At 43.8% G+C, this 71,867-nt stretch overlaps 2 protein-coding genes across 6 annotated transcripts in view; both read right to left on the bottom strand.

Annotated features, from left to right (window-relative positions):
* LRRC32 (leucine rich repeat containing 32) overlaps positions 1-4,955 on the bottom strand; it is a 17,074-nt gene extending 12,119 nt beyond the window's left edge. For 2 of the 5 annotated variants that reach the window (XM_010308088.2, XM_075742564.1), the window contains exon 1: positions 1-465. This exon is cut by the window's left edge. The gene's annotated coding sequence lies outside the window, so the exon portion shown is untranslated. Of the gene's footprint in view, positions 466-4,322 lie in introns of those variants that run through there. The other 3 variants (XM_075742565.1, XM_075742566.1, XM_075742567.1) reach the window with 3 other exon arrangements.
* A 16,714-nt stretch (positions 4,956-21,669) lies between these two features.
* Positions 21,670-69,914, bottom strand: GUCY2F (guanylate cyclase 2F, retinal). The gene is made up of 18 exons (XM_075742562.1): positions 69,176-69,914; positions 65,940-66,241; positions 64,126-64,480; positions 59,261-59,345; positions 56,040-56,136; positions 54,972-55,106; positions 54,035-54,115; positions 52,861-53,037; positions 51,800-51,956; positions 50,277-50,426; positions 48,012-48,160; positions 46,632-46,795; positions 46,206-46,398; positions 45,906-46,080; positions 40,907-41,005; positions 38,375-38,469; positions 37,220-37,305; positions 21,670-22,459 (listed from the first exon to the last, which is right to left on the bottom strand). Exons 1-18 carry the CDS (start codon positions 69,912-69,914, stop codon positions 22,321-22,323), a joined length of 3,378 nt encoding a protein of 1,125 aa, XP_075598677.1. The 3' UTR covers positions 21,670-22,320.
* Positions 69,915-71,867: the final 1,953 nt, after the last annotated feature.

Here is a 71,867-nt window from a genome sequence, read left to right as displayed (position 1 = left end):
ACTTATCATCGCCGATGCCATTGTTTAGCTGCATGCGTGGTGCAAGGCGGGCGTGTTTACTTTAGGGTTTCGTGTCCGCGAATTACATTCCTGGAGGGTTGCAGCCTCCTACCCCTGCACCTAAATCACTCTCTGCATTGTTAGAGCTTGAAGATTAAAGGTTTCAAATTCATGGCTGATAAATATAAAGCTCAGAATCTTGAAACCTGTCCTGGAAGAAATAAGTCTTTCTCTTTGCAGTGGTCCCACTAATCAGAGTGCGATAGCAGTCTGCTGGCAGGATGGGGGTTCAGTGTCGGCTGCAACGCACCTGACTTGACGGGTTTTCATGGCACGAAGCAGCAATTAGGGACTTTGATAAAGGCGGAGGGGTTCGAACATGCGGGTGAGCTGCTGAATTTTTGGCAGGGAGTACATAGTCCTGTATCTACCGGACCTGCTGGGAGAAATTCCCATTGCAAAAGGGGTGCTTTTGTCATGCAGGAGATGATTTCAGATTGCCTTGAGTTCAGCTTTTTATTTATTATTTTGTGCTGCCCTCTAGGGCTGGAGCAGCTGTTTTCCTCACTTCCTTTTGCTAGTTAAGTCCTGCTTCTGGAAAACCCACCTTTACATAGACTTCCCCGTCGCTTTCTCCCAACCTCACAAGCCCAAGCTATTGCAATGCACTTTTCCCATGGTTGAAATAATACGCCAAAGAGCTGGGCTCTTAGCATCTCATTTGCTTTGCAGCGCACCCTGAAATGAGAGGCATTACTGCTACGAAGAGGCAGCAGTAAGCGTGTGGGCAGGAGAGGGAATGATTAGGTGCAATGGATAGCAAAATCCGTGTTTAGCTTTCAGGAGAACGGTCTGCCAGCGAGATTATCACAACCCTGGAGAGGTTCCCCTCTCATCAGACTAGTTTTGATCACCTTCCCCCAAGCGTGTAGTGTCTTGAGCTTCCCTTGGTCAGAGCTGGCTGCAGTGCTGTTTTACACTTGATCCCTTTGGCACGCTCGCTAGAGTTGGCACCTCCATCTGCAATCCCCTTGGGGTAAGCAGGAAACTCAGGTTGAAACTGGGGACCGCTGTGGTGTCCAAAGGTTTAAATGCCTTTTGGGTGCTTTGGGTTTAAGTTTGCCTCATCAGCAGCATGCAATAGCACTTGCAATGCGCAGACACTTTCACAAGGAAAATGTCAAATATTTGAGGTCTTCAAGAAAAGAAAAATACTATTTTTTTTTAATAGGATATTATGATTTGATTTGGAGATGGAATACAAATATCATGCCTGTAAGGAAGAGCAGTGAGTGCCCTGGATGACTGCAGCTTCACATTTTCCTACACCTGGATGTTCAGAACACTTTGGGAAGTCTGGATTTGCAGGGGTAAAAATAGAAGGGGTTTTTTGTTGGTGGTGCTTTTTTAAAAAGCCAGCTCTGTTCCTCAAGCTGTTTTACCGGGTGGCCAAGCAGCTGTGCCAGCTGAACTGTGAAGAAGAGCCTGGACAGAAACAAATGCCAAAGCAGGAGGGAAGGGCACGCACTGATTCTGCTGCTCAGGACTCTGCTTCATTAAAACCACAGCCTTAGAGGACACCAGCCGCGCTGGGAAAGATCAGCGCTGTCCTTACCGTCTTTGCTCTTTCCTAAAGGGGATCTGACAGCAAATAGTTTCAAAGACCCTGAAGCTTTTGGCTGACTTCCCATCTTCAATATTTTTGTGCTTTGGGCTACCCAGCAGTTTACACCTTAAAGTGCTGCTGAAACATTAGCATGGTATGTGCTTGGTAGCCACATCTGCAGAGCAAGGGTCGCCTCCATCAGAGAGATTGGGTCATCTCCATCGGGCAGATTGGAGAATCAAACTCCTGCGCCCACCTGCACAAAATAGCAAGGTCTATCCCATCCCACCGATGCCAAAGAATTTGCACCTATGACTCTGTGAAATCAGACCCTTCCTGTGGTCTCTTCAGCAATTGCTGCCTGCTCGGTTTCTGCCAACATCGTCTGGAAGCAGCCCACATCACCCAAAGCTGGGGGGGCACCACATCAGACCTCTCCTTTCCTCTAAACCCTCTTCCCAGCATTGCCCAGAGCGAGGAGGAAAAGCAAATCCCAGCCGCTGGCTCTCACGAGCCGGTTTGTAATCTGCTGCAGGTTCCCAAGGGTTTCAGATAAACAAGAATATGCCTTGACGATTATGTGTCTTGAACTTCCAGACCTTTTGGAGTCTGTCCATCCGTAACGCTGCTGCTTTCTAAGGCACTGCTTTTGGGTTGAGTCTTGCGCCGAGCCGTATGAATCAAACTCTCCAGAGAAGTAAACAAAACAAGCTCCCGCCTTAGAAAGTGGGTCTGAACTGCAAGGGCAGGAGTGGGACGAGTCTTGCTCCCTTTCGACTGGAATAGCTCCCCGGTGATTCATCCCACCAGGGAGCTGGCTGGAGACAACATTAATATTAACCCTATTAAAAAATAAACAGCCCATGCCATCCTCAGCCACAGCCTTTGAGAAGGAGGTACAGCTCCAGCTCCTGAGACCCTACAGCATCTCCAGGAGCTGCTTCTCCTGGTTTGGTTTGCTTGTGCCATCTGCACTCTGCTTGGTCTCTCGTGGGCAGACGCAGACTCCTGCTTCTCCAGTGTCAAGTCCACACATCAAAATAAGGACTCCTACAACTCCTGCAATCCCAGCATGGATTTCTCCTGTCTTTTGAAGCTGCTGCCTTCCTTTCTTCTCTCTCTGTCCTCTCTCCACGTGCACCTCTATCAGGTGTTCAATCAACAGCATTTCCCCACCAAAAATTAATGTTTCCAATGAATTGGACACAGAGGGTTTAACCACTTGCCCTATTTCATTCGCCTTTTTTTTTCTGGTCCTCTCTCCAGGATAGAAAATGTAAATGAATGAGAATTGCATGAAACCCACCAGCCTGGAGACTTTTGTGAGCGAGGGGCTGGGCAAAGGGACAGCAGCAGTTGGGAAAATGAAAACACTTCCATCAACAAAAAGTGACATGTACTGGCATTTGCAGCTTGAACTATCTGAACATGAAATACTCTCCCTGCAGAACAAAATTCCTGGAGAAACTCAAGTTCAGGAACCAAACCAGATTTTTTTCTCACCAGCTTTAATCTAAGTGCGGCAAAAAGAGAGAAAAATCTTCTTTAATTCAGCACTTTTTCTTTAACTGACAGTGGAGGCAGTGTTTGAGAAAAGGTGTACTCAATTTATATGATCCAACAGGAGATAAAATGAAGTGAGGAAAATTATTTCTGATAGATTTGACTTGCGTGACACTGGTACCCCCCCCTGGAATCCATCCATCATTTTATTAGTAAAAGGCCAAGCACTGATACAGTCACTAAGCTGTAACATCTGCTTTAAAAAGAGATGACTGAATTTTTATTACTGGAAACTAAAGGATTTCAGCATTTGAGAGTAATAAGATGATTTTAAAGTTTAAATGATTACACTTTAGTAAAAAAAACAAATTTCCACTGTTGTGGAAAGCCAAACTTTGGCTTCTATTTAAGGGAAACATATTTGCACTTTTATCAAAAATACAAGTGTTTGGCTTTAGAAAACTATCTGTGACTTTTACATAAACTAAGCTTTTCTAAAACCTTACTAATTCCAAATATTGCCTAAACATTAATTCCTCATGATCACAGTCCAGACGCAGCAGAACACTGTCAGTAAGTCATCGTTCACCCAAGGTGACATTCAAGCTGTCAGGATCTTAAGGGTAGAAAAATAACCCTACCATCTCACACCTCGTGCTCCGACACGGAGAGTTCAATGACAGCTCTGATAGCAACAAGAGCAGACGAGCTAAAGAGCATTTTGCCCCTTTTGCCCGGGTACTGAGTGATTTGCCCAAGGCTATATTAGGATTCAGTGTCAGAGAGCTGGGGGAGCAGCATTTAATCAGCGCATGATGCTGCTCTCTGCAGCACTCCTGGTTCAGAGCGCTGTAATGCAGTAACACCATAAATAGAATAAAGTCCTATGAAGAAAAGAAAGAAAAAGAAAGAAAGAAAGAAAGAAAGAAAGAAAGAAAGAAAGAAAGAAAGAAAGAAAGAAAGAAAGAAAGAAAGACAAACATCTCACCATCTTCCATTCCTGTAAACACGGAGAATAATAACAAAGCAGGCATATGACAACTGTGTTGTTATAAACTAACCGGTGCCTCCTTAATGTAAAGGATCTAACTCGCTGCAGTGCGAGTCCCTGATGGATTAAATATACAGCTGTGTGGATAGAGCCATCCACACAGTGTGTTTAGTCAGTTCCTCAGCCTATTCATAAACACAGTATATTTTATTTATACAGTACCTTCCTCATCTGTGTTATTTTTAAAGGCTGCAGCTCTAAGTCACCAGAGCCCCCGTCTCTCCCGCAGTCAAAAGCTCAACTTTCCAGCAGGCTCCCGGTTTCGCACGCGTCTCCACGTACCTGCTCTGTGGCTGGAGGAGGAGGAGGAGGAGGTTTCGCCTCTGCTTGCAGCCTTCTGCCTCCCGGACTCTCCCAGCAGCCTTTCCAGCACAAGCCGAGGAAGAGTTTCCTTGGGGAAGTCGTACCTCTGTTGCATGCCAGCTGACTAAAACTCTGAGAGCTCCGAGAGAAGTTTGAAGTCACAGGGAAAAAAAATACTCCCCATAGACTGGTCCTTGAATTCATTCCTTCACAGTCATGAGCTTTTATATATTCCCAGGCTCCCATGAGCACGTGAATACATACCTCCGAAATAGTTTTAAAATGTGTGTGTCCTCTGCGCTTCTCTTTATTTTCCATTTCGTTCATTCAACCTTGGCTTATTTCCTGCAGTTTCTCAGCTGGTAATTACACTCTTCTCATATTGACACATGAAACAGTCTGTGAATACCACAAAAAATCCCCTCTGCAGGCTTCGGGGACACGTGCTTGTCTCTGAAGTTCACCGTGCCTGTCCCACAGATGTGAGCGTCTGCTTTCAGCCACACGGACCTGCAGGTTCTCGGGGGCAGCGCTCGCCGGGGCTGGGGTAAAATCGTGGGGATGGAGCTGGCTGCAAACCCTAAACTCCAAATCCGTGCAGGATGGGGTGTGTAGGGAAAGGGTATATCGGAGGGAAGTACAGCAATATAGAAAACACATCGCGTTTGGTGTCCCAACAGCTCAGGTGTGTCTCTGTGGCACAGCAGCGGTATGGCCAAATGCACCCTTGGGGGAAAGGACGAATTAAATTTAATGCTTGAATGAGTAATAAAGTAAATGCTTTTTAAAAACAGCAATGGGATGGATTTTTATTTCTTTTCCTTGGGTGTGAAATTCCCTTTTACTTCAGAAGCGTTGCTCTCATGTAAATCGGTGGGAGACCTGCACATTGCCCATATTGTCTTCTGCTCAGAAGGGTTCTGATACTTGGGCAGGCATCCACTGGCTCCACATGTTAGTCTGCAGTAGTACAAACCTCTGACAGGGTTTTGCCAGCTCTAGAGTGGGTGTCTTAGGACCAAACAAAGTCTTGGCTTCACCAGCCAGGACCTAACCTCTCCAGGGCCACCCTACTGCGGAGCTCCCACAGGCAGTGAGGACCATTGCAAACCTTCCACCTTCCCCAGGTGCATGAGGAGCACCTCCACCAAGTGACCTCCCGCTCGGAGGAGAGGTTTGGCTTCAGCATCAGGTGCTTTCCCCCCTTTGCACTGTGATGTACAATGAGGGGCAATGATTTTCACCAAAAAAATGGGGTGCTGACTCCCTTCTCCTTGACAACATCAATTCTGTCCTGCTTTCCTGGATCTGCATATTAAAATCAGATAAAAGTCATGTCCTTTTATACAATGTGCCAAGCAGCTTGGTGGATTCTGCTAAACATCTGCTGGCTCCCAGCCTTTGCTGCTCCGCAACAGGTTACTGTTCATTTTCCGTAGCACACCAGCTCCAGTGAGTCAGTTACTTCAGATCTGCAGCATATTGGGAGACTCAAGATGAAAACGTCTACAGATGTGAAAGATGTGGTTCGTTAAATATTGCAGTAAATATATTTTGCACATGTTGTTGCAATAAGTTGTAACAAGGATCATAAATGTAATAGTAACGTGTACCTAATGATAAAGAAGTAAACAATAATGATTTTATTACTGCAATAGCTATTGCCTGTGTACATGTTTAGCTGTATATTTATTAAAGGGCAAATGGCTTAACAATTGCTAAGTAAATGATCTCTCATTGACTTGTCTTGGCAACAGAAGCAGATCCTATGGATAAGCTTGCTTGTGTGCAGCAGTCCCAAAACCTTATTGACATCCTCAGATTAGCACTTTCAAGGTACATTGGTGGTCTCAAGAACACAGGGCAGTACCAAGGAGTGAGCTTATGATCTGAAAGTTGTATTTGCCCCCTCCATGCAACGTCTAAACTACCTGTCCGCTATCGTTTCATCTGCTGGCACCATACCTAGTGAATATGGCTGCACTGTTTGCTTTGGCATGAGGTCAACATCAATGTGTTGATGTATACCTCCCACCCAAGACGAAACTCACCTCTTAATCCATGCTATCTTATTTGGCCAGGGCTGGCCCACTGAGAGACTTCACTGAGGCACCATGATGTATTGTAGCCCCTCCTGTCACCACACCAGGCCAACCTGATGGCCAAGTTGATGTCACAGCAGCCAAGGCTGGAGGACAGCTGTGGACCTGCTGCTTAGAGATGGGGGTCCAGTTGTATTTTCCAAGTGGTGCATGGCTAGCTAATAGGAAAATGACCTATCACAGAAAGGACAAGAAGTGTCCTGACAATAAATTTCAGACTCATATCGGAGAAGAAGAAATTATTCCCACAGATCCTGCTTTTGTTAGACCTCCATTTCTAGTGTGTGCGCTGCAGAAGACTTGGGTCAATCTACAGTTGATTCCCCATGACACCCGAGTGCTGATGCTTCTCCAGTTACATCTCTCCCACTAAAGATGTCTCTCCCAGGGAATGATCCCTGGCCTGATCCACACAGACCTGTCCCTTCTCCAGAGCAAGTTGGCTCTGTCCAGGTATATAGCACTCTGATATCTAGCTCTGGATAGTGTTCCCACAGCCCTAAGGTTGTTGTTTCACTGTTACATTTCTTTCAGAGTGTCTTGAATAATGTGGAGAGAGTATGCAAAGCCTGCTGGGATAGTGCAGGAGGACCTTGTAGACCAGAAGAAGCCAAACCTGATGCAGGCCCTGAAGGAAACCCCAGAACTATCTCCAGCTTGGAAGGAACAAGCCGGTTTGGTGGGGAAGGGCACCCATGAGAGAGTTAACCCACAATGTGGTTGACTGTGGGGAGCCAGGTTATCTGACAGCATTGATGTACCCATGCATACCCCATGAAAGAACATGAGGACACTAGGAGGGATGCCACACCCTGAAGACTTGTAGCATCATGCCTCCAAAACTGCTTACAAGCACTAATCCTGCAATGATTTCTGCTGGTACCTGCCATGCACAAATCCTGCACGCCTCCACATTAGGGCAGCAGGATGTGGCGATCAACAAAGAAAGGGCCACAGGTCGGTGCTGGTCACACAAGGTCAACCCAAGGTCATGTCCTGCTGTAGACTCAACCCCTCCAAGTCTCATGGAATTCTCATTCTTCCATGGGAAAGGTGACCAGGCTTGTGGGGCTGGCACGTAGACAAGCAGAAATGCATGAACAGAAAGCAAAACTCCCAGCTACTGAGATGCTCCAAGACATCACTGCCAGTATAAGCATCATTATCTTGAGCTGACGTTAGCCCAGTTGCTTTTTAGAAATTACACTAAAAAAAAAAAAAAAAAAGAAAAAAGAAAAGAAAATAAACCAGCCAGGAAGAGATGAACTGGCAGTTTTTAATCACTCACAAAAGATTAGAGATTGACCACGTGCTCACCTCACGCTTAAAATAGGTTGTATCATGTCAACAGGATGCCCATCTCTAATTATAAATGATATTTCCCCAGACTAAACAAAGTTTGATATTTATGCTCCATTTCCTCCAACTCCAATCATAGCCTGTTCTTTTAAAAAAATACATGAGGAGCAAGAGGGCCAAGAGCTTTGCTCTGGCCACTCCTTTTCTGTTCCTACTGTAGTTCAGAGAAGTCAGTTGAGCTGGCGGTCCACCGCAAGGCAAAAATTCATTAAATTTTTGGTAGTGTTGGGTTGACGGTAGGACTTGAAGATCCTAGATGTCTTTTCCAACCTTAAAGATTCTATGATTCTCTGATTCTAAGTTTGTAGCTGGGACCATGACGATGCTTTACATGGTAGGATTTTGGCTTGCCTTGGTGCTGATGCTGGTGGTGAGCAGGATGAGGGGATTGTCCTGGTCACCAGGTCAGCTGTGGCTCCTGTCCCATCTCAGTCTCAGTATATGAGGCCTGCAGGTCTTAGGCACTGTGTCTTTAGTTGAACTCAAGGAAGATGCTGCTCATGGCATCTCCCCAGACTAAGCCTGGCTTAGTGCCCTCCAGTATGAACCATAAACTTCCTCAGGTCCACCTGGCCTTGGGCCATGAAGACATTGCCATTGCAAGATGCTGACAGCTCCACTTACAGCTGCAAAGGAGACATACCTTAGCTAGCTCCAAACCAGCTACCAGTAACCCAAGTAGCTGTGAAATTCATCTGAAAATCAGGGTAAAAAATGCATGTCTGATTCTTCTTGGAACACTCCATACTAGCCAGAAGTGACTAGCTACGAAGGGGTCAGCTCTGTCCATGTTGCAATGCAGTGATTTGCAGGATGGGTGTAGTCCTGGCTCATCTTGTCACTCTTCGGTGGCTGCCTGTCCCCAGCAGACAGTGCTACAAAATTGAACAAGAAAGCAAAATGCACATAACTGTGCTCGAGACATTCATGGAGTGCTTGAGGAACGTTGTACATCACTTGGAGCGGCAGATAGTGTTGAAACTCCCAACGTGAGCTGGTACCACTGCAGGATTTGGATGAGGTAACTTCGGGAAAAAGGGTCTTCTGCAAAGTCAGAGACCACAGAAGATAACACAAATACAGTTCGGGAGGAAATGATGGCTGGATGTGAGGGTTGCTGGGACATGGGGCAGTGAGACAGTAAGAGAAAAAGAACAGAAAAAACATGGGCAAAACTCCCAGGGAAGAAAAAGCATAGCACAGGAGCTGCAGAGTCCCTTCTTTTTTTTTTTTTCCCCTCTTTTTTTTCCTCTTTTTTTTTCCTCTTTTTTTTTTTCCTCTTTTTTTTTTTTTTTTTATCTTTTCTTTTTTTTTGAAGGGGGGACACCAGGGCAAATGGAATTTGTGTTTGGATTGTGGGGAGTCAAAACCGCCTCCAGGGTCCTCTGTGGGCCTCAGACTTACACCATGGCCCAGTGAGACTTCAAGGTATGGCTTACAAGAGAAGTTACCAGGTGAACATCTCAAGAAGACAAAAATAAGGGCAAAGACCTTCTGCCTTGCATTTGCCCTGCCAGCTCTGATGGTCAGATGCAGCCTGCATCCAACCCAGATTTTTCAAGTGTCTCTGGGCTTTGTCTCCCCCCAGCCGTGACCATCTCCAGGGACACCTTCTAGCCTGTGCTTGAAACATCCCAAGCTTTATCAACAGGTTCAGAAAACCGTGCTCCATGTGACAATTCTGGTTTATCTTGAAATGGCAAACCAGACGAGACTGATGTGGTTTCTCTTGCAAATATTTCTCATATCTCTGCCTGCCACTGCAATAGCAGGAGGATCTATGAATCAGGTGGTGTCAAACGTGCTGCAGAACAGTTTGTTCTATCTGTGTTAACGGGGTTAAAGATCATGTTTCTCTCTTTAGATCCTCTACTCAATTCAAAATGTGAAATATCATCCATTTTTCTTCCTTCTTTTCATTTTCTTTTGGGTGGGAGAATGAAGAGGAAAGGTGGTCTCTCCACCAGTGTTTTTAGTCCCTGCTAAACCTCAGACCTTGTGAAAACGACTTTGAGCTATCAACTACCGTTGAAATAATCAATTTTCCTTTTTTGTTGTTGTTCCTTCTCTTTCCACCTCTTCACCATGTTTACTTTGGGTAGGTGGTGTCTTACTGCAAGGAAGCTATAGTGAAGGGATTGCTGGCATTATGTCTGCAAGACCTTGAATCTGATAATGAAACAGGTAATTTTCAGTTCTTGTGGAAAAGAGTTTCACCACAATTGGTTGTGTGATCTGTCCTGTAGTTTGCTCCTTCTATACTGATTTTTCAAGCAAAGACTGGAAAAAAAAGAAAAAGGTTGCAATCAGTTCTAGGGAGAGAAGAAATGACTTAGAAATGCTCTATTTTTGTCATGTTCCTTAAACCCTTTGATCCTTCCCATAGCCCCTTGATCCATCACTACGTCATCACTTACTGAAAGCATTTTTCTTTTATAGTCCACAGCTGGATTCTGGGTTATTTCCAAAATGTCTTTGCTTCCCGCGCAGTATGTTCGCTTTTCTTGAATAATCTAACTCCCACTCCCAATGATGTATTTTGGATTTTTTTGCATGGAGGAAAAATACTTAAACCCTAGCTTCATCCCTGAGCGCACTCATTGCTGTGCTGACATCATGGCACAGTGCTTCAGGTGGAACGTACTCCTGGAGGAGAAAGGTCCCTGCACCATATAACGCATCCACACCAAATAATGAAGCAGTGGATACACTGGGAGACGTGGGGGAATGAACATTAGAGTTATTTCGGTGGAGAGAGAAGGCAGACATAGGGCAACAACCTGAAGGAAACAATGCCTTTTTAGTCCTGCTCATCAGTCTCTTTGATTGTTCAAAACACTGGAAATTTAATTTGATGCCAGACATCTCCTCCTAGATTTTGGAGGTGGGATGCACTCAGCAAAAGCTTTGGATCCATTGCACAGGCTGCATTTCCACTAGGAAGTTTAGTGCACTGGAACAGTGAAATACGGAGAATACAGAAGCACAGATAATTATGCTCAAACATGTATCATCAGCCCCCTGTCAAGCACAGGTAGAAGAAGCTACAGCAGCAGCACTGAGGAGCTGAGTAAACTCTGGGTCTCCTTTCTCTTATACAAATTTGTAACCCATGATGTCATGGGTGAAAAAGATGAGATATCTCTGATCAAATGCAGACATCTGCAAGGTCGGCATCTATCAAATGAACCACTGATCTTGATATCTTTCACAGCTCATGGAGGGAAATGGAAGCCCTTCTTGCTCATGATTCATCTCATTCTCCAGCAGATGAGTCACCCAGAAGGAGCTCCTACTTTCTCCTGTGAACACGAAGGGTGTGGTGAGTGACTAATGCAAACACAGATTTAAAATGAAAGGAAATGAGTCCCTCTTGCAGCCAGGAAACAGAACTGGATTTTTTGCTGGCTGTGGGTATAGATCCTGCTAGTGTAAATTGCAGCTTTCCAGCTTATGTTGGACATACCAATCACTTAAAATACTTTCCAGGTTTCCTTGGGAGAAGCCACTTGGGGATGGTATTTCTGAATGTGTTACAAACATTACAGGTGATTCTGCCATTCTGTTCTTGCTTTGAAGGTCTATCACCCCATTGAGTAAAGCTCTGAGCAGGATTCCTGCCCTGAAGAGCCTCTGTACCCCTATAAAGCATCTCCTTGTACAGAAATGCAAAGATTTTTTGTTAGCAAATTGGGATGCAGCTTCTGGGGTCAGTTTGTGCATCCCTTTTCCTCCTCAGGTCAAAGGCACTGGGATTTAGACAATGATCCTTATAGAACTTATGACCCAGCATATCTAGAAAGTCTGTCTGTGCCATATCATAAGCATCTCCTGATTGGAGGAGTGCTTAGGATTTACTTTCTTGTGTCAAGATTCCTGTATATTTATCCTCTCTATAGCATGAATGAAAAGAGAAGGAGAATAGAAGGCTCTGGGGAGACCTTAGAGCCCCTTCCAGTCCCTGCAGGGGCTCCAGGAAAGCTGGAGAGGGGCTGGTGACAAGGGCAGGGAGTGACAGGCCAAGGGGAATGGCCTGAAGCTGCAGGAGGGGAGATGGAGATGAGATGGGAGGCAGAAATCCTTCCCTGTGAGGGTGCTGAGGCCCTGGCCCAGGTTGCCCTGAGAAGCTGTGGCTGCCCCTGGCTCCCTGGCAGTGTTGAAGGCCAGGTTGGATGGGGCTTTGGGCAAGCTGGGCTAGTGGAGGGTGTCCCTGCCCACGGCAGGGGGTTGGGACTAGATGGGCTTTGAGGTCCCTTCCAACCCAAACCAGTCTGGGATTCTATGATTCTGTGATTCTATGATTCTATGAAAAGAAGAGAAGCTGTTCTTTGCTCATTGTATGTATTCAAAAGGTCCATGTTCCTGCTAGCACACCTCACATCTTAATGGTCGAAATAAGCTGTTTCTAGGACTCAGGACTATGAGAGTGGCCACATTGATTATTGGTTTATATCAACATCGCTAGATTTAGATCTCAGTTGTTGTCAGTCGTCAGGTAAGACAGTCTTGATAAACGTTTAACACACCTCAGAAAGGACCAGTCCTTTTACTGTACATTAGTGAATATCTACGGATTGCAAAGGAATAGTAATGCCTTACGCGCACAGAAAAGTAGAGGCATACAGTTCCCATTGGCCTTCCCCTTTCTCCAGACACACACGTGCCAATATCCATTCCGCTTTCAGCCGCAGCACCAAGGAAGCTTCTCACCTTTCACATGTGACGCTCCCTGTGGTTACCCCACGGTGGACTGCTCCCAGCTCAGCCCATTTCACCCTTGAAAAATGCAGAGAATTTCTAAACAAGCAAACGGAAAAAACCACAGCCAGCGCATTGTGCAACATGAGGTTGTCTTAAGGCTCGAGATTCAGGATTAGAAAGTCATTGGAGATGGTCAGAGACAACATTGGCAATACCTTTCCGGCCACTGAAGAATTCCCTCACTGACATGTGCAGGGAACACATAGGACAACTGATTTACATATACTCTGCCTGCCCTCTGGTGGTGAATGGCTGCTGATTACTTGTAAGCATACGTATGTATTTATGTATACAAATATCCACATGTGTATGGGTACATATTTATGTATGCACATATGCATATGCATTGACATATATGGCAGAAAATGCTTCCTGCATACAATCTGAATTGTACCTTGAATCTTAATGTTGCAGATGTGAGTAGTAGTTAATGATTGTCATTGGCTATAGCTGGCTGAAGATTTTCCACTTTACTGTAATTGTGTTAAAATTTAGTTCAGTTAAAATAATTCAGCATGAAAATAATAGGACTATAGTTAAATATTTGATCCAGCTTGGAGAGACCAGTGAGATCTTCATGCGTCCTTTTCCTTTCTATAAATAAACTCCACTGAAACTGGGTGAGCTGTACAAAATCAAGAGCAAAATGTTTTTCCAGGACCGGTTCTTATAGCAAATACAGGACAGCATAAAAATAACTGCCGCAGCACGGATGTGCTTTTCCCTACACAACGCCAGTCTGGGTTAGCAGGAGGGCACAGAGAGAAAGGTGGCCCTGGGCTGAAAGCTTGGAGGAGATAGATTCCTTCAGCCACTCCGTGGGGTTTATTTTCAGTTCAGCAAGGGTTCAACATCGTATTTCCCCTTGTAGCTGCAAAGAGCAGAGGGATTTGCCATGCAGCCCTCCTCGCCTACTACAAATGTGTCACCTGGGCGTGAGGCAGCGAGGAGAACTGTGTTCAACATCGCAGCTCTCAGGAATTACATAAATATAAGAGGTATTGCCTAAACAGTGTTCCCAGCCTTTTCTCTTTGGATGACCTATTACAGTGGGAAGGGCAGCAAGGTGGCTTCTCAGGTTGTATTGTTGTTGGTGGGGTTTGTCTATGTCTAGAGGGGAGTGAACCAGAGAAACTTCTCATCTCAACACCTTCATTCACCACTCTGCATTTCCAAGTGAAACTGCAGTCTTTCCCCTTTGGGAAAACAGCCTTGGATTGTGTTTCGAAGCCATGCACAGGGATGAAGACACTGTGTCCCTGGACTCATGTAGCCTTAGGCAACATGGAGGTGATGTCTGTAGTGTCCAACCCCAGAATTTATAGCACATTGTCCAGTGACTGTGGCAGTACTTGTCTGCCTTTCTGTCTCATGGCAGCTCCATCCAAACCAGTGACCAGTTCCTGGGTGCTGGATTCAACTGTTAAATTGCTACCAACGGTGGTCCACAGGCCAACAGGCACCACCCTAAACAATCTTGGGGCATGTCTGGGGCCAGGGATGTTCTCACCATGTAGTTTGGGTGTTTGGGAGGGGAAGGCAGTTTATTAGCTGCCTCTAGTGCCAGGGATGGATGTCAGGCACGTGTCATTTAATCATGCAGGTATCTCCATTGCTTTCTGAGGAGCATCCATTTGCACTCTTCCTTTTCTAAGTCCACAGAAGCACCATGCAAGGTTAGTTCTTCTCAACGCTCAGGGCCTCCTGTTGTTCCAGATATGAGGAATGATTTTCTGGAGACCTCTCAGGATGTGAAACCTGCTCTGACCCCACAGCCAGAGGATTCCTCATCTGGGGAGATTCTTCACTCAGTTCCTTTCCACCTGCTCATCTTCTGCTGGCTGGGTGCACATGGACAACAGTGCCTGAACGTACAACCAAGGCAGGCTCATCCCACCTACAATGAAGACCTTTGTCTTCTAACCTCACCTGGTCTCTTTCCTGTCCTGTTCCACACACACCAGTGTTGGACAGTCTGCACCCTTCCCAATGCTCAGCCACCAGGACAAAGCTTCAGCAATATGGGTCGAGAGGAAAAGGTTTTCAGGCTGATCCCCCCTCTCCATAGCCCAAGAAGCAACATTTGCTGGGTCACCCTGCAGAATGGACCTGAGACTTGGACCCACCATGAGTACTGGGTCATGTTTCCCTCTTGTCCTGACTGTGTTGCAGTCCTGACAGGTGCAGTCAACCAGAGCATGCTTGATGACATCTCTCCATGAATAAACTTTGGCATCTTATTTGGATAACAACCTGTGATTATTCCCTCCGGTGCTTTCTGTGTGATGATGGTGTTTGGGGAGCTAGAGTTACAGATTTGGCCAAGCAGACAATCACCTCCGCAGGGAGCCCACACAAGTAGGTTAAACAAAAGCTTTATTTCCACACTGCATTCTCGGGACACGGTGCCAAGATTTCACAGACGGCTCAAAACAAGGATTGGCAAGGAATGCTCAGCTCCTGTGATGCTTTCTTATTGCAAACAGCCCTGAGTCACAAAATGCATATTCAGAGCCAAGTCTGAATTTTCTTTAAAGTCAGAAGTGTTCAGATTAACGATTTTCAGGTTTGTTCTTTAAAGAAATAATGTACCAGAGCAAAGCACTCATGCAGAGACGCGTAAGGAGTTTCTACACCACCAGACTCTCATACATGGTTAAAACCCTCTGGTACTACAACAGAAGAAATATCAACCAGACTCTCATACATGGTTAAAACCCTCTGGTACTACAACAGAAGAAATATCAAATAAGCCATGGTTATTAAAGCAGTTAATTGCAGTACATCTGCCATTAGATATTATTCTGTGCTACACGATGTTCGGATGATGTACTGCTCCTGGTGAGCAAAGATCTCAAGACTAGAGCTTCAGCCACGCAGAGTCTGCCTTCTCTTCCTGCCCACAGTTTTCTGACTAGCGTGGAGAAAGGTCACTTGGTTTCCTGCAGGATTTCAATATTTTGAAATGTTATTTCAATTCCAGCTTTTGAACAAAAAAATAAATAACGAAGGAAATTGGATGTGGAGGTTGGATCTGAGACATCTGCCTCCAGGGTTGCTTTGCAGTGAGAGGCTGGGATCGGTGACTGAGATAGCCCAGCAGACAGGCAGCTGAGGTGTCTGGCAAACAAACAGTTGGAAAACCAAGCCATTTTCCATTTAAAACTGCATAACATTTGCAACTTGGCAAATTCTAACAACAATAGCAAAAAAGCTTCAACGCTAATAAATGCCTTCTGTTCAAGACCAACTGGAACTTCATGCATCGTACTGTGGTTTTCATTTGGACATCAGGGCAATGTAGACATAACATATTTCATATTTGGTCCTTGGCCCTATATTGACTTTCCCTGAGCTTCTCTGCATATGTTAATGAAAAATGTTTCAGACATCTAGCTTTGTGAAAATGAGTCTATCTATTTTCAGAGTCTGTTGTACAGGTTTTTTTAACTGTGCCTGCAGTCTGTACTATCTAGTTTGGCTCCTGGACAGCCCCAAGTTGCGAAGACATTATGGCAAAGGGGGGGATTTAATTTCTTTGAAAAAAAATTATTTTAATATGTCAGTGAAAGCAGTCAATAAAAGAGAACCAGCTGATAAAATTTGTCTTGACTTTCAGGAGATCCTAAACAGGCCCTATGCAGGAAAGGAGACTGTATTGCACCAAGCAATGACAAAGTGAAGGGCAAATGTCATGGATCAAAACTGATGTGGAGGCAGGAAGGAAAGAGAATTGCATGATCAGGATTCATTGTGCAACAACTTCTGTTGGTGGTCCTTGCAGTCCCCCGCTGGGTCCTGTGCTGTTTAGCAGATTTCAGAGATGCTCAGAGATGTTGGCCAAGGAAGGAAGGAGAATCAAGGGAGAGTGACATCCGTAGATATGAAGTCAGGCTTGGGGAGGATTGTGAGGAACTCTAGTGAATGAGGAAAAGGATGGCAAATGAAATTTAATACCAACAGCTGTAAAGTAATGAGCATCAGAGGAAAAGTGTTAGGTGCTTCTTACACTGCACAGAACATGGAGCTGGTTTCATCAGCTCGGGAACCCTCCCCTGTGGTCATTGCAAGAGGATTGGGGGAGTATCCTGGTGTGGGATGAATACTGAAAAGCTTCCCCTGCCTGCCTGTCTCAGCAGTCACTGGCCCAGGAGCACTGCGTGCTGCTGCTCACCCACCAGCTTGCAGGAGGCTGGAAGAGACAGTTGCAATGACCCAGGGTCTGGAAATCCTCCTGAATGCAATGGCTCTTAGTGCATTTTGGGAGGTCTGGTCTAGCTCTGTGTGCTAACCCAACCTCCGTTTACATCAAGCTCTCTGTATCCTACAGCACCGTCCCCTCAAGCTGACACAGCAATCCCATAGCTCTTCAACAGGCTGAGTTTTGCCTGCAAGAGCTTTATCTAAGGCCACCGTTTCACATAGCTTCAGCATGAGTGTGAAGAGTTGTAGTTCCTCTGCCTTCTCCCACCTACTCTTTTATTCAAACAATTATTTTTAATACAGTCAAGGTCAGTGATGAGAGTCACACTAGGACTTTGTGGCATGACTGAAGAGGAATGCAAGGATGTGTAGCTACAGCAGTAGGAAACCTTTAGCCTGCCTTCAGCCATGATGCCCATGGACTTGCATCCAGCTGATGACGCCGTGTGTGAGGGTGAAGCAGGGTAAGAATCTGCCTGCGCATAGGACCTTGCCAGACCATGTTCTTAGTTGCACAGAGAGAAGGGAGTAGGTTGTCCTGATGTCTCCCATACATTCGACAAAAGACAAGTCCATTGCTGGTGAGATGATGGAAGGTTGCAGGGAAGGGAGGGCTCCTGCTATAGTGACTGTGGAGCTGTCCCTGACCTCACCCCTGACGGACATGTCTCTGCAATGCCAAGGTAAATAACCAGAACTTCAGGGAAGGCAGACGTGCTGATGTTTTTGCACAAGGATGTCAGGACAGAGACAACATAGTTTAATGAGTTCAAAGACAGGTAATGCTGCAGAAGACTTACCCTCAGCTCTGTTCCTGCCTTCACCCAGCTGCAGTCCCAACTCCAGGGAAGCATCTTGATATTTTCGAATGAGAAATATGTTATGGGGAGTGGTATTACCCCCTCCCCGCTTTAGTACCCCCTATCATGGGAAACTTCCATAGACATAGGTCCTTGCAGCTGTTTTGACACCCATCCACACTGTGGCTGCTCCATAACTTCCTCAGGTTCTTCTGCATCTCCTCACACCTCCTTTGCCTGACTGTCCTGCTGTTGGCTTGGTATTTTGAGACCTGCTTCTAAATTACTGAATAATGGAGTGGATATAAGAACAGGACTCTCCACAGGTATCTTATCAGCACAGTGATGGAAAGTAAGCTGAGATGAAGATAAATATGCAAACAAGAACAAGACTTTCAGGTGGAGGGATAGGTCTCCAAGGATCTTTATTGGCTTTTGGGTTTAATTCACTGTTAAAAATACTGTATGAAATATGAACTATAATCAGACAGTGTATATTGTACATAAATACATCTTCTACAGCTCTCAGCGAATTTGCACAATTACATTAAAATTCACCCTATATTGTTAGTGGTAAAACCTCCTGCAATCACATAGTAGGTTCTTGTTGATAGTGATTTCTAGAGTGTGCGCTTTACTACCCGAGAAATCAACAAAGTGACTTATCCACAATCACCTGAAAAGTCTGCTGCCGAGCTACAAAATTTACATTTGCTGCTTCCAGCCCCCATCTTCCTCATTATAACATCCAAACACTAGTTTTAAGAGCGAAATAAGAAGAGCCTGATACAGTAATCACATTAATATGGGAAGGAATCTTATGAGTAAACCTAAACCTGTCTAAACAGAACAATGCCAGGAAAATATATATTTTATGGCTTTCTAACAGCAGAGGTTATCACACTCAGGGATGAGTCCTTGGCCTCTTCCTGTTGAAATTAAGAGGGAAAAAATACCACTGGCTTCAAAGAGAATTAAGAATTATCCTGGGATTACTAAAGTCGTCAGTGATCAGAACTTTGCTTCTCTGCTACCCTTTCCCACAGATTTACTATTTTATTTTTTTAAAATAAATTTAAAGAATGCTGTTTATTTTAGAAGACTACAGGCTGAAGAAAGAATCCAAAAACTGTGTGCAGAAGGGCAGATTGAAATCATCTTGTTTAAATGGTCTTCAGCTGGAAAATTCAGGTTTTGGCTACCCCACATTTTCTTAAAATTGTCTTTTCTTGGACTAGCAAAAACACACACTGAAAAGGTTATTTCTAAGTGAATAAGTATGGAATAAAAAACTGGGTACCTCCAAATTGAAATATATATGTATCTGTGTATATGTGTAGATTTTGAAAGGGACAATATCTGCACAGTGGTAGACTGAAGAGGTGTGTTGATTTGTTGTTTGGTTTTTGGTTTTTTTTTTTTTTTCTTATGCATTTACAAATGTTTAATTTGATATGCAGCAGAAATGGAAGGTCACTGTCCCTCCTGCTCACTGTCACATTACCAGCTAATGGATCGATGGGAAGTTTTTCAGAGGGCAAGTCGCTTCACAGATGTTATGTTTTCTGCTCATAGGTATCTTCCTTTACATCCATTTTGCCTGTGTGCTGGGAATAACAAGCATTTCAGAGAGATTTTACACATCTAGACAAGCCAAGTGGCAGAGTTTCCAGAACCAAGGAAAATGTTAGGGAGTCCAGCACCTCCTCTGAACCAGTGATGATATCTATGTAGGAGTGAGGTTCATCCAACTTGACTTTAGTCATCCATGATGTAGGTTTCTCTTCATGAGCTGATCAGTGCAGCTCCTGTTGGAGTTGATGGCAAGCACTTTTAGGGCATGGTTCGTCCATCTGAATGCAGTTATCTAGGACGGGTTTCACTTTCAGGTTAATACCCCTAACTTTAAGGTGTATCTCACTAAACTTATCTGTCTAGTGTCATTTCAGATCTTAGCATCTGCTGTCTGGCCTCCAGCTGCCATTGCAAAAGGATCTGGTCCTCTGTCTTATTTATCAGCTCTGTCTGGATGTTATAGGAACTCTAGGGCATCCTAAATGGCATTAAGCACCTGCGTTTGGGCAGCTGAATTGTATCACAGATATCACTATTTGGGTATCTCTGTGTGCAGCAGGCTCCCATTGCTTGAAAGGAGACCTTGCCAAGTTGGCGAAGTTTAGGGGTGACTGGCCAGATGTAGGCACCCAGTTTAGGCTCAGCTGAATCATTAGTCTCCTTGGACTTTTTGACTCAATCTCCATCACAGAAGCTGAGACACCCACCACACAGAGGTATCCACATGTAGGAGCCTAAGAAACACTCCTGGGAAGTGCCTGTTTCCCTTCTCTGACTGTTAGGGGACGTGTCTGAGTGACTATCTCCCAGACTTCGCCTTACAAGGCTATATTTAACCAGATGATTCTCGTTTGAGCATCACTGAGGGCATTTCTCTTCATTTGGAGGCCAGGCTTTACTAGAGATAGGCCTTCCCAAGGAAAACCCATGGATGCAACTCTCATTTGCACGGAAGTACCACACCAAGAGCAGAGGGAGAGATCATCTGTCCTCCATAGAGAGGATGTGCTTTCTGCCTGCCACAACTTGCAGTTCTCTTTAGCCAAGACGTAACGTCAGGTTGATGTAACCCACTCACTATGTAACAGAACGTGACTGATCAACGTTTTTAACGTGGGAAAATGATGAAAAAGACGTGAATTATGCAGAAATTATTTGATTTTAAACTCACATTTGCACAGACCAATCCAGATTATATCCCTCCCTAGAACTGTATATCGAGGTATATTTAGACAGAATTGCGTGGCCCATGTCTCTTCCATAGAACTTTATTCCTGAATGAATTTGCAAACAGAGGGTGAGCACAGTGCAGAAGGTGAAAGCTTTCCTAAGCTCTGTTTGAAACTCAGGTGTCGTATGAGCCAGATGAGACAGATGTCTTTCAAGGGCGAACTTGTCCCACCTGGAATATCAATTCTGATCACAAAATAAGCAAAAGCTGCTGTCACAAAACCAGGTGCCACTGAGAAAAATCTCATTATTAAACAACATTAACAAATTGCCCTTCCATTTTCACTTTTCAGATGTTTATACTCCTAACAGCCCTTACTCTCCCAGCACACGTGTTTTATACTTGCTACGGCGAATTAGTTGTGAAAATAATATCTTCCTTAGCTTTATGGATTCTGGCTTGTCTCGTTTCATAAAGATATTTGCAATAACCAAAGAAGGTTTGGTGAGTGGTTGTTGATTCCTATTTGTCATCTGAATGATAAAAATCTGCTCTGGTTGCTCTAACGAGTTCAAACTGAGCTTGAGAAAGGTCTCCATGTTTTCAATGAGCACCTTCTGGTGGTAATATTGATTAAATTACCATATCTGCTGTTCTCAGCCTTGCAGAAGAGAGAACAGCAATTCCCAGGAGTTTGTTAGAAGCCAGATGTTGAACAGGAGTAAAAAACCTGGAAGAAGAAGTAGCCAACAACAAAATTATTTGACCTTGATGAAGTGTGCTCTGTGAGGAGCGCCTACACGCCAGATGCTAGCCCTTTGCGGAAAGGTATTTTTACCCACTGGGAGGTTTACTTTGAAGACAAGTGCCTTTGAGACCACTTGGAGATTGGGAAGGGAAAAGAGTGCTGTGTTTCAGGCTTTGCAGTGCTTAAGTGATGTACTTTTCATTCCCTCAGCCCCACTTTTGCGGGAAAGAAAATTCATATCCTATTAGCATTACTCAGCTAAAGGAACTACAGAATGTCATTCTCTGCATCTCAGTTTTCCAGTATCTTGGCATTCCATTCTCATCCTGCTTTGGGATGAAAAGCATAAAATATCTTAGATATGCTATATGTGTGTGTGTAGAGAGTAAAACAAAATGTTCTTCCAGTTTAGATCTGGAATTGTGAAGATGGCATATTTTGACATTTTGAGCAGAATCATATTATGGCATTTGGAAACAAATATTGATTCATACCAAACTGTTTCATTTCAAAACTGCCATTTCAGTTTGAAAATAGCATTAAAATGGCATTTGCAGCTGAAATGTCAATTTAAAAGAAAATGTTTCAGCTTAAATTGACATACAGGAACAAAACATTTTGATTCAGAATTTCCCCTGTGGGGGAGTAAAAAATATTTTTTGTTGTTGTCAGAAACATTTTCTTCTGAATTGCACTGATTTTAATGGAACTAGATTTTCCTAAAACAACAACAACAACAAATCTATTCAATGCAAAACACTTAAACAATTTTAGCACTCGGCATTATAGTTCGAATCCAAGTCCAAGTGCAGCCGGACATGTTTGTGCTGCCATGCAGCCCTAGCTAAAATATTCTTTGGGCTCATCCTTGCGACAGATGCTGATGAAGAGCTGGGGCTACCATCACCATCACTTTCCTCCCCAGTGGACCCCTGCCAAAAATGCACACACACAGTTTCACAAGAGATGATGGTCAGGATTCGTCTGCCTGCTCAAGTTGACCCTCTGCAAGAGCTAAGAGGCTTCATCAATTACACTGCATTTGCTGGAAGATAAATAAATGGAGGATGTGAGCTCCTCTGCTGGGTTGGCTTCAAGGTGTCCATCCTGATCTTACTAGTTCTTTACTGTGCTCTTCTCAGATTTCATCCTCTTCAATACTTATTCCAGCCCCCTTCGTGCTCCCCAGCTCTTTAAAGGTGGCTTTTGTCAGTGTCCTCTTTGTGTCCCTCAGGACAGATTTGAGTTTCCTGGTCAGCACATCTGGCCAGTTGTAGCTGTAAAACAGAGAAGAGAGGAGGAATTAGCAACACTGCTTGCTAAGGAATAGCATTTTGTTTTGCATCATTTTGTGTCAGACAAAGCAGAAATGTTAGATGTTCTCAAAGCCATCAGGAAGCATCAGGCAAGGAGGGATGTTGGTAGAGAACTGCAGGGATGTGGTGGTCCCAGCAGACCATACAACCGCTGGAGCTGTTGCATGGGTTAATGGGATACATAGAGCTTTCATCCAAGGATATCCACTTTACAAACATAAATTATGTTTACGTAAAAACAACCAGAGGGCTTCAGCTGCTCATGAAAACCATTCCTAGCTGTGCATCACAAGACTGATAAAGTTCCTAGCTGGTAATAACAGAGATTCCCTCTTAATCAGCTGTATTTCTTTTGTGGTTGAGGTCATTGACTGCCACTAATGAGAAATCTGAAGGTCCAGCTGCTCTGACAGCCCCATGATCCCACCAAGTCCAAGACAGGATAGGCAGAGTACCAGAAAGCCCTGACATCCATCTCAGATCATCCAGTTGACTAGAAGTAAGCTTGGGGGTAGGAAAGCTCTACAGAGGGATCTGGACAGGCTGGATTGATGGGCTAAGGCCAACTGTATGAGTTTCAACAAGGCTCAGTGCTGGGACCTGCTCTTGGGTCACAACAATCCCAGGCAATACTACAGGCTTGGGGAAGACTGGCTGGAGCTGGCAGCGTGCCCAGGTGGCCAAGGCGGCCAACAGCATCCTGGCTTGGATCAGCACTGGTGTGGCCAGCAGGACCAGAGCAGCGATTGTCCCCCTGTACTGGGCCCTGGTGAGGCCACACCTTGAGTGCTGGGTTCAGTTTTGGGCCCCTCACTCCAAGAAGGACATTGAGGTGGTGGAGCATGTCCAGAGAAGGGCAACGGAGTGGGGAAGGGGCTGGAGCACAAGTCTGATGAGGAGCTGAGGGAACTGGGGTTGTTGAGCCTGGAGAAAAGGAGACTGAGGGGAGACCTGATGGCTCTCTACAACTCCCTGAAAGGAGGTTGTAGCCAGGTGGGGGTTGGTCTCTTCTCCCAAGTAACAAGTGATAGGAAGAGAGGAAATGGTCGCAAGTTGCGCCAGGGGACATTTAGATTGGATATTAGGAAAAATTTCTTCACTGCAAGGGTTGTCAGTCATTGGAACAGGCTGCCCAGGGAAGTGGTTGAGTCACCATCCCTGGAGGTATTTAAAAGATGCATAGATGTGGTGCTTGGGGACATGGTTTAGTGGTGGGCTTGGCAGTGTACGGTTAATGGTTGGAGTTGATGATCTTAAAGGTCTTTTCCAACCTAACCAATTTTATGATTCTAAGATAATGGGGGTTTCAGAAACTAAACAAACATCAAGGACTTGTAGAAGGCCAGAAGCTCAGTGAATGGCAGGGCTTTAGGTAAGTCTCAACTCTGCAGCTGTCCTGTCCTACATAAAGCATCATATGAAATTAAATTTACTGTGTATAATAGAAGAAAATATCTTCTAACTGTTGTAAACAAAAAAGAACCATAATCCATACCAATAACACCATTGTGATTATGTAGATATTAAAAAGGACTAGTTGAGAAATTGTTGTGCATATACATATATATATATATATGTGGTTTTAAATTGTACACATCACTGTCGTGTAGAATGAACAAGCAGTTACTTTAGAAGAGAAATATATGTAAAACTAACTACATGAAGCAGGATCCCAAGAGCGAAAGATATGAGGTCTCAAAAGGAAGGGAACGAATGTTACTAGGCCTGAGGACTATTCACACTAATGACCAATTATTAATATGGAATTGTTAAGCGGCCTAATGAAACTGCCCTTAATGACAGCATAGGATGAGCTGTCTTCAAAGTATCTATTAGATATCTATAAAGTATATACATATACTTTAAAGTATATGTAAGACTATAGCAAAGTCAACTAATAGCACTGGCACCAGAAGCAGGTATGCAGGGTTGACCACTCCGACACCCTGTACTCTAGCACTGCATATCTAATGCTTTTTTGTTATCATTCAAGGGAATTGTACTTTATTATTTGACCTAAAGTTCTGCAGATGGTGGTTGATGGTCTGGTTACCTGTCCCTGAGGACTGGCTATTAAATCCGGATGCAACAAGAGAAGAGCCAGGATCTTCAAACTCAACACATACCATAATCCCTTCACTTGCACACTCTGTGGGAGTCCAAGGACAGCTAAGGGTGGCCAAGGACAACCAAGAGCAAAAAACAGAAAAGGAATCTAAAGGCAAATGCCTGAATCTTAAGAAAGCACAAATGTATCAACCCAATGAGGATTAGGATTCAGTGGAGGATCCACCCTGACAATTCATTCATTGAACATTATGAGAAATAGCTGATGTCCTTTTTAAAGATGATCACAAATGTTTTGCAACCACTGAGGAAACAGGGGAAAGAAATGCCTTTTTTTTTTTCCCCTTCTTTTTTAAAAACAAACAAACCAACCAACCAAAACCAACTAACAAAAAAAAAATCAACCCCAAAAACCCCTTTCTGGTGTTAGACAAAGAAGATATGCCTTCCAGTGTGTTGCTGGGAGATGTTCCTGCATAATAAGAGAGCAGTAGCAGCTCACGCAGAGTAGAAGAAAGAGGGAAGAGAAGAAAGATATGATGGGGACAAAAATCAATAGAAGTGAGTGTTTGGTTTCTGCATTTCTGGTTTTAATCTTTGGAGAGATCATGGAGGCAAAATCATCTGAGATTATCCCTGCAGTGGGGCTGAAGGAGTAAGCTGTAATTGTACAGGTTTCTGTGTAGGTGTGAGTTTCACCTTTGAGGACAGAGAGAATATTTATCAAAAACCCTGTCCTGAATGAGTTTTCAGATCTCAACTGCTGGTCAGCTATACCTTGCTAGGCTATGGCTTGGCCAGTAAGATGCAATGACTTGGGTATTTATTGTATTTCCTGAACAAGAAAGAACCTTGAGGGATCTCCTGTCACTAAGCTGAGTTCATGGGATGAGAGGTCAGAATAGAGGGAGAGGCAAAGTCTTGAGGAAAAATAAGAGAGAAAATAACTTAAGAAATTGACCCTTGCTACTTTTAGGGGATCCCAGACCGGTCCTCTGTCCATGCAGGACACACTACCTGTATGCTTTTATATCTAAAGGTCAGCAAAGAGCGATATAGGTGATACTAAGATCTATACACCATGGATCCCTCCATAAATATGGCAGCTACCAACCACACTGTGGTGAAATCTTGCCCCTTTGAACTCCATAATGAGCTCTGAATGACTTGCATGGGGTCTAAGTCTCATCTCTAAAGTGAGATCAATCTAGGGATCACGGGGAGTCATTGAGCTCTCTCTGTGGGACAGTTCTCTGCTGGGCCTTGAAGGAAGGAGAGAAATCCCTTTCTCCATATCAGAAGCACTGTAAGATGCTAGGGGTGGGATTCAGCTGCCTGAGGATACTGTCTAGCAGTATTTGAGATGCCATGGTTTATCCTACTTGGTCTTCAGCTGCTGTTTCATCTGCCAGCCTTGCACAAGTGTCTCAGACAACCATGGTGCTCCAGGCTGAATCCCACTTTCATGCGTGGGTTGGTAGGTCCATGTTAAGATCCTATATCCTACAGCAGGAGAAAGTGGAAGGATCACTAGTGGTATAGCCAAGAGGCTTATCTCCAGGAAACTGGAGGTGCACTTTGGTGTTCCTCATACTTTGTTGCACGTTTTTTGTCAAGATCCAGTCAGAACCATCATTTGTCTTGAGAAACAGGTGTCCACCAAGAAAAACGGAGTCCACAGTTACTCTTTCAAGGTTAAAGGATTCACTTTCTGAGCATGAGGAGCAGAGTCTTGGCCTCCCTCTAGACTCCAGGCCAGATGAATGCTCCAAAAGTGCTGAGATGAGGATCCCCATCGTATCACAGCGAGGCCCCTGTGAGACTGCTAAGTTTACGGTCCCAGACTAATGGGACTGTAAACTGGGTGAATGGACTATAGGTCACTACATCTGAGATCTGCGTAGAGCATCCCTTTATTGCTATCAAGGAAAACCAAGGTTATTGATGGCATGATTCCTTTTATCATAAATATCTAAAATATATTAGCTGGAAACATCACTAAGCCACCAAGCAGGCACCTGGGAATAAGTGGTTGTTGAGGACATAATTGCCTCCATTGAAAGCTTCATGCACACAAGAATGATTGAACTAGGACTGCTGAAAAGCTCCAGGTATTTGGAGCCTTATTGATTTTTCTGCTGTTTCCCATGAATTGAGCCAAGTGGGCTAATGAGGACCTTCTGTTCTCTATAATGTACTGCTGATCAGCCTTGCTTCAGCACAGGAGTTTAGGTCTGTGGGTGATGTATGTGCTAAATATTTTTCTATCAGTATACGTGCAGTTTTTGTCAAGCAGGGCTAACCCAAGTGAGAGATCCTCTTTGGCCTTGGAGGAGTAGCTTGTGCTCATAGGTGTAGATCAGCAGGGCGGTCTTCTGTGCTTATATTTAGAAGGGAGTGTTCACATATGGTAATGCTTATGCAGGTCTCTGCACAGTGTGTCCCATATTTAAATCTTTTCTTAAAATGAGGAATTTCTGCCCAGCTCCTAGAATAGGGAGAGCCTCAGACAAAAATTTAAAGATCTCTTATGGGAGATAAACAGCCTAGTAACACTCCCTGAATCTTTAAAAGTTGTGGTTGGGAAAGAGGAACACAGCCAAAATTTCTCTTCTGGGTGTTATCCTTGTGAGAAAATTGGATGGAGCTTTAGTCTTTAGAGTAATCTATCAGCTTGAGATGGTGTATCTTAGGGGTTTGAAACCAGCCTATATCTAGGCACTCTGGGCTTTCATCCCCCTCTGCCTTTATCTAAGGAAGTGGAAATTAAGTAAAAGTTAGTTCAGAGGCACTGAGCAGAACTGTTATTGCTGCTTTCAGAGATCTTATTGAAACCCCCCCCAACCATACAGGATTTTCACAGGACATCAGACCCTCTATGTGCATGTGTGGGTGTGCATGCTTATATGCCAGCCTTGCTCTGGTAGGACTTATTTGATCAGGCACTTCAGGTCATGCTGTTACACTACCTGGAACTTCTGAATTCCAACCAAATCCTACTAAATCCATATTTATTCCTCATGCCAGTAGGTAACACAGTGATGAATAACAGAGCTGCATCCTGTTTCATGTCATGAGATATGGAGTTACACTAGGAGATATGCATGACAAGAAAGCAACAATAGGCAATTTGGATGCTTCCAGGCTTGAACTCCAGCTTTATCTCTGTGTTTACCATGGACTGGGCTCTTCCTGGCACAGTGCACATCGACATCCAGTGGATCGATAAGACACTGCAGGTAAACACTGTAATACTGTGTGTTGTTCAGGAATGAATGTGATAACAGGTCATAAATTTGCTAGGAAATCACCCAACAAGGCTACTACTACCTTTAGACAGCTTTGTTGCTGTTCTGAGCACCTTTTGAATGAGACACTTTAAAAGAATAATACATATTTTGACCAAAAAAAAAAAAAAAAAAAAAAAAAAGAAAAGCATGATACTAAAATCAGCAAAGTGCAGACAAATAACACATAAGCAGACACTAAATAGCAGAGCTACATTGGGACTGTCCTACAGCTACTACCTCAGATCTAGGCCCTTTTGCCAAGGAGTTTTTCAGCTTTCCTCCTTTTGAACTCTGCAATTTCTTCCGAAGGTAACCCATGAGCTCTACACCTGCAGTGAACATGTAGGCCATTAGAGAAAGAACCAATTCAGTTTCATCTGCAATAAAGAACAGATTGTAATGGAGACCAAGTGAAAGGTAAGTGTCTTCTGGTGCAAAAAAGGAAAACAAATATTGGGCCTGGCTCAGTTTTTATTTTTTACCCTCTTGTATCACTTCAGCTTGACTTACTGCGAAGGGTGAGATTAGCCAATTTAAGTATCCCACAGTTAGATGCCTGCTCTGAGACAGGCATCTGTTGTAATCTGTATAGAATCATAGAAAGGTTTGGGTTGGAAGGGACCTCACAGCCCATCTAGTTCCAACCCCCTGCCATGGGCAGGGACACCCTCCACTAGCCCAGCTTGCCCAAAGCCCCATCCAACCTGGCCTTCAACACTGCCAGGGAGCCAGGGGCAGCCACAGCTTCTCGGGGCAACCTGGGCCAGGGCCTCAGCACCCTCACAGGGACAAATTTCTGCCTCAGATCTCATATAAATCTACTCTCTTTTAGTTTAAATCCATTACCCCTTGTCCTATCATTACACTCCCTGATAAAGAGTCCCTGCCAGGCACTTGCAGAGGGCTCTTGACACATCTTAGACACTTCTCCCAGGATGAGATGAATGACATTGTTGATTGAGGAGCACAAACTAGACCTCTATCATGGCTGTATCCTGAATCTATTAGACAAGATGAATCCTGGGAGAATTATTCCATTATTCCTCCAATCCTCCCTCTCATTCATCAAAGGGAAGAGCAGAACAAAACTGCTGTGAAGATCTTGGCTTTGGTTAGTTCAGCTCCTGTGTCAGTGCCTTTTGGTCTTGCAGGGGTGTTGCTTTCAGAAACTCTCAGCTGTCAAAACTATGGGCACACTTCCAAATGGAAATCCTATTTAACTGTCCCTAGAGACAGAGAGTTTTCCCTGAATACTTAGCACAATTTTAACAGCCTTTCCTGAGGGAGACTAGAATCAAGTTTCACCTCTTTTGCCAATTCTGTCCTACAAATGACAACATCTAACCAAGCTGTACTTTCGTGCCTTACCCAAATCCTCAGCTCTGGGAACATCCTTCCTTTTTATAGAAACATTGATCCTTGTTTATAAACCTCCCATGAGCGCTGGAGCTTTTATGGCTGGGTCCCAAGGACAGAAAAGCCAGGAGGATATAATCCTGATGGGCTGACTGAGGAATGGCTTCTTCTGGAAATCTACAATTCAGGTGGGATTCATCTCTCTGAAATCTAGCTATCTGCAACAGAGATGTCTCCATCTGAGCCAAATATCTTGGTCTCTTTCCTGAGCCAGCGGAGGGAAGCAGGCACTGCTGGACCACAGCAGGGGTTTATCCCAAAGTGGATGTCCTCTGTGGGGCAGAAGAGCTGCACCCAGAAGTGATTGTTTCTCTGAATTGACTCTAAAAGATCTGTAAGATGACCAGTTCAGATGGAGATGTTTACGCTAGAGGTAAATAGCTTTTAATAAGGTGAAATCCTACCAGTTGGAGAGGAAGAGGAATACTTTGTCTCCAGCCCCTTTATGCAAGCAGTACCAAAATTCAGCCACACATGGATAACGTGAGGGGCTTGCTCTTTAAGTCCACCCAGCAGGACTTCATCCACAGGGGAGTGGAGGAAGTTGCTGCCTTTTTCTGCACAATAGTGCAGCAGGTTGTGACCCACAGAAGGTGAAGACCTGACCAGAGTATTTGGGGATCAAACACAATATCAGATTTTCTGAGTTCCACCTCCAAACACTGCTCACAAAAATACCAAATAACCCTTTGATAATAACTTGATCTTCATCCACGGCACAGTAACAAGAAGAAATATCCAGTGGAAACCTCACTGACACATCTGCTGAGCTCACTACTGTCTGAGCAACTGGAGAGGGCTGATTCTGCAACCTCCATCCCAACCTCCTGCAACACCCCTCTGTCTGAAGTCAGTTATTTTTCCAAGGTCCTCTCTTCCCACCACCTTGTTTCCAAAGCCAGTGGGAGAAAATCTGAAAGGTCCTGCATCCTGGACATGCTCTCTGGAGCATACCTGCTCTCTGGACTATTAGTGAATTTATCTTCTCTTTTCTGAATGTGGTGTGTTACAATGATCTGTTTCTGAGCATTGAAACACAAGCCCCTGGCTTGAACCTCAGGCAGCCAGCACAACTTCTAGTTCTCAGCTACAGGGGGAAAGGCTCAGACCTATAGACAGAACTTCTTTATGACTTGGCCGCTCTGTACCCTTTGGTGAGAACAACTGCAACTCAAATTGCCTCGAGAACTGAGTCATATGGATGCAAATGTAGTCTTCTCTGCCCTTCTTTCTCTTTCTCTTATCCCCGCTTTCCATAAACCTGTATGGTGGAGCAATGCATGCCCGATTGCAAGGCACAGGTACCCTGCGCAGCCCATTACATCTCAGCTCTGTGGTCCTGCTCCAGCCAGACCTGGAGCCCTTTCACTGACTGCCTCCCACACGCCTTTGTCTTTAAACCAGTCACGATTGTCTCTGGGGTTACTTGTTTCTGAGGTCCTTTATTTTATTTTAACCCACATTTATTTGTACTCCAGTTTTTCATACTGTAAGTGGCTGGTAGCTTTGTAGAAATGGTTGGTTGAGGAGCAGAGGAGATTAAAAGCAGCAGCAGCTGGCTCTGAAATGGTTTCTCCTTGGTACTCTTCCCTCTTGTCCCTCAGCACAGTAAAGAACTTTTGGGCTGTTGTGTAATGAGCAAGCCTGCCTAGATGGCATGAGGGAGAGCAGCGTACCCTGATCTGATAGAGACCTCACCTGGCCAGCCCATGCAGCAGGTGCAACACTATTAAAACATTCCTAGACTCAAGCTGGCTCCTGTTCAGGCAGCTCAGATCACTCGTCGCTGGGCTTCCTTTTGCTTCTGTTTTCAAGGCAAGTGTGGGCAGATCCAGGAATATCCTCAAATGAACTTCTGTAGCCAGGACCTACTCTTGACAGCCTCACCTGCTGCCAAGGTGCTGATTGCTGCTCTCCCTCTGCAAAACCATCCTTCAAAGGGATCTCCACCTCTCAGCCTGTCTGGGTGCGACAGGACAAACTACCGGGCACATCCAGGCACATCTGGGCACATCTCAGCCATGCCTGAGGCCATACCTGCAAGCCAGAATACGTTCCACAAAGCCAGCCAGGTCCTGAGCAGTTTCAGAACTAGCTTTCCCTAAATCCATAGAAATATCCACAGAAGAAAGGGCGATACATTGAATCACATCTGCCAGCCAAACAATGCCACTACCTGCCTTTGCTTCCCTTCTCAACACTGAATTTAGGGTTTCTTGCTATCAGCAGTAATTCTCTAATCTAATATTCCAGCCAGATCTTCCAGAAACCTCAGCTTGCTCAAAAAGATTTTGTTGAAATATATCGGCTAGAGCAATCATATTCCAAATCAGAGAGCCTTGTTCAAAGGGAGATGAGTCACTGGCTTTTATTCCCTTTCTCCCCTCAGTCAGATTTCAGAGAAAAATTATGCTTTCTTGCCTGCATTATGCCATCACCATGACCAGAATATTTCTTTTTCTTCAGTTTTCTGTTGTATTAGGGGTTCAGAAATAATTTTAAAAGAAAGCATTGATTGTGAAGCAAAAAGCATCTGTCCTGACATTGGGTGATCAAGACTATGAGCCAGAGGATGCTTTGATTTCCCCAAATCACTCTTGTTATATTTTATAGAAAGTTTATTTTGGCAATGTTGTGATGCTGTTGTATAATTCCAGCTATGTAAGGACAACAAATGTTTTTCACCGCTATTTGCTTCACAAGCTCTTTTATTTCTGATTTTAAAGTGCATTGGGTGAAAAACTTCAAATAGGAGCCTGAATGGAAATCTTTTCACTTATCCCCCCACGGAGACACATGAACAGCAATAGCAACACTAGAGACTCTGTGAAGATGGCGTCCCATCCTGCCAGGGTGCCTCAACATAGACAAAGCAATGAGAGCTTTGTATTGAGTAGAAGCAGAAGCCATCTTGTCCTAGTAGGTTTCTCTTTCCTGGCTCATAAAAAAGATGTTTCTCATCTGGTGTTGGTAGATGGATTCTTTGAGTATCCTTCACTGCTTCTCACCCATTTCATCTTCAAACAAGTATCTCAGTGCTTTCTTTAGGGTTGATCCTCATGTATGTGAGGACAGGAGAGCCCAAAAACTTCCTCCTATCCCTGGTTACATCTTAATTTTTTAGTGATTTCTCATGTTAGGTTGTACTTATCTTTGGGGATGGTGGTGGACTAGGTGGTCTCCTAGCCCTTCTGGACTTAGGACCTACTGAATGATTTCATACAGAAGAAGGGATTTGGGTTTAATGATAAAAATCCAAAACTCTTATATGCTCTTTCTCTGGGCACTGGGTTCATGGTTAAAAAACCTTGAGAGGACCCATGATCTGTATGTTTCTTCGCTGAATTGTATTCTCTCTCTTTTTTTAATTTTTTTTTTTTCCCCTCTAGTTAGCTTTCTATAACTAGTTTAAAATAGTTTTAGAAGGGAAAGTTTCCAGATAAAACTACCTCCTGGGATAGAGGGATCCTGCTGCTTGAAAGCATGGTATTCAGTACTAGAGCAAAGGATTTCTGAAACACTATGGTAAAAGTTGGAAAATCAGAAGACCAACTATGTCACTCATCTTCCTGGAGCTGCAAATTAACATAATTCTGGCTCTTGGCTTTTATTTTTCTGAATTTCATTACCGCTTGAATTTTTCCTAGTGCTTTGCCAAATACATCTGTGATTTAGTCCAGGTCAGGCTTGTATCTGCTAGATCTGTGTAACCTCATATCTTTTCTGCTGTTTTGAACAAGAGAAGTGTCCCAATACTGACAAGGTACTGCGTGTCCCAGAGCATCACAGGATGCCAACTCCAATATCACACATTTATAAACAAGCAATTCTGTGCCTTTTCCATGGCTGCTCTTCAACCTCAAAATTAGTCTCCTGGTGTACTCTCAAATAAACCTCACAGCCTTCATTCAAACCTATCTGACTGTGAAATCTCAAAAAAATATCTAGCCTACAGGTAAGCTGCTTCTCAACTGCTCAGCATGCTTGTTTTTGCTATCTCATCATCTTGTTACAACTTGTCTATGTCCACCCTAATCTGTTATTATTTCGTGTGGCAGACTTTTGTGGAAAGGTTTTTCTCTGCCTTCTGTGGCTATTACACAATGGAGACCCAATCCACAAGATCCTGAGATGCAGCAATATAAATCCTAACAAGTTGCAAGGAAGAAGGAGATATAATATCCATCACAAGGCAAACATCTGCCAGGGAAGGTGTAGAAATTCGCCTTGGAGCAAGGAAAGGACTAAGGAGCCTATTGAACTGCCTGCCCTGTTCTATGTGATATAAAGTTAATCTAAAACTCCCAAGTAAAGCAGGTAAAACTGAGATTTGACCAGACCTAGAAAGAAGGAGATTATCCTTCAAAAAGGAAAATTCTCTGGGGCAGGAGCCAGCACTGCAATCTGGATATTAAAATTGCACTTTTCCTGTGTCCTGGGACTATTACTGAACTTCCAGCCTACCCCATAAAAAGAGCATGTTGAAGGGTTTCTTGCTTGATTTCCAGTAAGATACTTACTTCTGAAAACAGATACATAAGTTACCCTGAGCAGCTTCACATACGGTTAATTTTAAGAATAGCCTTTTGATTTTATGCATAGTTGGAAGAAAGTAGGGGTGGTAAGAAGCATATTAGGTCTTCTAATTGAACTGCCTTTGTTCTTAATTAAAATGCTTTGTATCCTGTGTGAGCCACCTCACCCACAGCACTTAGGTTTTAAGAGTAAGGTATATTTATCTGAACATCCTTACACAACTGTAAAGGTATGAAAGCCTAGTGCAGACAATGGAAATCAATGAGAATGTTCCAACTAATATCTCAAATGAGTCTGTAACTGGGATTAAACAGAGAGGTTGATGCATATCAATTAAATTCAAATTATGTAGGTGCAACAATTGTTCCTTTGTTAGTCATTTTTGGTGGCTTGAGATTTATTATTAGGCAATCAGATGTATTCTCTCAGCAATTTCAGCAATACCAGAAGGGGTTGTTATCACAGTATTTTACTGTACCATTAGTATCAACCCAATGACATAATTAAATGTTCTTCCATATTTTAAAATTTGCTGAAGTTTGGTTTCTAACCTGCGTATAAACTCATCTTTGTAAGGTCAAGGACCATTTTGCAGGTCTAAGGGGCCAGGACTACTGCAAGCACAGTAGGATAATGAAGTTTGATTTGTCCCTGGACATCTATGAACAGCTCTATGAGCTGCTTGATCATCTGGTAGGCTACCGGTGCCTACCAGAGCTGGAAAATTGCCTTCATATGTCAAGAAATCCTCCTGCAAGGACTGTGCTTACAGCTTTGATTGGCTGATGGGTTTTACGTCATGGGAAATAATAGCAAGTTAGCACATTTTTTTAATGCTGTCTGCTGCCTTTTCCACAAATCACTGCAGTGAAGGCCTGAAATGCTCCATATCTCAAGGGCTATGACTTGTCATGGCACTAAGAACCATGGAAGCTGAAGCTTACTTGATTGAAGCAAATCCCCTTTCCTTGCTATTTCATACTTAATGAGTGTGATCCCCTGTGGTGGTCTAAGTCAAGAGCTCAGAGAGCAAGCCAAACTATGGACTGAAAGTCTCCAGCACACCTCTCAGAGGAAGATGCTAGCTTCAGTGAGTCATGAGGAATTAAGTGACGAGGAATGCATAGAATGAAGTGCTGAGGAATGTGTCCCCTGCTCTTATGAACAGGAGGAGACAATCTGCTGCTGCCCACTGATCTCACCAGATATGAAGGACTGTGTTGTGCAAGACCTCATGGAGAGGGAAGACCTAAACAGAAGAAGAGTTGATTCAGGACAGAGTGAAAAAATGAGTAGAAGAGGACTTTGTTCAGTAGCTCCTTCCTCACCACAAGAGCCCACAGATGAGGAAATTCCTACAGAATTATAGCAGGCAGTGTCTTCAAACCACTGTATTGGCCAACATATAGACATAACAGAGAAACAACTTTCAACCTCTCATAAACTGGCATAAAATTGAACCAGCAAGGTAAGGCTGGAAAAATAAGACATAATGCCTGACACCTCTCTGATAATAGCAGAGCCTGTGCATGGGGCAGTTCTCCAAATATTTGCTTTGCTTAAGCAGCCAGTTACTTCTTGATGCCATTTGACTTCTACAGGATATAGCTTTAATTTTGACCCTTCACTAGGACAGATTTAGTTTCATATAACTTTGCTTTTTTCTCTGATTACTTTCACATTCATTCAACTGCCGTATGGTGCTCTATGGGGACAGAAAAACTGCAAAAACAGAGTGAAGATCAGGGTGTTGGGGCAAGAGCAGAAGATCACCCCCCTCTCTGCAGTGCTACTGGTGGATTCTTCTGAGGTTACACAAGGATGCTCAAGATCCCCTGATGCTGAGTACGTGGGAAAATTTTTTGCCTCCCCATATTGTCCCCCTGGACTTGATGTATTTTCTGCCATTTACAATACATGTTAAGAAACAGCTCGGGCCTACATAAGTCTGACTTTGACACACATGACCAGAGGACAGGTTCTTTGAGGGTTATGGAAAGAACCTCAACAGTTAACAGAAGCCTAACACATGATTTTTAGATGGTAAAACCAGGATGAGAAGAACCTACTCTCAAGGTAGAAGTCTTGGTGCTTCTTTGGTTGCACGGTAAGCCAACCCACCTTGTTAATCTGGCAAAGCTCCTCCAATTTTTGTATTTCCCAATACGTCATTAGTATCAACACACATTACTCAATAGCCCATTTCCATCAGAGATTAACAACAAAATGCCTCCAAGCCTAAAAAATATTGTCTCTCAAAATTATCTTCCAGTAACTTTCTATCTTCCACACATATTGACACTCAAGTGAAAAGTTATGGCCCAAAATATTGTTAATTCCATGCCACTCCAAGAAAGCTCTGGGAGGGCTCTGAGCACATGGACTGCCCTATATGCAACTGCCCCAGTAGTTAACCATCTCCTGAAAGGGAGACAAAACCAGTCTTCATTTTACTAAGAGGAAATGAGGAAAAACTTAGAACAAGATTTCTCAGGAGAAGTCAGAGTCAAAATAAAAACAGACCTTGTTTGCTGTCAGACATCCATCTCTGAGCTAGTCACTGTAGGACCTCTTTACAGTCAACAAAAAGCCATCTTGCAAGGACGATTCATTTAATACAGATGTCCAAGCAGGCCAGTCGAATCAGACCCCTGAGCATGTATTTCTTTTTGTTGACTATAAAGGGAGTCAAGGTTGACTAGCTTTAATGTGGGTGACTACACTGTTCATGTCAAACAAATCCTACTCCTGTTATTTATGTCCTGACCACAACATTCTTTCCAGGCATACAGCATGTGACAGCTGAACAGGGAGTACTCTGTTTGCAGAGTCAGGCATTGCAAAGCTACAAAAAGGCTTAATGAATTTCAAGTGCTCAATCTTTGCTCACCACTGCTTGTAAGGAGACAACATCATTAAGTCTTTAATTACATAACGGTGACATATTTTTACAACACAAAGTCTCATTGTTCTGTTTGAACGAACAGTGCTACAGGGAAGAAATGTTTATATGGTGAATGAAGCTGGTGTTTTCTGCAGGACTTTGATGGAAGGAGAGAAAAATCTGAGTGTCACCTGTACACTAATGAGATCAGAGTTATGAAAGTGTCCCTACCTGTGTGTCTCCCTTATGCACACAGAGTAGGAACTCCCTGGTGCTCCATCTCCAAGGGACTATACTGGGGGAAAGCAGCAAGTTTCCATGTTACTTCTTGGGAACTGGGATTAAGGAGAGGAGTTGAAGACACTGCATCACTTCTGAGTCCCAGTACTATGCCTGAAAATGTAAGTCACCTAAGGAAAATTATGTAGTCTTTGCAAACTGGTACCATGGAAAGACAGCTATTCAGCCTGTGAACTCCACCAAGGACCTTTAAATGAATGCATTGAACAGTGATGAAGTTACACTTACCCTGGCTTTATTTCAGGAGGTTTAGGTAAGGGCTTCAGAAAGCCTTTTTTCCCAACTAGCCAATATGTGTCCTCTACTCCTTTACCCTAAAATAAAAACAAAAATTTAGAAAAAGAGCAGCTTTCAGACCACCCTCTGCTCAATATATAACTTCCTCCCTGGGTTTCTGAGGGCTTCATACATATCCAGAGATAGAGCATGACTGGAAATCTTAGGGTCTCCTTCACAATGTTTCAGGGATGATTTGAATTTTATTACCCTAAAAAAAAAGGCCTTGTTCAAACTCATCTACAAATGACCCTCATTGATCTGGGTCATTGAAACTACACAGCTTAACAGAAATGAGATACTACAGGATCTCTAATCATCTTATTTGGCAGCACTAACATCATTAATTAAGAGATTTTTACAACTGTTGCTGGGCTGAGTATGAGACTAATAACTTCCTCTCCCAGCACTGATGATTTAGCTTTTAAGGTGAGATGCACCTGATGAAATGTAGGCATCTATATCAGAATCAATCACCCTTGACTGGATGAGTGGAGGAAAACAGACGCTTCTAGGGCAACATTCATCTTCACATAAACTGGACCTTGAAAATAAATCAGGTTAATAATTTCCTAAAGTGCCAATTTATCTCCACTAACTATGTCAAGGTTTCTTTCCATTGACTAAACCTGGAGTAATTACCTCAGATCTCCACGTGCAGATATATGAACTCAGGTGAAATCATTCCACTTGTCATGAAAGATTGTTGAGGGACCTGGGGCCATATTCAGACCTCTTACTGTTGATGTTTAAGGCAAGCAAACCTCCTACCTCTTGAATATAGCCTATTGACTACATAAGGGGAGAAGTGATTTTTTTGAATTGTTTAGTGTTGTCTTGTTTGGACACTGTGAAAAGTAGCAGCTTCTGTCACAAGTGGACTACATAGAGTCCTAAATAAATACTTAGATCCAGCACCTACAGCTGATTGTTCGATCCCATGGTCCTTCAAGAATTACCTCATGTACTGAAACAACTGATGGTGACGATTTGGGAAGGATCCAGCAGAAGAGTGGTGGATGAAGGCCAAACGAGAGCTTGATATGAAAATTCCTTAATCAAGAAGATTCCCCAATGAAGCATTTCACACAGCCCTGGCCTTCTTACCTTCAGTTCTGTTTTTCCCCTAGGTACGATTTCATAGCCTTCATTTAGACTCCGAAGCGTATCCACTGTACTTTGGCTGACATGAATTCTGTAAGCTGGGAATGGAAAGCAAAACAGCTGGATGACTATACTGCACACACACTGAGAATTCCCCACTGCTTCATGCTGGCAAGGAAAAGTGTTCCAAAGCATGCAGGCGTGTAGCTGTGGGGTGTGCTCTATGTATAGTATGATGCTGCTGGATGGATCCTTCCAAGTAGGGCTGTAATGAGCACAGAGTGAAAGGAGATCTACACTGGGGACTTCCCGGAGGACACCAAACATGCTAAGTATAGAAGTCCAGCTCTTAATAAAGATGGTAAGTATTTTTTCAGCATCATTGCCATCTGGAATCAAGAATGCCATTTTTATCTATTTGCACAGCATAACTAGGCAGCAAGAAAGAAAAGAAAAATAACCAACTGTCCTGCTCCAGACACCCAACATCATTTGAAAGTTGGGATGAAGAGCAGAGAGATGGAGTTTGCAAGGTGACATAATGAAAATGTGGCTGTGCATCTCAATCCATCTGGGTTTTCCAACAACTGATTCCATCCAGAGCTGCCATTAACAGTCTATGAACAAAAAGAGCAAAGATGGAGATCTTTATTAAATTTCCATCTCCACCAGCTTGTTTTACAGTCCTTGCTGGAACTCAATGAAATTTGAGTTGGTGTGAACAAGCCAAGGAATATTTCTAAGACATTTTCCCCCAAAATAGTTTTGTTGTTGTTCTTGTTGAACTTTTGTTTCAAATCTGTCACTTGCGTTCCTTTCCCCCTTAAAGGATGCAGGATGAACCGATTAAATTTTTCATAGAATCATAGAATCATTAAGGTTGGTAAAGACCTCTAAGATCATCAAGTCCAACCGTCAACCCAACACCACCATGCCTACTAAACCATGTCCCAAAGTGCCACGTCTACACATTTTTTGAATACCTCCAGGCATACCTTTTTGCACAATAATCAGAAAGAAGAAAATCAGTTCAAATATACAGAGGAAGACCACACAGCTTTGAGCTACATTTCCTGAGACACTAACCTACAATCTTCCTATTGCTGTAGATCTCTATATATTTCCATTCATATATAATGATGCTGTTGTATCTGCAGTGCTCCTAGTCTCAGTGGGACTTGCATTTTCAAGCACCTAAACCTTGAGAATCTTCAAATACCTGTCTTGCCATTAGAAATCTGCTGTCAAAGTATTTTCTCCTTTCCACTGCTTTCCAAATGCAATGCATGCCTCTTAAAATAAGCCAGCCATAATCACAAGAAAGGCAATTTTCCTTAATTAATGATTAGCCTAATTGTTAGTCTTAATGAGTCTAATAAAAATCACTGGAGCTAGAAATGTGAGGATTGTATGAAAGAGGGAAAAAGCTCCAATGGGGCATGTATACTGCAACATATTTCCAGCCTGGCAAGACCTCAAGATTTTAATATTAAATATCACAAAGTTTGTGTAGCTGTAATCTAGCCATAATGGGTAATTTCTTAGAGCTGTTGAAAATATCAAAATGGAGACCAGAGATCAGATATTAAAATGTATGAGACATTGCCTTTGGAAGTAAACTTGTACTGACAGCCTGAACATCAAAAGCAAATTTAAAATCCATCCAAGGCTGTCCCTAGCTGTCCACTGTGTCATCCACAGTTCATCCACTGTGGTTTATACATCCATGTCTTAGCCAAGGACAGCAACAAACAGCAGAGCTGTGTACACATATGACTGAAACACAGGTAGAAGTTCCTTCCCCACCACCTCTTTTTACATGACTAGAAGCCTCCAGCCATGGGACAGTAGGAAGCAGCTGAGAGATGGTACTGTCTTACCTGCTGCAGTGCTTGGCTCTGTGCATGTAGACTATTTGTTAATTATTTTTTTTATACCTGGAAGTCTCAGGAAAATAAAGAACTTGAGGGGAAAATCACATGAAAATCAACCCATTAAGAAAGATATCAAGAAAGCCCAACAAGGAAGGGAAACAAGATTTTGTTAGGACCTGCCAATGCTTGTTTGTGGAGTTGTTACTGCTGATAATTGAACCCATCACAAATGATGCTCTTCATGTTGCAGGACATTGTTGCCTGTGGTCTGCTTTTCTCTCCAGCATGACGGAAGCGGTGCCCACACGTACTTCAACCCTTGCCTTGTTCTGGCCGTGACAGGTACGTGCATTGTTTTGCTGTGCAAGAACAGCTCTGAATTAAGGGTCCTCAGCACTGACTGAAAGCAAAATCCAGCCCATGTAGGAGACAAATCTAGGGCAAGATTCAAGTTCATTTTGGTTAATGGGATCCAAATCAAAGGACCATAGCTGGAAGGGAGGGTCTTAAAAGCTGACCTGATCTTCAGAGCTCTGATCTTCAGAGCTCTGATCTTCAGAGCTGATTCAATTCCAATGCTTATAACTAAAGATGCACGTTTCTTTGTCTCTCTTGAGAAGTTTGTCAACCACCCGCCGCAGGGACCATCCCAAATACTCACGCAGGCCTGTGGACTCCATCCGTGACGCCGTGTTCACCGTGTCTCCAAAGAGGCAGTACCGTGGCATGGTAAGCCCCACCACGCCTGCCACGCAAGGCCCTGAAAGACACATCATCTGTATAACCCAGAAGGTACCACCAAGGTTCAAGGGGTTCACCAACAAACAAATCTCACGCTCTCCTCTGATACGCAAAAACCTTGGGAATACAGGACAACATCTCATTGGCCTTGGTGTTTGCTATAAGTGATCAAAAATTAAGCATTGCTCTGGATTTCACACTGGTGTTTTATGCCTGAGAAATTTCTTGTGTGATAGGGCCTCAGTTCACCATCATCTGGGATAAATTTGTTCGGAGTTCACGCAATCTCAAGGACTATTAATCTCATTTTAAAAGGTCAGCTCTGACCTCCTTTTCCATCTGAGAGAAGTTCAGATTCTGTGAAATGCCCTGTGTCCCAGTGAAACAGGATTGAAAATAAGCCTTGGAAGTCCAGCGATGCTGGCAGCATGCTGGACCACCCCGTGTCCCCTCCTTGGAAAGGAAGACATCATTATCTCGCCTGTCTAGCCAAAAACTGTTTATTTTTCCTCTCTCTCATTCTTTAGACGAGATCCACTCCCTTCCAAAGTAGCTCCCGAAGAACCAGTGCCAAGTTCTCAGGGAGAGGTATGTGTGCAGGATTCACACGACCATGCACACACACACACACACACACACAGATAAAATGTGTGACAGCCAAATAGCACCAACAACCGTCATCTGGGGACTTGGGTTAGCTAATGTTTGGACTGTGCTCTGCTAAATTTCATCACCCACAATTTAAAATACCAAGCTTCCAAAAAAAAAAAAAAAGTAAAAAGAAAAAGGGGGAATTAAAAAAGAATGCACTCAGCAATGTAAGGTGGTGTGGGGCTTCCTTTAGAGAAAAGACAGGCCTCTTTGTATTTGCCATTGAATGCATTTATCTCACAGGTCTTTCTAGGCTCTGCCTGCCTTTTCAATTTCATGGTCCTTCTGGGTTAAGATTGAGCAAAACTGATACCTAGGATATCTTTTCCGATGCAAAGTTACAAGAGATGTGAATGTAGTACATCATCAACGGTATCTGAAATGATGCTATAGATAAGGTTTTTCATCATATAAAAAATTGTAGGTTAAAATGTTGTAATAATAATAATAGCCTAATTTAGAAGTGATCAGTTACATGTTTTAGGACGATGTAATTTTACTGTGATTTTACCCTTCTTAGTTACAAAAACTGATTTTTAATAGAGTTTTCCAGCTACATCTTAAGGGCAATGAAACTCCACAGCTGAAATTTGCAAGAACCCCTCTTGCTGTGACCTCTGAAAAGTTGTTGTTGCAGAGTCAAAGTAACAGGATTTTAATATAATGCAAACTGAGAGGTAAGATAGATTTTAACTCCTGCTTGATGAAGCATCACTTACTTAAAGATTAAAAAAAAAAAAAAAAAGAGAGGAAGAATATTTCATACCAGAAATGTTACAAGGACTTAAACAGCATGTCTGGGTCAAACACAGCATGCAGGGACTGCTGGAGATCAGGAAAAGCTGATTTAGTGGCGGGATTTTTTACTGCCAATGTGCCGTGCAACCTTGGATAAGACACTACCCCTCAGAATCTCTTCTAATTGAATTCCCATCCTTATCAGTACTCACTAAATTGGTTCAAGCCCTTCAGGAGAGGAGCTATATCCACTAGAGGAGGTTTTTTCAGGGTCAAGTATTTAGGCACTTCTACAGCACAACTGTAAAGACACTGTTGTTACTATTGGGTCAAGGTCCTAATGCTTACCTAACCGGTCCCTAATGTGTGCACACTAATGTGGCATATGCGTAAAAAAGGGTCTTGTTGGAGACGTTTTAATTCATGCTTCAATAAGAGCTTTCCCTGAGAAAACACTAACTTACATTGTATCACTTCTCTTCATTTTGTGGTGATGACATGATGGCGGCACTCAGAAATCTCAGTAAGGGTCAAAGCTCCTTCTGTAATAGGTGTTGCAAGTACACAAAAAAGTGGTTCTTGTCAAAAACCAGCCCTCACTGAGGAGGATTTGATTTAAAGCACAATTAGCTGAGTTCCTCTGAGTTCCTGCTGTAATCAGTGGAAGCCAAGTCAACACAGTCAACTGAGCCATGAAAGCCTTTCCACTCCTGCACCCGAACAGCTCTCCAGGGTCCCCTTACATGTCCACCAGATCTCTGCTGACCACAGAATGAGTGCAGGCTCCCTAACATTCTTGGAAACACCTCCATGTGGGTGCCTAAATTTAGGTTTCCTACTTGGCAACCCAATCATTTCTGCAAGGCTCACAACCTAAGATAGGCCAGATTTTTAGTACCAGAGGTACTTTCTTTCTAGATCACTGCTTTTAAGCCTGTCCTCCTATTGCAGAAAGTTACTAGTTTAAAACCCACCCTACAGTGTAAGCATGGCCAAAGGACTTCTCCATATTGAAAACATCCAAGAGTTAATTCACTCGTTGCCTTCGCTGCCCGTGTGTGTTCCCCCTTGTCTAGACAGACTCAGCAAAGGGCTAACAAAAACTTCCAGTGATAAATCTCCCACAGTAACAAGTTTCAGAGGAAACCAGAGTCCCCTGATGTGAACGTTATGGTCGAGTTGTTTAATTACACAGGTTCACTGGTTTGTTTAGAAATGGCGCTTTGCCAGGGCTTGCAGGGTTGGTTAATGAGCCGTGCTGGCTACGACTCTGCAACAACCATCAGTGGTGCCGCGGAGGTTAATAAGCTCAATCAAAGTGAGGGGCTGCCTGCCAGAGAGCCTGACTGATAAACAGATCCCGTTAAGCCTCCGTGGAAAAGCTTGTCTTCTCACCATTGCTCTCCCCAACTGTCCAGCTCCAGCCCTGATACAGCCAGCACGGAAACAGCTGAGTCAGCTGAGTTTTTCTGGACAGGCAGTCAAGTTGAGAGAGGAGAGCCAAGACTCCAGGGTGCATTTAAAGCAGGGGAGAAACTGAAGACTAAACACTGGTCTTCTTGTCCTCCTCACCTTACCCATGCATTCCACAGGTGGACCATGGGCATGGGCCAGCAGAGGTTCCCAGAGGTGCAGCTCTCCGTTGGGGTTGGAGGGACAGGGGCAGCCCGTGCCGTAATGGCATTTCCTGCTTTTTCAGAGGGGGGGATCATGAGCTTTTGTCAGCACCAGTTTCCAGAAGGCAGTATGCCTACAAAACTGGTGGTCACACCCATTCTCCAACCTTCCCAGGACAATGAAAGTGTTAGCCAAGCCCTCCTGTCCCCCAAGTGCTTCCTCAATGCTTTCATGATGTTGGTGATTCCCTCTTCATGCTTCTTTCCTCAGGAGAAATGGGGTCTAGGGTTAATCAAACTCTGCTGTTCAGCTCAGAGAGCCGGTTTGCTTTGGAGCATGCGTTCCTCGCTGTTCCCATGACAGTGTGATGTTGCCAGATCTGTGCAAAACAAGATCTGGCTTCTGCTTCTTTGGCAAAAAAACACCAATTCCTCCCCCTCTTCCTCTCACACCCTACACGACAGCTCATAGTAACACTACTTTCCAGATACCCAGAGTTCATAAAAAAAAAAAAAGAAGAAATGTAACTACCCCCTGTACACATCACCTAGGGATAGATTTTTGGCTGGGAGCATGGAAGACGTGTTGCAGAACTGCTGTCAACAGGCAGCAGCAGATGTTGCACACTGAATTCCCCTCTTTCCATGTTGAAAATATGTTGTTCGTGCTCCAGAGACTCCAGCTCTGGGTAAGACAAGCTGGGGCCATAGTCTCATCTCACTTCTGCCAGAGTATAAAACCCACAGTGCTGCTGCAATCATTCCTTAGCACTTTAGACATCTGTGAAGGGACACCTAAGCCCCCGAACTGCAAAGAAAACAGTAGCGAGATGAGTTTTCAGAGATAACCCCAAAAGAAGAACTTACATTGTCTAGGAGATATGAAATACTGATTTTAGCTCTGCTCAAGTCACAGCTCTGTTTGCGGGATGTTCTGAGTGAGATCCTTCTTTTTCTCTACTCTTTTTTCCCTACGTATGCAACAGGGACCAGGATATTGACTTCTGAAAACACTTGCATGCCAAAGATGCAAAAATGTGGGCATTATCAGACAGGCAGAAGGATAAAAAAACTACCCAGTAATACTGGGTCAGAGTCCTGGACAATCTTACTCATTATTCGTTTTCCCACAATGGGCAGTGCCCAGTACTTTAGAGGAAGATGCAAGAAGTCTGGTGATGAACAGATGGGAAAAATGTATTAATGGATGACTATGGTATAAAATTATGAATGTTCATATCTCTTAACAAATACTGATTCTATGATAACAGCTGATGACTTTTCCTCCAATTAAAATCTCCGTCATACTTTTGGTTGTATGATGACTGCAATCCTGTGCAATAATTTTTGGTTTTGTTCTGTAGTGTAATTACACTTTGTATAAGAAAAAAGAACTTATTTTCTTTTAAACAAGCCATTTTTTCAGTTCATTGAATAGATTATGACTTCTGTATTAGAGATATTTTGCTTTCTTTATATCATGCTTTTTTTTATAGCTGTATCACATAGTCTTCCAGTTATGTCCTACCTGTAATTAATCTCCCCAACTTTTTTGATTCTTTCACTCTACATGCCTGTTTTTCTGCGCTTTTTCATCTCAGAACAGAGTTACAAAGATGTCTCCACATCACACCAGTGAAGATGCGATGGCATATCAAAGAGCCACCCGTGCAATGAAACCCTTGTGACTAACATTTCTGATGTAGTTCCTGACTTCGACAGAATACACAATTTCTCCCCCCAGATGATACTGAGCCATTTTCCTCCTTGGGGTTTGTGTTTCCATTTCAATTCCCTTGTTGCTATAGAATTTTAAAGCAACTTCTAAGGGTGCTTGTTTTGGAGCAGACAGGGTGAAAGCATTCAAAGAAGCAGTTCTTTGATGTTCAGGCACAGGCAAGTGCTGCTGCCTACCTGTGTGCAGCCCGATTCGTATCCTGAGGGGGATGTCTGGCATGTGTCTCATTTTGAACGTTCCCACCGAGCTGAGGATGTCCAGGGACATGTTGGCTATCTCAGCCGCATGTTTGTTTCCATTCCGTTTTGGGAGCCCTGAGGCAACCATGTAGGCATCGCCAATTGTCTCCACCTGGCAAATACCATGGCATTAATGAATAAATAAATAATTTGAAAAAAAATGGGAAAGAGCAGTGGAATAAAACAAGAGTGTTCAACCCAGGCATGGCTTGATCCTCACGCCCAGGTATTCCTCACCTTGTAAACATCATGGTTTCCAAGAACAGCATCAAACAGTGTGTAAAGATCATTCAGAAGGTCAACTACTTCAATGGGTTCACTGAGGGCTGAAATCGTTGTGAAGCCCACGATGTCACTGAAGTAGATGGTCACCTGGTCAAAATACTCTGGCTCCACAGTGCCACCAGTCTTGAGGGCTTCTGCCACTGATCTGAAATAACAACACAGGCAAAGATGACAGGGCACAAACACTTGTTGTAGGGCATGCCTAAGAGCTCAGAAACTCTTGTCCTACTGTGCTCAAAAGATGAAAAGCATTGATGAAAGTCTCTTACTTTGATTGGAAGGTGCTTGCCATAGAGGTCAGCTCTGGGAAACTCTTTTGTCCAGTCTAGCTATGGAGTGCCAAGGGGCTTTGTTACCATCTGAAGTACTAGTACTTACGGGGGGAGCATTTGTGACAGTAGTTTTTCTGTCTTCTGTTTTTCAATCTCTAGCTCTTCGGTCCGCTCCCTGATTAAATCTTCCAGGTTGCTTGAATATTGCTCAAGCATCCTGAGCATCGAGTCAATGATATTGGTCTTTTTCCCTTTGTTGATGGTTTTGAACTGGAAAATCAAACTAGAGAGTTATTTCTCCATCTCATTACAACATTGTAGCGCTCTAAGTTTGGAAAGGAACAAAAAGCACTTATTTTTATGGGACAATGCTAAAGACTGGCTTTGTCAGTGGCAAGACAGCAACAATAAAGGCAAACCAGAGAGCAAATTTGCATCACTGACTATGGAAGCTGCCCAGGAGCATGCTGCTCCTCTATGAACTTTCAGTGAGGGTAAAGTGAGACACCACCTTTCATGAGTTGGTAATGTGTATGTGAGATTTTATGAAGTCTTACCATGCTGCAAATTTGCACCCTCATTTATCCCATGACTAACCTTTAGGGTAACTTGTAGCCCTTTGCATTCAGAGGTGCAAATTTCAGGGCATTAGCAACACTTACAACCTGCTTATGTATTACTGGTCTTAAATCCACCTTTGCATACTGGCATGTATGTCTACTGCCACCCCCCATCCCCAACTGCTCACTGAGCTATGCTTTCTCCTCTTGAGCCATTTGGATAATCTATGACTTCAGAAGCTGCCTTAGACACAACAGTGGAGTCACATGGGTGTAAAATTATTCAAAGTTTCATAGAACCGGAAGGTAAAAATTATGGATATTTGTTCACCTGATTTGACCTTAAAAGTACATAGAAACAGTACTGCTGGATCAGGCAAGGGGTTTATTTTGCCAGTCCATGAGACTGGCCAGTAGCAGATGTCTGGGAAAGCTGTTCAAACAGTGCTCAGGTACATTCATATTTCCCTGGGATATGCTCCCAGCCTTCACCAATCTGCAGTTCAGAGACCTCATATGCCAAACGTAGTATCTTTGTTTAACAGCCTTTGGTGAATTTTACTTTTAAATTAAGCATCTTTTAAATACTCTAGAAAATCAAAAAACATGTTGATCTGAAGGTGCTAGCATAATTTACAGAACTTTGATCTCCCTGAGACCATCTGTGTAGGTACATTGCAAATGTGAAGACACCAAGCCCATGTCCAGCCTGCTTCACACCCCACCTGGTGGTGCCATGGCGGCTCAAATTTAGGACAAGGTGTAAGCCAGACACCACGAACCATAAAATAACCCAACAGCAAAAGCAAGACTAGAGCTCTGGGACTTCTTCAATCATTATTTAAGGGCTGACTTAAAGAAAAAAAATACAATTTCCTGCCAAGTACAAACAAACTATTATTTCACCTGCTGCTCTATTCACCGACCTTATGAAATACCTCCTCAAAGGTTGGACGTCGTTCGGGGGATTCACCCCAGCATTGCTTCATTACCTGGATGCACTCCAGGGGGGCCAACTCGGGGGCTACGTTTGGGCGGCACAGAGGAGGGGGCTTCTTCACTTTCTTTATAATTTCTGTGACAAAGAGAAGAATGGGAAGCACGCTGTGAGATGGAGAGTCTTGGTGGGGGCAAAGGACATGGACCTTTTCACCTGTCCCTTGCTCACTCCTTCAGCCACCACTGTTATTCCTCACCACTCAATGGCTGTGTCAAATGAAACTGGAGGTTTCTGCTTTCCTCTACCAGGAGTCTCATGGAGGAATTAAACCATAAGAGATTCATTTGCCTTTTTGTCCCTGGAGAAGCAGGTCATGAGCAATAAAGTGGCTGGATGGGGGAAGGTTGTGTGACAGATGGATGTGTTAGCCTGCAGGCTTGTATTTAATGAAATTGCCTCTGACTGTCTCCATCAGGATCTGCGGTCCTCTAAGAAAGCAGAGGGTTATGTCCGAGCCCAGGCAGCCCAGCTCTGATGCTTCATCTTTAACTGGAAATCAGTACGTAGGAGGTTGATGGGAACAGAGACAATGCAAAGCATTTTAAAGGGGAGAGTCTGGGTTCAAAACAACGTCTGGGAAATGACTCCCTATCCAGAGGTGAAATAAGACTAATAAGGAACTACGCTTGGGCTTTCAGACCCTGAGAATTCAGTCATTGAATCTACGGGTTTTAGATAAAACAGCCTTACAGCAAAGGAGTGGAGCTGCAGGTTTCATTGACAGCTGAAGTACGGATGGATGTCTGAACCCAACCCCAACCTCAGTTTAGGTATTTCTTAGTGTGAATATCCTGGAGGAAATGGCGTTTTTTTGTAAGATAGAAATATATCTTCCCACTTAAAAACAAAACAAAACACAATGTGATTGTCTTTGAAGGTTTCATCTTGCGTAGTGCAATGGAGTCATCTGGAGTGAAACCCACCCTCTTTCTGGCAGAAGCCCCACATTTCCACAGCTGTTACTGTGAGTATCCAAAGCTTTTCAGTGTTGACAGTTTACTTTAAAGCTCTTTGGCTTATCCCACCCGTCTCCGCCAAATGAACTAAGCAAAGCACCTGGCCTAAATATTTCCAGGGGCAGCCAACGGGAAATGCCTTCCCCAGATGGTTTTAAAGTTCACGCCATGAGTGAGACCTCCTTGAGAATTAGGATGCAATGAGTAGAAATTCATCATTTTATCAGGTCAGGAAACTGGAGTGTACTACGTGCAACATTTGCTGGAGGTTCCCCATGGGGACTAGGTGGGGGGACACCTGCTAATTACATCATAGGCTACATCATAGGTCCAGGTCTGAATTACGAGCACGTTACACCATAATCATTATTGTCATTGCATTGTTGCAGCAGGTTAGGATGGGCCAGGGTCCCATGTTTCCAGGCGCTGAACAGGCAAATACTGAATGGCCATACGCCACTCAGTGACGGTCCAGCTTAAAACATGTTGAGAATAGGCTTTCACTGAAGTAATTTTTTTTTTGATTGTTCTCACCTTCTCCTTGTTCAAGTGCTTGTGACCTTTCCAGGACTGCAATGTGTTTGCTCTGCCTATGCATGGACAACACAGTTTGAACTAATGAGAGTTGCACCATGAGCAGTTCCTAAAGAGTTCAGCTATCTGCTATTTCTGATACAAGCCACCTTATATATGTCAGCAGGGTCATGATGTATCACTTTGATCTCTGCTGAAGATAGAACCTCTTTAAACAGGGAAGCAATTGGGGAAAATAGATGGGCAGAGGGACAGAATAGGACATTAGCAAGGAATCCACTTCAAAAACCTCAAACCCCATGCCATATAGAAAAGGGCCAAAGAGTGAGAAGCAAAGGAGTTTTCAAGCTATGGGAAATTATGCCATCAGATTTCACCCCACACTATGAAGAAAAGTCAATATTTGGACAGGGAACTGGAGGTGCTGCAGTGGCCTGACTGCTGGACAGCTCTGAAGCATCTTGAGGGAAACCCAGAACTCCAATCCCATTGATAGTGACGAGTCACATACCAAGGCTGACATCAGAACTACATATTTTGATGTTTATTATGGATGTTTTGTTGAAAACAGCCTTTTGTCACTAAGAAAGGTTGTGAAATTGGGACATTATTTCCACACTAATGTTTTACCCAAGGGGCTTGGCCAGACCTTTTATGAGCGCTGTGTAAAGCCTTAAAAATGTACTGAAATAGTCGCTTACCTTCAGCTGAGAATTCTGACATGCAGTATGGTGGACCCCGAACAACCACTTCTTGGAGGATGATTGCAAAGCTGTAAATATCCCCTTTGAATGTGCCTTTTCTGCACATGTCCGGGTCCCTCAGTAACTCAGGAGCTGTCCAGAGCAATTCTATAAAATTCAAGAGCATCCTGTTTCTTACACTTGAACTCAGACTATGTCAAATTAAGTGCTTAAACGAACACTTCAGTTATTTGAGGAAAGGTTGGAACATACTTCATTATTTACTGGATCATGTCTTCTATTTGTTGTGATGTGTTAGAAATATTAAATTTTCATCCTCACAAAAAATTTGAATTTTCCAAATTTCACTCCACCTTTAAAAAAAATTGCTATACCAACAATTTGCATGCTAAAACACCAGTTTTGAAGATCTACGTAAGAAGTCTTCTTACCATTGCCAAAAGCATGAATACTTTTTTTTGGTTTGAAAATATCACTCAGATAAAATGTTCATGCTGAAGTCTGGATTTCTTGTTACTGTTGTTGCTCTTTTACAAAGCAACAGTTAATAAAATATTTTCTATCGTTCTTAGATGAAAGTAGTTTCCATAAAAGCAGTTTGTGGCAGTCTGAAGTATGATCCATCTTCATAATCCAATAGTTCAAGTGATGAAAGACACAGTTGTAAAACATACCCAGCCTCATCAAGAATTGAAGTTTCTTCAAACTGGGATATTGTTACCCTGGTAACTGTGCATTCTGGGTAATGGGAATAAGGAACATTTCAGCTACTACTATATCTATATATATGTATATATATATGTAAAACTTTTGTAAGGGAGGAGAAGGTCTTCTGGAAACTGCCCTGAGACGCTGGAAATGTGTAGGAAGCAAATCCTGTGGCAGAGGGATCAAAACACTACATACCACTTGAACCCAGATTTCAAAAATAAACTGGGATACCAGAGGAACCCCAAGACAGTGGCCAAGTGAAAGAAATCCCATCAGAGTCTCCAACACTGGTCCCATGAGATGCTGTCCCTAAGTGGTGGGAATGTCATGTGGCAGCCTTTGGGGACTGGCATGTTAAAATATTTCAGAGAGACCTGTTTCATCTTGTGTTTCAGATGGCTTAGTTTTACAAAACAAGGCTCTTTGCATTTGGGTTAACCTAAGACTTCAAATTTAGGGTTGGGACCAAGGATGTGAAGTGAATTCCACCTGTCACAGAAATTCAGGATTGATCAGATTTCAGGGGCACTTAAATCCTTCTCCAACTATGACTGCCTAAAGTCTGTCACTGCTTACAATAAATACTTTTTCCATTACCATGACACGCTGCTATTCACTTCACTTTCAAGAAGTCTGAAAATACTTTGCTTATCCTTTCCTGTAACAATGCATTGTATACAGGTAACTGGATGTCGTGAGATTGAGTACAAAAATCTTTAGGTGGCTACTGGCCCACAATTGTGTTAGGACAAGCATCTGTTAAGTCAATGGACAAATATTTCCCAAAAAAATTCCCTTATGGCACCTACCTTCTGGGGGTGGCTGAATATATGGGCATTTCTGTGCTTCTAAGAGCTCGTTATAACCATAGTCAGTGATCTTCAGCACAAACCGGCCATCCACAACGCAGTTACGAGACTTGAGACGTCCATGGGCAAAATCTCGGTGATGCAAATACCTAATTCCCTATGAAACACAGAAGAGATTGAGGCTGTTCCTTAAGAATTATCCTATCTGTCAGCATTCAGTGACACGAAGCCAAATTGTCACCTTGGATGGCATCAAATACAGCATCGACTCTATGTCAAATGCAGTGCCGATCAGGCCAAGAAACTGTGGGAAAAGTTCAGAAATAGATTAGGAACAGGAATTGGGCTATCTGCACCTGAAAGTAATACTGGAAAGGACTGGCAGCTTTAGGAACAGTCAGATGCCTCCCTCTGTAGCCCTAGGACTCATTGCACTCAGAAGTTGTACTTTTAGACACGACTGAGAAGGTGGACACAAGTGGTACTCAATGGTTATGCCAAGGGAAGCCATTAAGAGCCGGATGCCTTTACCCAGCTCCTTCAAGGAGGGTCAGAAGGTGGATCATGGGCTGTAAGAATGGTTCTGGCAGCCTACCCTCTGTAGACCATCTGCCCCAGGTTGGTAGTTCACCATTAGGGGATGAAAACACATGGGACATGAAAACACTCTTCTAAAGTGACCAAAAGTGTAGCCATCCTGTGACAGGAGATGTCTACGGTTTGGTTTATGCCGGATGCATTTCTGATTTATGACAAGAAAGGACCTTTGGAAAGTATGTTGTCACCAAATTAATTGTTCTAGGTGATCAGTTCTAGCCTGATGTGTAGTTTTAACCTCTCATCCTGCTGTGTGGACGTAGTCCTATTACCCCAATAGTGCTTCTCAGACGGTAACAAAACAGCAATAAGAGGTCTCCATTAAAGACCCTGTGTACCAGTATGATTACATTCAAATTGGTTTTCCCTGCATTACTATAAAAATCCCAAAGTCCTGGACAAAATAGCTATGTCAATATAAAAGTCACATGCAGGTCACGCCTCAGCACGACCAATGGATTTACTTTAATTAGATCCATCACGAGTGAGGACTTGAACATCCAATCCAGTTTCATATCTTCGTTTCTCAGCAAGTCCTCCAGGCTTCCTCGGGAGCAGTACTCTGTCACTATGGCAAAGATGCCACAGTCAGAGAAAAAGCCCAGGAACAGATTCACATTTTCATGACGCAGATCTTTCATCTGAAACAAGACCGTGAATCACAAGAGGCCAAGTCAGCCAGACATCTGCTCAGCAGCTTCTTTATATCATTAGGTGCCCTTACCATTCCTGTACTCCCAAACAGTCTTTCACACAAGGATGGGGAAGAGAAAACAACCTCTTTGCTGCTTACTTTCAGCTATCCTACACTCTCCTAAGCTTTGTTTTTCTTAGTCTGTCTGTTAAGACAAAGAAAGCAAGATAGCAAAAGAAATCTGAACAGAAATTTGTTTTTCTTTAGACAAGCTGGATTGGATCTTTCACTAGGACAAAATGGCTTCGCTGGGGTAAACTGAGTTCAGCATGTGGAGTCTTGCTCCAGCTCTGGTCTGATCTGGAAAGCAATACCATGCCTGGAGGATCCAAAGTCAACCCTCAAGGGTGCCTTTGGAGACATGCCCTGGTAAATTTATTACATTTATATGCACAAAAATGCCACTCCTATGTTAGCAGTAGCTGCCAACAACTAATGGCCTTGATTTTGGAAAATCAATGCATTTGCTTGTCATTTAGTAATAATAATAAAATTGAAGACTAAAAGTAAACTTATAACAGGCATCTTAGCTGGAGACAGAAAGCAAATCCCAGAGAAATGCACAACAATGTCTGTGCCACACTACTGTCAACAAATATCACATGAAAATAGCTACTAGTACATCATCCTGCCCTGAGACAGGCGGGGATGATTTCCTCCAAAGCACTCTGCCTTTGTAGACAAGGCCACTTAGAGGACTCATTGTACATTCAGCATTGCACCGGCTTTGAAGTGTCAGGTCCAGGGTGGGGTTTTGCAGGCTGCTGACTCTGACACATGGGTTACTGCTAAGTTTTTCAGATGCAACTGTGCAAGACTGGTTGGCAGCCATGATGCATGATTCAATGGATAAACAGGAGAGAAGGAGAATAAAAAGACCCTGCATTCACAAATGTCCCCCAAGCAACCTTCCCTCCATATGACCAGTCATCCCCTGTTCCTACCTTCCTCAAGATGCTGGTGGAGCTTTGCCGCAGCTTGTGAACTGCTCCCGTCTCGAATTTTTTCAGCCACACCCAGTCTCCCTGTCCACAATACAGATGGGTGAATGATAGAGCAAGTCTCTGAGCAACAGCTAGCATCAGGACCTAGGTCTGAATTCCAGACCCTTGACTTTGAAGTGGCTGGGGATTTTCAATGTTCTTGGCAGTAAATTCCTTCTATATTGCACCCGAATAAGAATATTCACAGGAAACCCTCAAAAAATGGGGCGAGGCAGGACCTTCATTTGGATCAGAACTTCATACCTAGAAGGTGTATTAGTATCTCATAAACAATGATAAATTGATTAAAAAGGAAAGTAATCCTGTCCAGAATTTTTTTTCTGCCATTAATGATCTAGTTTATTTTGCTCCGTTTCAGGAAAAATTGCCATGCCATCTTTTCGAAAAGCTGTGTTTTTAGGAAAGAACTGCTGGATGGGGTGAGTTTTCTTGGCCATTGGCTCTGCTTACACTCCATACAGTCCTATTGGCACAAAGGGCAATTTCATAGCCTTTATTCTGTGTATTTGGATCCTGTCTTGTAGGAAAGGTCCTTGTTAGAGATGTTACCACCTAACAGCCCTGTCTTGTAAGAAAGGTTCTTCACAGTGCCTTTACATGGGGCCATCTCTAACAGGGACCAGACCTGGCAACACTACATAGGCATGTCAAATACCACCACCAAACGTGACTCCAGGTGTCAGAGTGAGGATTGGGGTAGAGTCACCTTAATCACTGGTAAGTCGATGCTTGGGAGTGACTTACTTTCACCCTCAGGGTCTGTCAGCAGACAGGGGGACATCCTGGGACCTACAGTATTACAGCCCAAGACTTTATCCGCTTGAGCAGCTCAGTGAACTGAAGCAGTGGGAGAAGGCTGCATGAGGCCCCTACCTACCTCATACAAAGCCACGTTGGAGGTTTCGTGGGTGGCAGCTGTGCTTTTCAAGGAAAAGGAGCGTGTTACAGATTTCAGGCTTCTGCCATCAGCTGCTACGCTGTTTGCATCAGTCAGACTGTCCAAGGTCAGCCTCTGGAAGGCAAGGAAAGCAGGTGCAAGACAATGAACACCTCTGGATAAAAACTTCCACTTCAGCTCTGCCTTGGGCCATGCATTTTACCCATGCTAGCAACCTCTCAAATCCCCCAAACTTTCCACATCACCTCTCTGAATACCTCTAAAAGGCTCGTAAGATTGACCCTATTTAGTACCTTGAAACACTACAGCAGCACTTTAGGTGGTGGAAATACCATGGGTCAGGGGAGACACCAGAGGAGGCAGGTATCTCTTTGAGTAGGGCACGGGGAAGTGACTCCTCTGGCATAGACAAGAAGTCTGTATCTGTGCCAGTGACCTAGGCAAAGGGATTGATTCACAGCAGTCCATATCGTTGGCATGGTCCTGGGTATGGCTCTGGCCTGCGCCAAATAACATAGAATCATAGAATCATAGAATGGTTTGGGTTGGAAGGGACCTCAAAGATCATCGAGTTCCACCCCCTGCCATGGGCCAGGACACCCTCCACTAGACCAGGTTGCCCAAAGCCTCATCAACACTCCCCCAGGACATGCCCAGCTCTGGGCAGGAGCTAGCACAGGCCAGGAAAAATTCCTGATAAGAAGTTCAGATGAAGACACTTTGTTTTAGAAGATAAGATAGTTTAGTTATATGGACATGAACTATGCTACACCATCCAACCTCAAGAACAAAGAATAAGCCCTGGCTGTTAGAATAAACACAGCCAATGGTACTATTTTACATCATCATAACAGCTCTAACACTGCACGTGAGTCTAATCTGAGACTCAAAAACACTCAGCATATGTGAAATTTTCTGATATGCAGGGGAAAATGAGGCATGGAGAAGTGAATGACCTTCCCAGAGCTTCATGGGTATGAAAATACCACACAGCAAACCTGTTTTTGACTGTCCCACCAGATTACTTTCATGAATGGGAGGACTTACCTTTTTATGTAGCTCTGGGTTGATGAAGACGAGGTCATCCAAGGTCAGTATTATCTTGTTAGGACCCCTGAATAGCTGGCTGTTCAAGATACTATGCCTGGGAGATTTGGAGAGCCACAGTTATCATTTTTAGGTAGGTAACCAGTTCACACCACCTCTGAGTCCCCCACATCTGGCTTCCCCGCAGTATAAGGAAAGTGCAGCATGTGGTGTGGCAGTAGGGATGGACATGGGTGAAAGCAGTACACAAAGCAGGGTGTCCTCACTTGGACTAAAATGCCCTGGGTCAAACAGCAAAGGCTATCCAATTCACAGACAACAAAAGCTATCATCTCAAAAGGTCTCATGACAAACAGACATCTTGAGTCAATCTGGTTGCAAATATGAGCCAACAGCTCTCAGGCACACTAGTCTTTCTCAGGGCTGAAACTGAACCACAGGTAATTTATAAAAGCTGCCTGGACACAAGTAACCATCAAAATGTGCTGGCTGAATCTCTGTGTTGTATCATGGTGACATACAAAGCACACAGCAAGATACCCCCTTGTAATGACTGCAAGCTCGTACAGAGGGAAAAGCTACAGGGGATGAGCAGTTTGGCGTGCGTGGTGTAGTGCAATGCAGCATGGAGGTCTTGGAAGAAGTATTGCTGAGCCAGTGCTCTTCCTCTTGGTCAGGAGTAATTAGATCAAGAAGAAGACTGTGCTGATTCAGATCTACTTCTTCCAGGACCTGAGCCAGATGGGTATCTATCACACACTGTGTAACACAGGACAAATGTGCTTCTGGCATCTCCACAGGATGCTGCCGCCCATTTTCCAAGGGATGACTCTCTGCACTCCTTGGTGGGCTACCAGATTTGCAGAATTGCTACAGGCAAGAAAGAAAATTCAGTAGAGTCGCCAGACCAGCAAAGATGCTATCTGTTCCTTGACTGCATCCTGCTATTTGCCCAGCTTCTCTTGAATATGCAAGGCAGGAGAGACCACAAGAAGAAATGGTGCCCTGTCAAGGACTACGTGTTCATGGGATAGTTCAAACAGGCTTATGGCCAGTTCATGCAAATCAATAAGAAACATTCCAGAGTTTCATTGTCAGTTTTTAGCTGGGATTCATCTGACACTAATACCCACTACTTGGCCATTTTAGGGACTCAGGGAAGAGGCAGAAGTCACACACCATCATTTTGAACCCACCGTTTCAATGGATGTCAAGCACACAGCACACAGTATGTATGGGACAGTAAAAACCTCATCAAGTAGGAGGAAAGAAGAGAAAGGAAAGCTCCTCTATTGCCTTCAATGTCACATTTTTTGTTCAATGAACTTTGCTTACTCTACAGCAGGTGTCTGATCTGCGCATACATAAGCCTTTTCCCGATAAGGTGGGCCATAGGTTGCTTTTTACTAACTGTACTGTAGAAGGAATCCACTTCGCAAAATATCCATAGATCACCATGATTCCATTGCAGGTAGAACTCTGGGCATTTTAGAAGAGCATGGAAACCTTTTTGGAGTTCAGAGTGAGCCTTGGCTGTATGATCACAGGCATCACCTGAGATGGTTTTTTATAGTCTTTCTCTAACCACTTGTCCCAAGCCACCCAACTCAGCTTCATGCAAAAATCTCATCACTTATGTACTTTTCACCTGTCCTCCTGAAAACCTGGTTTAGTCAATCACATCCTCTCCCCCAAGCATGGAGGAAAGAACCCCTCTGCCAAAAGCAAAGCACAGAGAGTGGAGTGACTCATTTAAGGTCATGCAGCAGCTCCCTGGCAGAGCTAAGACCAGAGCTCCCACGTTTGAACTCAGACCATGCTGTGATTTAAATTTAGTTCCAGACATGCCCTTCCCTAACATAAATCATTGTCTGAGTCATGCTAGACTCTTTTTTTTTCGTCCCTTGCAGATGGTCATACATCTTTACTCCTGACTGAGCCTTCCCAAGCACAGTCTGGTACTTGTGGAACAGCTTACAAGTAGAGTGGGCAGAAAGATTGTCTTTTATTTACGTAATTGTACAGGCTGGTGGCCAAGCAATAGAGCAGGGCTTCAAAGTGCGGGTGGATGGAGGCAACCTCCTCAGTGCCTGCAGTTATGAGGTATCAGAAACAGCTGTGTGTTATAAGCGAGGGAACTGTTTGGGATATTGCTTGCTGGGTGGCCTTATATCATCTGGGTTTGGAGGGATGATTCAGGACTGGAGAGAAAATGTGTTTTTGGATGATTTGAGAGGCAAAGCTGGATGGGACAATTCAGGAACCCTGTTCTGCTGAAGTCATTGCTGCTGAGGAACTATGCCTTCTAATTTCAGTCTAATTTCACTCTAATTTCAGTCATGCACCATGTAGACATCAATAATGAGAGACAGATTACTCAAGAAGCCGGTTTGGAGCAGATTACCTTGGGTTATGCCCATAGTGTCCTTGCCAAAGAGCAACCCATAGCCCCTGGACAAATCAGTCCATGCTGGCTCATGTCCACCTTGGATATAGAGTCAGGACACAAGTGTGACCTATGCAATTGTTGGACACTGTCCCTTCCCCAGCAGACTACCTCATTTGCTCCAAAGATCCCACGCCCAGACCAACATATATGCAACATGAATGACCAGGGAGCTGGACTTCAGTAAAAAACAGGGAGTGAATCAGCTTGGTAATAAAGAGTTATCCTCATTAATTGCTCCAAACACTCTCCAGACATATTGTCTCTCTCTTTAGTACATGGAGAAAGTAAAGAGGGTCAGCCTAGGTTCTTCATAGGAAGCATGATTATATTAGGGACAGAAATCCAAGAAAGAATGATCTTGAATAAGAAAACAAAGACATTTAATGTGGCAGCCCACTCAGTCTCCACCCTGATGTTATTAAAGCAGACTCTGGTCATTGGTTGGTACGGCACACTTTGCACTTCCAAAGTGACAGTCACCTTCCTAATGCTTCAGAGCCATCACCCAGCTAATCCTTCCAGCAACAGACTGCAATGTTCTTCCACACCTGGACTGGTTTAAGGGTAAGATGGCTTCTCCTGAGACTGCAGAACCAATTACCACAGTGCTCAAGCCACTATCACTTAATAAATTGGAGAGATATGTGGATGGAGAGCAAAGACCACAATGAAACCTGCTATGTGTTCACATGGTCCAAACTGTCAGTTAAAGTGCAAGTCTCCCACAGAAGCTAAAAGTGGCACCAAATCAAATGCATACTGCAATCCTCACCTGATGAGAGAAGCCAGGCCCACAGCACAAAGCACCAGGGCAAATATCAGCATTACTCCCAAAATCATGACTACAGGCTCAATCCCTGTGCAGAGAGGGGAAAAGAATCAGTGAGTTAGAAAATCCCTTTGATTTAGCCAATAATATTGAAAATATCAGTATCAGACCATTAGACTACAAAGTCAAATATTCAGCTAGCAGAATGCTAGAAGACAATTTTTATGTGATGTTAATTTGTGAATATACAAATACTTACTGACTTTATTTACATGAGACTGCAACTACTTTAATTATTTATTTCTATGCACTTTTTTTTCCAAATGAAATCTAGAGCCTTGGATCAGTGGAAAAATGGTTTTTCTTCAAGTAAATAAAGACTGAACTCGCAGGGAAGAATTAAGTTTTAGAGGCAGCTTCTGCAAAGTTTGTAACTTTTGAACATTTGACCCTCTTCTCTCCAGGAACAGAAACACTGAAAAAAAACTTTATCATGTGGTACCAAACTGACGGCCAGTGTGAGTCACCAGCCCATCTGGGATTTTTCATTCCCTGCTACAGATTTCTAATGCTGAAAAGAGCAGAAGAGAAGGAGGAGAAGGTTGATGTTTTCCTCAGTGGGGCCATCGTCAGAAAGTACTGGAGACAGACACTTTGCTCCTGAGTGTCTTTGCTAGAGAGCTAAGGAAAGCTGACGTGAGTAGATGAGCTAAATTCCAGTGGGAAGTGTTTGCTGTCTCTGTCTCTTCTGTCTTCTGTTTATTTCTATTTTATTCTGTCTGTATTCAGAGATCCTTAAACACAAACAACCATGAAGGAATTTGGGTTGATAAAAGGTTCATAACTCTGTGTCACGCTTGCACTTAAATCACAGGCCTTTTTGCAAGCACTGAAACCTAGAGCTTCCCAGTGAAGACAGCAGACATTTTTGAAAATTGGTGTCTTTTTCAGGAAAAGACAGACTATTTTAGCTGAAAGTTTTCTGCTGGGTTTGGACTTACCTTCTGCTTCAACCCAGGGCCCTGATCCCTGATTTTCCTCACACATACACTAACACAGGTTGCCCCGAGAAGCTGTGGCTGCCCCTGGCTCCCTGGCAGTGTTGAAGGCCAGGTTGGATGGGGCTTTGGGCAACCTGGGCTAGTGGAGGGTGTCCCTGCCCATGGCAGGGGGTTGGAACTAGATGGGCTTTGAGGTCCCTTCCAACCCAAACCAGTCTGTGATTCTGTCATTCTTCTCCCAAGTAACAAGTGATAGGACAAGAGGAAACAGCCTCAAGTTGTGCCAGGGGAGGTTTAGATTGAGTATTAGAAAAAATTTCTTCACCAAAAGGGTTGTCAGTCACTGGAACAGGCTTCCCAGGGAAGTGGTTGAGTGATCATCCCTGGAAGTATTTAAAAGGCACATAGACGTGGTGCTTAGGGACATGGTTTAGTGGTGGCCTTGGCAGTGCCAGGTTAACGGTTGGACTTGATGATCTTAAAGCTCTTTTCCAACTTAAACGATGCTATGATTCTATCTTTAAAGGTCTCTTCCAACCCAAACCATTCTGTGATTCTATGATACTATGATTCTATACAAGAAGTCACTCTGCTTTCATGCCCCAGTCTGGAACTAGCCCTGTATACCTCTATCTGAGAAGAAATCTGAGTACAGTAGAGTGGATACTTCACACCCATTTCTCCATCTCACAGATAGTGCGGATGTAGACCAAGGTCTCACTCCAACAAAGACCCAGCATTCTCCAGGAGGTGCTCACCTTGAATACAGGAATGAGCAAGACCACACCAATGTAGGCCAGGGTTTGTTCTTCATGCATGAACAAAGTCAGTGTTGCGGTCCCCGTAATAGCAGGTGACAGCAACCCAATGTTCATCCCTAGGAGGCAAGGAAGCTGCCAAAGACGCATCTCCCTCCAGAAGAACTGAAGTGAGTGTGAAGCCAGAACACATCCCATAAAGGTCTTGCACAATGCTAGATCCATGGAAAAGGAGGGATCGGATCAGCTTAGAGGCAGATTTGAAGGAGACCTTGTGCTCTGGACCTGTGGCCACTTGCTGGGAAACTTGTTAGTGAAGAGAGAATGAGCTTTAAATAGCCCAGGGGCATGGGTTGGTTTCTTGCTGGACAAAGGAGAAAATGCCTCCTGGACAAACCAGTGAAGTGTAGGGGTATGTAAATCCGATCTCACATCTCTGCATGGCCTTCTAATATTTTCAGACAGAATTCGTAACCCAGACCACAATGTGGTAGGAATAATGTGGAGTTTGTTAATGCTCTCTTCTGTATTCAATCAAGGCTTTTTTTTACTGGTGCTGTCTCCTGAGCTTCCTCGGGTAGCCCCCAGAGATTCTGCTGTCTGAACAAATCTCCTTTGAGAAAGAGCCTCAGAAAAATTCTTTTACTTATTACCATTGCATTTTATAACCCACAAGTGCTTGACCATACTTTAGAGGACTCTAAGGCAAGTGGTACTTGAAAGGCAGTGCAGAAAATCAAAGAATAGCAAAGGGTCTCTCTCTGATCATGCCCTTTGCTCAAAGTATGGACATTGTCACCCACCATGACATGAGGACTGTTCCACAGCTGGAAAATATACAAATCCAATTTCATTCACTGAAGCAGCACCTGATAAGCTGAGAGCAAGAGCTGGTTGGAGCACAAAATTCACCAGGGTGAACAAGAGACAGTAAAAGGACAAGAGAACTGAAAAATAAACACGCAGATAAACAAACCCTAAGGAACAGGAGATAGTGAAAGCAATACCAAAGACCAAAGCACTCATGTCAGTGATGGATGGGCCATTGCAGGAATGATGCAAAGCCTTGAGGAAGCTCAACCAGAACTTTATAACTAATCAGAAATGAAAGCAAGGTTATCATGGGATCATGGGAAAAAGCAAACTTACGGCATAATTGAGGGTATATGTGGGATTGTGTTAAACTCATTAGGGGATGCTTTAAGGGGACAGGAGGAGTATATGAAATTTCTTATGGGATGTTTAAAGGAAGGGAAAAAATGGGGAAAGGGAGGGATGGGCGTGAGTTGGGGAGGCTCAAACATGGGATACTGGAGGGGATGGAGATGCTGGTCACACATAAGCAGGTTGTGCATTTTTCCAGCCAAACCCTCTACCTGATCATAACAATTTGTCCTACCTTCTTCTTAACCCCTATTCCTAACTTTTTTTTCTTGGGTGACTGCTCTCCACCTGCGTGTGATGTAGACTTCACATCAGCCTAACCAACAGGTAAGCTAAGAAGTCCTGGAGCCATAAGAACTCATGAGAGACAAGAAGTCTGGAGACAAGCTCCTGCAGAGGGTTTGAGAGATGGCTATGGGGGAATTACAGGTTTGGACCACCTACCAGAGGATGCATTTGTGTGTATGCAGGAGCTGGGGTTATGAGATCTGCTAGCAAGCTTGGAGCCTGATTAAGTGGTGCATAAGAACAGGATCAGTCCATTTGTGTTGTCTCATGTTTTGGCAATGTTGGTTGTGGGTAGTGGTGCCTGTAAACACATGGGTCTCCTGTATATATTATTCTGTCAATAATTGGTTGTGTCTGCACTCTGTGTGTGTGTGTGCGCGTGTGTGCACATGTACTGGGAGCACCTGCTCAGCCCTGCTCCTGGTGGACCTGGGGTCAGGAACCGCAGGAGCCTGGCAGCTTCACATCCAACCACCCTCCAACCCTAACTCCATACAAAAGCCAGACTGAGGCCTGGATTTAATTCCAGTCATAAAATTCAGTCTCTGAAATATTAGTAATAATAATAAATTACTGCTTCCTTGACAAATGCCTAGAGCTTTATGCTTTTGTAAAGGTGTGAACATAAAATCTGATCTTTCTAAAAATTAGTGGGATTTTTCCATAGACTGCAATGGGATGCTAAATTGCTACGCTTTTCCTAGTGGCAGTGAAAAATTAGATATAAGGTAGCATTATATTTGTCTCTTCTGTAGCTTGCCAGCTGCTGTAAGATCAATATATCTCCAGTTTCCATAGAGCATCACTGATTTAAACCAGCTATGGCTGAGCCAAGGAGAATGTTTTTCTCAGCTGTTGAATAAAATATTCTGTAGATGTGGTTAATTTTGTCTGTTTAAGTCACATCCTGGAGCAGTAGGAGTAAATGCTTAGTATTATAAGTAAATATGTCAAGTGGAGGCTAAGTATCCTACCCTGAGATTTTGGCTTCCCCGTGGACTTTAAAACTGCACCACAGTTGCCTCAAATTAAAAACAATAAGTAAAACCAGTGCCCAGTCTCGCAAGCCTAGGAAGCAGCACAGATATCTCTGCCCCTGTATCTTCAATTACCACTTCTGCTGTCTACAGTAACTCAAATTATTTTGAGTAATTATTATCTTTTCTTGATGAGGCAAGCTCTGATGATCCTTAAAGCCGCATAGCTAGCTGGGTAAAGAAGCTGGGGTTATCAGGAGAGACGGTGAGAGCATCTGCAGTTGTGCAGCTCTCTTAGGCTGTCTTCAATGCAAATCCTCTTAGTGTCCTGTCCCTCAGAAGGACAGGGACATGATGCTGGCTGAAGCCTCTGGCATATATTGATTGCTATCAAAATAGGCAGATGTTGACTGTTAGACCTGGAAAACTCTTTCCAGCACACAACCGTAGCAACAACCTTATTGACCTAACAAGCAATAAAAGAGTCTTGTGGATCAATAGTGTGATCTCCGTATAGGAGTCCCATCACAAACGGCATGATAACTGGTCATATTTATATGAATTTCTGGAGCTAAGGGTTTCCTATTTGGGGTGCTCTCCTCTTGACTAAGAGGAAAGATGATAAAATAAGAAGCATGGATCCAATGCCATTTGACCTTGGTTTTTTTTGTCTTTCTTACCTCCAGTGCAGAGAACATCTGGATCAAACCAACAGCTGGAGTCTGGCTTGGGTGGAGCTCCACTGGGAAAGTGGAAGGCCCGGCCTAGGGACTTCACAGAGCTTGAAGACATGTCAACCAAGTGGGTTGGGAAGAGCTGGTTCCCACGACCATCTGTGTCCAGTATCACGTAGTTGCTCAGTCCCTTCCCACAGCTGTCTGTCTCTATCCAGTAACTAAATCCAGGGAAACTGAAGTTTTTTGTGTGCTCAGCTATGTTAGCTCCTGAGATTCTGACTCCTTTCCTCCGAGCACTGTCTATAGCCATTGCCATGAAGTAAATGGCATCATAGATTGTTCCAAAAAGTGGAGAAACCTAAAAATACAGGAGAAATTAAGGTCAGGATATACTGCTGCCAACCTCTGGCTTGAGATTTGTGGCAAAAGATGTCCCGCTGACTAAGCTGTAAACTCAAGAACTGAGACACCAGAGGCTCACAGAGTAATGGGTTTGAAGAATCTTAGGTTTAAAATAGCTCTGGATCAACCCAATATATGTGTGACTTTGAATATCTGTCTTTTCTTGTGGTTGCTTCCCAAAATACAATTTCAAAATCTTTTTAAAACCATGTAAAATTGCTTTATCATGGGAAGCGCCAAGACTCTGAGCCTGATGCTCAGCTGGCATTTTATCGCAGCCTGCCTCAAAACACTGCACTAAAACATCTTCCACAAATAGCAGATCAAAGCCAGAGTCTCTCCTCCCTACCCAGGTAGGAAAAATATCATGCCCAAAGGATGGGTCCTCTCTGTCAGAACATTGTTTATTCCTAAGATGTAAAAACCACAAAGCAGAGCCACAGCAAACTTGTTCCCTGGGGTACGAGAGTCTTTTCTCCTTGCATTGCTCCCTTCTGTGCCAGACTTGACTTAGGAACCTATAACTTTACCCTCCCCTAAAAACACTCATGGTGGCTTTTGCAATCACATGATCATTGACAATTGGTAGGTGAAGAGAGATTATAGCCATACGCTCATGATAAAATGCGAAGTGTTTACAGTGAAGAAGCCTACGCTCATTATAGTTAACCTGGGCTCTCATTATACTGATGGGAAATAAAAGGATGATTTCAGGGCATGATTAATCTCCTCCTAAAGCAGACATCCATGCCTTAAAAGTATTTATAATTTTTGAAAGATCATAGTGAGATTTGAAGATTAGCTCAGCTGAATCCTGCATCTCTTCACCAGTATGACAGATTCCCCAATTCTTCTTGTAATGTTTGCAAGGTCACAAGTGACTTATTTTTTTATAGGCTACTGGTGACATTTAGATAATTGTGCTGACAAAAAATAACTTTGATTATAGTACTGAAAAGAATAAGGCAGCACTGATCTTAAGCATTTCCCTCTAGAAGCATCCAGTATTTTGTTTGTCTGTTGCATTCTCCCTCAAATTCTCAGGCATGCGGACATCTTATTCTGTTACCTTAAAAGCTCCACCGACTTTATCCACCTTAGGAGACACCTCTTCAGCTTGGGCCTACTGCATTAACATGTAGCAAACCAAACCTAAGCACCTCAGAGATTACCTCTGTCTCTCAAATTCCCAGCATGGTCCTGCAGTTGAACTAACTGTCAGTTAGATTGCCAGACATTCAGGAGGAATATCCTTTCCAAACGAACGAAGACCACATTCAATTTTCACCATGTTTTTCTCAAAATAAAAGCACACATTCTGGGTTGTCTCTCATCTGTACTTTCTCTACAACTATTGCTTGTGACATGTCTCCCATTACCAGGTCCCAGAAAAGCCCGAGAGAAAGAATATTTACCTGAGTGGCTTCCAAATCCCTGGTTATTTCACCACTTTCTTTAGCTTCCCTGAATGCATCATAGAAAGTCCTTTCTCCAGATTCCAGTGTGATAGTCAGCACAGCATCATATGCTTCGCGGAGCTTGCTGTTGTTATCAAAGACATTGAATGAGTTGTTTTGGTAAGGAAGACTGTACAGTAAAGTGTCGTATGGAACGAAGACGTATCTTCCATCTGCTAGTCCCATTTCCAGAGCTTTTGTGAGTAAGGTAGCCTGTTCCTCCCCTCCAATGAGCACAGAATGCATGCACAGGAGGATAACTGAAACACAAGGATTGCAGTGTTGTTAGTCCATATGGGGTTTTCATCACAAAATATCTCCCTCCCCCCAATAAAAGAGCTGTCTGCACTGCTGTATCAGGTCAGACTCTAATAATCCCCCACCAGTGTGATGTTCTGAGGAAGTTGGGAGCTACACTCATTTTGTTCAACTTCTGGAGGTCTGCAACACCTAGCAAAGGAGGCTGTAAGCGTTACCCATTCTGGAGCCATACAGAAGGAGGAGCGGAGAGAAATTTTGACAAAAGTGAGGCACAGGCTAACACGAGGGGAAGTCAGGTCCTGTGCTGCCATCAGCTGAGAGATGTACACTTTCCCTTTGTGTGCCCCGAGCTGACAGACACCACACAGTCATCAGCAGTGCCCAAGCTCCGCCTGTTCACCCTGTCACCATATATACAGATTTTAGGTTGGGCACTCTGTTACGTTTCAATATCTGGTCTATGCCTGGCTGTCCCATAGCCTGTGTCTTTGCCTACCAAATGCCTACCAGTATCCTCACATCTGGTGAGGAGATCTGAAATACATGTGCATCTGTTTAACAGGCTGTCCATGGTGCTCACTGGTCCTTCATTAAAGGAAGCACTCCTGATCTTTCATCTAAGAACACATTTCAAAATTCAGCAGGTGAGAGGAGCAAAGTAGGGCAATAATGGGAAGGAAAGTTACAAAAGAGACCTGCCTGCTACTAAGCCAGAAGGGAGCAGGATCTCTAGAGTAGCTGTGGTCTCTCCTTAGGAGAAAAAGTATCCTTGGCAAAGTAGAAGCCGAAGTGAACAAGAGCATTTTCAGGTGGCTGAATTACAGGAAAGAAATGGGTTCTACTATGCAGTGATTCATCCTGTACTAGAGCAGAGAGCTTAAGCTGATTAGATTAATCATATTTGAAGAGGGACTGGATCTCACCATTGATTGTGAAAGGAGCCAATCATCTCTAATTAACATGGAGCGCTGTGATGGTGATGAGATGAACCCACCCAAGGTGGATTTGGTTTCAAGTATAGATTTGAGCACTGATAAAACTCCAAGTTCGTAGAATTGTAGAATCATAGAATCACAGAATCACAGAATGATTTGAGCTGGAAGGGACCATAAAGATCATCTAGTTCCAACCTCCCCTGCCATGGGCAGGGACACCCTCCACTAGCCCAGGTTGCCCAAAGCCTCATCCAACCTGGCCTTCAACACTGCCAGGGAGCCAGGGGCAGCCACAGCTTCTCGGGGCAACCTGTGCCAGGGCCTCAGCACCCTCACAGGGAAGAATTTCTGCCTCACATCTCATCTCCATCTCCCCTCCTGCAGCTTCAGGCCATTCCCCTTGGCCTGTCACTCCCTGCCCTTGTCACCAGTCCCTCTCCAGCTTTCCTGGAGCCCCTGGAGGGACTGGAAGGGGCTCTAAGGTCTCCCCGCAGCCTTCTCTTCTCCAGGCTGAACCAGCCCAACTCTCTCAGCCTGTCTCCATAGCAGAGGTGCTCCAGCCCTTGGATCATCTCCGTGGCCTCCTCTGGACTCACTCCAACAGCTCCATGTCCTTCTTGTGCTGGGGACCCCAGAGCTGCATGCAGTACTCCAGGTGGGGTCTCACAAGAGCAGAGTAGAGGGCGACAATCTCCACCACCTTGTCCAGGAGCTCCTTGTTCATCCATGCAGGCCTCCGGGTGGTTTTGCCTGACTTCCTCTTTGTTGGGATGCATCGCTCCTGAGCTTGGAGGAGGTGATCCCTGAATATTAGCCAGCTGCCTTGGTCCCCTCTTCCCTCCAGGGCTTTGTTCCATGGTACTCGACCAAGCAGGTCCCTGCAGAGGCCAAAGTCTGCTCTCCTGAAGCCCAGCGTAGTGAGCTTGCTGTGCGCCCTCCTTGCCTCCTTGCTGCCCTGAGGATCCTGATCTCCACCATTTCATGGTCACTGCAGCCAAGGCTGCCCTTGAGCTTCACATTCCCCACCAGCCCCTCCTTGTTGGTGAAAACAAGGTCCAGCATGGCACCTCTCCTCGTTGGCTTCTCTGTCACTTGGAGAAGGAAGTTATTATCAATGCAATCCAGGAACTTCCCGGATGGCTTATACCCTGCTGTGTTGTCCCTCCAACAGATAGCAGGGTGGTTGACGTCCCCCATGAGGCCCAGGGCTTGTGAACGTGAGGCTGCTCTGCTTCTATCTGTCTATAGAGGACCTCACCCGCTCGGTCTTCCTGGAATGTCTCCTGTCCCTGCCCTCCCTTTAATCCTGACCCATAAGCTCTCGGTTGGGTCCTCATTCATCCCCAGGTGGAGCTCCATGCACTCCAGCTGGTCATAGACATAGAGGACAACACCCTCTCCTTGTCTCCCCTGCCTGTCCTTCCTAAAGAGTTAGCACCTTGTTACCTTTGTGTCGTGGTTTTACCACGTGGTTTTACTTTCTCAAGAGAAAAAAAATCATTCTTTACTACGTGCTGTACATCAACAAGGGCCCTTGCACTGCTTTAATATGTGATGTATAATACTGGATTTCACTTCTGATACTTTCACTGAACACAGGTATCAAGGACACAGCATCAGAGCATGAGATTTTTAATAATCCATAATCCAAAACACCATAAATATAAAACTTTTCCATAACCCCCTCTTTACACTTGACAGGGTCAATCACAGACCCCCATCTACTAAATATTATTTTTCAGAGAAGCTGAACCCAATCTTTCATATTGTAGAAGATTATTTTGCCCTCTCCATCCCATACAAAATGCCCAGCATTCTTTTACATGAAGCCCTGGCTCCATTAGGGTCAGCGATAAAATTCTGCTTTGCTTAAATGATTGCAAAACTTCATTCTCTAAGCTATGTCCATTGGAAAACAATGTAGTCCTACCCTGGAGAAATAAAAATAAATAATTTTTTTTTTTTTAAAGAAAAAGGAATGAGACTCAAAGCACTTACTTCTAATGCCGTCAACTTCTTTAATTTCATTCCAGGTGTCTTCAATGCCTTTTTCTCCTTTACGCATGGAGGTAACAATGCCTACAGGAAGCCCCTGTTTCCTGAGTGCACTCGCTAACTTGTTAGCTGTGTCAATCCAAATATCCTCATTGGAAGCAATGATGCCAACATGAGCCCAGTTAAAATATTTCATTATTGTAAACAAAACTTGGGTTGGAGAGGGCAGGGTCCTTGCAAATGTAGAGTGGTGGATGGTGGAATCCAGTTTATAATTGATGCACATCCATGAGAAGATGGCTTTATTCCAGTTTTCCCCTAAAAGTGTAGCCACCTCACAGAAACCAGGGTTCAGAGGGCCTATGAAAGCTGAGGAAAGCTTTCCAAAGTCAATGAATCTAACCAGAGCTCTTGATGTCTCACATTCTTCTTGCAGGACCACATAATCCAGCCTGTGTCCAAGATTTACTGAAGAATCTTTGCTTATTCGTCCCACTGCTAACCTGGCAGCCACATGGGGAAAGGCTTTGGAAAAGAAGGGGTCACAGTTCCAGGGTCCGAGCAGTCCAATTTTAAAAACAGAACAATGTGCTGGCGAGCAAAGTAGGATTATTCCCAACAGCAGCCACCAGACAGCCTGGAAAAATGTCTTGAATGAATTTCCAGTGTTGAACTGATGCAATCTAATGTGCCTTGTCAGCACCCAGAACAAGCTGTTAGGACACAGCAGGAGAAATGACATTGTTTTACAGGTGGGTTGATCTGCGCCGAGTTCTTCAGGGAGCCAGGGAGTGCATTTTCAGCTGCTGGAAGAAAAGTAGATTACATTTGCCTTCCTGTCTACGTATTTGTTCAGTGTGTGTAGATACAGATGAGTCAGCCCAAATTACACAACAGTTCTCAAGGTGCAAGTCTATGAGGTGCCAAAACCCTGCACAGACACATGGACAGGCACCACGCAAGGCACTGCACCACACAATCATCCAACCAGTGTCAAACTTACCATAGCCCTTAAATGCACGCTAATATAAACATTTTAAAATGCTTTGCAATATTTTCTGAAACCAGGCAGTGAAGAGTGAGTCCGTTTTGTTTGCAGCAGTAAACACAACTTATGGATACACTATGTTTTTACTTCTTTGGAAGGATAATTCCCAAATCACACCAACACACATATAAGAAAATAAAAAGGTGAAACGTACTAAGCTAGCAACTTTTCCCAATTTGAAATCCTTGGCGAGTTTTGACTATGAATCAGAGCCCATACTAACATAAATATACACACACATACACACACTTTTATAAACCCATATAGAAGTATACTCAGTGATACATGTGTGCATATGATTTAAAAAATTTTTGAAAAGGTTTTTCAAGGACAAGTCATGGCAAGGTCTCTTAAACCTGGCAAAATGAGAAGTGGATAAACAGGTAATCACAAAATGAGGAAAAACGAGGATTATGATTTGAATCTAGATAAAGACCTGTTAAATAACTGTTGGGTAAAAGGTTTGTGTTCACTCTTGGCTTAAAATATTCTTGATTAAAGACTACGAGCCATAGGGGGTTTTGGCAATAACCTCACCACAGCCAGGCACAGAAATTGCAAACCCTCAACAGTCTCCCTGCCATCTGCAGTGTCACCCATGGCTTAGAAAATTTGCTGATCCAGGCAGGTTTGTGCTCTAAAAATAGCAGCCCCCTTGCATCAGCTTACCTGTTCATTACTGGAGAAGTATTTTTATCCTCAGCCACCGTGACATGCAACGCAGAGCACCGCAATGCAGCGTGAGCTATAAATGCATCCACAGGTCCTCTAGCCTGATGGAGAGAGACCTGAAGAAGGAGCCACGCACCAGCAGAGCAGCTTCTCATCGGTGGCAGTGGCTATCCTTGGACATAGGTCCCGCCTCAAGGAGAGGCGATGCATGGTCAGCCTCCACTGCAAGTGCGCTTGGGTGCTCACCTTTTTTGACTTCTTGCTTGCATGGGCTACTCCAACTGGGTAGGTGCTCTGAGATCCTCCACGCCGTGGCAAAAGCTTCCTATGTTCCTTTTGGTGAGGGACATCCTTCTCCTCCAGGGTTTCATGACTTGGGGTACATCCCCCCAAGCCCTTAGTTCCTCGATAAAGGTCTTGCAGAGATCTCCAAGGCTGCCTCACTCTGAACTGCCTCAGTGCAGAGATGTACTCATATCTAACTTAGTAATTGTACGGATGGCTTCTTAAAGCTCTGCCCTTGGATTAGTGGGATTTAGCTCCTGGGATCTGCCCCTGCAGAACAGCTCCTTAAGTCTCCGTGCATGGCAGCAGGGATGGCTCCTCTCCTGCCCTGTAAGCAGCAGAGGCAAGAGCTGTTTGAGGTTTGGGGTAAGCAGAATATTTGATTTTGGGCTCTACCATCCTGCTGGTGTGTTACATTCCCCTTTTCCCCAATTCTTCATGTACCTATTATGACACACACATAGATTTTTATAGAATCATAGAATGGTTTGGGTTGGAAGGCACCTCAAAGCCCATCTAGTTCCAACCCCCCCTGCCATGGGCAGGGACATCCTCCACTAGCCCAGGTTGCCCAAAGCCCCATCCAACCTGGTCTTAAACACTTGTGTCAAAATCTTCTTGGTTATTTCCCTGGGTCCTCCAGAGATGTCCCTACAGCTGAGCCCTCCAATAACCCTCTCCAAACTCCCA

The sequence above is a fragment of the Balearica regulorum genome, chromosome 1, assembly GCF_011004875.1.
Source record: "Balearica regulorum gibbericeps isolate bBalReg1 chromosome 1, bBalReg1.pri, whole genome shotgun sequence".
NCBI classification, from domain to species: domain Eukaryota; kingdom Metazoa; phylum Chordata; class Aves; order Gruiformes; family Gruidae; genus Balearica; species Balearica regulorum.
The sequence above is the reverse complement of the archived record's forward strand: the minus strand, read 5'-3'. Positions and strand labels throughout refer to the sequence as shown.

What these genes read in the sequence shown, in the direction of transcription:
- GUCY2F (XM_075742562.1), bottom strand. Translation starts at nt 69,914, where the DNA reads ATGTCATTTCTCCTGCTGTGTCCTAACAGCTTGTTCTGGGTGCTGACA. An exon ending in AGATGTTCTCTGCACTGGAG is followed by an intron (nt 59,346 to 64,125) that starts GTAAGAAAGACA and finishes CTCTCTGCACAG; the next exon opens with GGATTGAGCCTGTAGTCATG. An exon ending in ACCCAGAGCTACATAAAAAG is followed by an intron (nt 55,107 to 56,039) that starts GTAAGTCCTCCC and finishes CTTGCCTTCCAG; the next exon opens with AGGCTGACCTTGGACAGTCT.